The sequence below is a fragment of the Cajanus cajan genome, chromosome 2 (assembly GCF_000230855.2).
Source record: "Cajanus cajan strain Asha chromosome 2, NIPB_CcT2T_4, whole genome shotgun sequence".
In the NCBI taxonomy this organism is placed as follows: domain Eukaryota; kingdom Viridiplantae; phylum Streptophyta; class Magnoliopsida; order Fabales; family Fabaceae; genus Cajanus; species Cajanus cajan.
The window spans coordinates 19,712,745-19,784,354 of NC_138518.1; the positions used below are offsets into that span (position 1 = coordinate 19,712,745).

At 38.7% G+C, this 71,610-nt stretch overlaps 4 protein-coding genes across 9 annotated transcripts; 3 read left to right on the plus strand and 1 right to left on the minus strand.

The window, feature by feature from the left end:
* Positions 1-1,125: 1,125 nt before the first annotated feature.
* On the minus strand, positions 1,126-4,181 carry LOC145955266 (cysteine-rich receptor-like protein kinase 25). The gene is made up of 7 exons (XM_083069954.1): positions 3,227-4,181; positions 2,905-3,039; positions 2,677-2,801; positions 2,371-2,581; positions 1,937-2,174; positions 1,676-1,823; positions 1,126-1,572 (listed from the first exon to the last, which is right to left on the minus strand). Exons 1-7 carry the CDS (start codon positions 4,011-4,013, stop codon positions 1,327-1,329), a joined length of 1,890 nt encoding a protein of 629 aa, XP_082926080.1. The 5' UTR covers positions 4,014-4,181; the 3' UTR covers positions 1,126-1,326.
* A 19,396-nt stretch (positions 4,182-23,577) lies between these two features.
* LOC145954203 (uncharacterized) lies at positions 23,578-27,812 on the plus strand. The gene is made up of 2 exons (XM_083068016.1): positions 23,578-27,555; positions 27,682-27,812. Exon 1 carries the CDS (start codon positions 24,382-24,384, stop codon positions 27,550-27,552), a length of 3,171 nt encoding a protein of 1,056 aa, XP_082924142.1. The 5' UTR covers positions 23,578-24,381; the 3' UTR covers positions 27,553-27,555; positions 27,682-27,812.
* Positions 27,686-29,219, plus strand: LOC145954805 (uncharacterized). Its single transcript, XM_083069493.1, has 5 exons — positions 27,686-27,943; positions 28,017-28,220; positions 28,303-28,539; positions 28,622-29,163; positions 29,201-29,219. Exons 1-5 carry the CDS (start codon positions 27,686-27,688, stop codon positions 29,217-29,219), a joined length of 1,260 nt encoding a protein of 419 aa, XP_082925619.1.
* LOC145954204 (uncharacterized) lies at positions 29,165-32,870 on the plus strand. Of its 6 annotated transcripts, none has more exons than XM_083068018.1 (5): positions 29,165-29,263; positions 29,336-30,011; positions 30,091-30,163; positions 30,244-30,339; positions 30,426-32,870. In XM_083068018.1, exons 2-5 carry the CDS (start codon positions 29,923-29,925, stop codon positions 30,513-30,515), a joined length of 348 nt encoding a protein of 115 aa, XP_082924144.1. In that variant the 5' UTR covers positions 29,165-29,263; positions 29,336-29,922; the 3' UTR covers positions 30,516-32,870. The 6 variants fall into 6 exon arrangements, 2 of the variants coding, with proteins under 2 accessions (XP_082924144.1, XP_082924143.1); XR_014431366.1 differs by having other exon boundaries at positions 29,171-29,263; positions 29,336-29,598; positions 29,672-30,011; positions 30,244-32,870; XR_014431363.1 differs by having other exon boundaries at positions 29,171-29,263; positions 29,336-29,598; positions 29,672-30,339.
* Positions 32,871-71,610: the final 38,740 nt, after the last annotated feature.

The following is a 71,610-nucleotide window of genomic DNA, read 5'->3' on the forward strand; positions in this document are numbered from 1 at the left end:
CTTTCTCCATGGGTTAGGATGAAGAATGATGGCTAGATGTTTCCTCAAGGGTGATGAGAAATAACTTTGGGTGGTCCAAATGCACCCAAAGGATAGGTGGAAGGTATTTTTGGTGCTCTTGGATAGCTCTCTCCACCAAGGGATGGTGGAGGCTACTCAAGGGAACCCAAGCTCACTCTAGGGTAGAGAGGAGAGGATATGATCGTGAGATCCTAGGAGACTAAGGAAGGCTTCTTGAGGCAAAAATGCTCACTCAAAATGCATATATTCCAAAGTGGCTACAAGGTGGATGGCCTAGAATACTTATAGAGAGAGGAGAGCATCTAGGGTTTCTTGGGAGCATTTAGCCAAAATTTTCATGCCCAAATGCACCCTAAATGAGCCCTAGATGCAGCCCAATGAAATGGCTTTCATCTCTCTAAAAGGACTAAAGTGCCCTTAGGCCTAGAAAAGGAAAGAAATGGACTTTGACGTCATAAGTCAAGGTTTAAGTCCCAAAATAAATCCTAAGACTAATTTGCCCCATAATAAAAAGGCTAAATAAAAATACAAAATAAAGTCATAATATTTAATGTACCCCGAAATACAAGGGCAAAATAGAAAAAGCAAGCAACAAACTAAGGAGATGGCTCAAAATCCACACACATGATGATCATGGCTTTTGGTGTGGTGTGTTCTTCATCTTCCTCCACTCTCCTAGTTATGGACCTTGTGATAGGCCCTATATGATGCCTCAAGGATGGCCCTCCATCATTTTCTTTTCAGTAAAGTTTAATTTGAACTTCTTTTTTATTTATTTTATTTGATATGATTTTATTAGCATGTAGGGCAAAGGGTATTACAACTAGTGTTGTTCATGCTCTTAAGTAAATAAGTTTTTTATTAGAAGGAAAAATTACAACAATGTCAATGAGAATGGAATCTAAGTCCTGATGCACCTATCCCACCCACACCAATTAGTATTTAATTAATATTTGTCTCTTTAGTTAGGATTTATTGTTATATTGATTCATATCAATTAATTAATTTCATTTTAAGAGGTTAAATTATTATATTAATCTCTTTAGTTGGTATTTCTTATTATTGATTCATGTCAACCAAGTAATTTCTGTGTAAGAGGTTATATTATTATATATACGATTGACAGTACATTTTAAAGTCAATTAATTTCAAACATTTCTATAAAATAAAATTTTATATAAAATACAATACAAATACAAAGTATATAAATATACAGATACATAGGACAAATAAAATTGATCCTTAGAAACTTTTCATCAACACATAATGCTGCTGAATAAACTTCAACTAGACTCTAATTCTTTGTCATTCATCCTTGATTTCCGTTTTTCCACGCATTAAAAAGGCTGGCTCTTGAGGTAAAGGCAGATCAACTGAATTACAGTTAAAATACAAAGCAATTGTTGCCATGATAGGCCTCTGATCTGGGTGTCCTTGCACACATAGTAGTCCAATCTGTATGCACCTAGTGATTTCTGTTTCAGAAAACGAGTCTTCTAATGTGGGATCCAACAATTCAATGTGTTTACTTTCCTTCCACTTCTTCCAAGCCTGCAATCAAATTGCGAAATAAGATGTTCATTTTTCATTTTTCCTTTATGTGGACATTGTTAATTATTACAAGCACCCAACTTGGATAGTATATGATACTCACATAGCTCAAGAGGTCATCAGAATCTTTCCCAGTACAATCAACATTCCTTTTTCCACTAATGATCTCAAGAATTATGACTCCAAAGCTGAATACATCAGACTTCACAGAAAATTGACCAAGCATTGCATATTCCGGAGACATATAACCACTATAAAACAGTAATAAATGCAAAAGCTCATCATATACTGTATGTGTCATAATTTTCCAAAACCAAAAGTTTCTTTGTATTTGAGAAAGAAGCTCTTAAACATCAAAACTTACTATGTCCCAGAAATTATACTAGTATTCCCCTGCATTTGATCAACGGACATAATCCTTGCCAACCCGAAGTCAGATATCTTTGCATTCATTTTTCTGTCTAATAAAATGTTGTTGGGTTTAAGATCGCAGTGTATAATGTTGAGATGAGAATCCTCGTGGAGATAAAGAATTCCTCGTGCGATTCCTCTTATAATATTGTATCGTTCAGTCCAACTTAATTTTCTCTGACTTTTAGAGCCTGTAATATTTATTTTGTCACAAATTAGTTAAACTGTAAAAAAAATAAAAAATAAAATAAACATAAGAGACAAGAATGCTTTATTTCAATAATTTGCCATATGTTTAAAAAATTACATGGAGAAAACACATTCAAGGTACAAACACATCAAATAGGCAAGTGAATAAAAGATGAGATATGGTCCAAAGTACCATACAGAATAAGTAATAATCTAGGCTCTTGTTGTGCACAAATTCATAAATGAGTATCTTCTCATTCCTTTCAATGCAAAATCCTATTAGTCTCACAAGATTTCTGTGTTGAAGTTTGGAAATCAACAAAACCTCTTTCTTGAATTCTATAGCCCCTTGACTGGAATTTCTTTTGAGCCTCTTTACGGCTATTTCAAGTCCATTACGAAACATACCCTACAATAGAAATGGCATAATTAAGATTACATATTGAACATTTTAACGAAAGTTCTTCTTTACTGTTTAACACTAGACATCATCAATTTGTTAACCTTGTAAACTGCTCCAAAACCACCTTCCCCTATCATGTTATCATCAGAAAACTTGTTTGTTGCTTCTTGAATAGTATTCAAATCAAATTGCAAAGAGTTCATTTCTGTAGTAATCTCTTCCCCACCTAGACCCAAAAGGTTGAAAATTAGTAAATCATTTCGGCAAAGATAAACTTCTAAGCAAGTAAACTTGAAAACAGTCAAATTAAGATCGTAGTTCCACATTACAATTTCCCTTTTGATGCTTGAGATTCTTCCTTGACTCCCTATGTAGCAGATAGCAACCAAAAACTAAAATCACAACTGGAAGAATTCCATGAAAACATATGATTGATGCAAGTGCTCCAGGATTCTTTCTTTTTCCTGTAATAGAGATTAGTATCAATTCAATATTAATTTACCACAAAAAAAAATGCATCTTTTGGAAAATAGTTGCGTTTTTTGTCTTCTTTCAAAATCCCTTTAAAAGAAGGATAAAAGCAAGTAATTATATCTCCAAAAACAAGTCAAACAAAACATATAAACACATAATTTAAAAATATGTTCAAACCTGTAGGAAGAGGAAAAAATAGATTAGGATCATATCTAAGAATACAACTAGGATATAGAACTCTTCCTCCAATCTTGCCTCTAGCACATGTTTGAAGAAAATCCATGGCTTGCCTGAGGCACTTCTTGCAATTGTCCATGGAGAGGTTCGGGATGCACTGAGCAAATCCAAACAGGTGTTTGTCCTCAGATATAGTTACTTTGTTTACAGAAAATTTATTAGAACCATTTGGAGCTTTACTTATTTTAGTTAGAAGATCCTCCGTCAAGGAACTCAGGACCTTGTTGAAACCATCCAATTGGCCTTCATAATCTTCACTTTTCTTCTCACAAAACGATGGCCGTTCCTCCTTAGTGTTGAAGAAAAACCGGTTTGAGTAACGAACCATGCATTCATGAGTCCAAATTACGCCCTTTTTTTCATTTCTGTTGACACACTTTGATTTAAGTGTCTCGATGGATTCCTTCACACATTTCCCACATTTTAATTTCTCTATGTATCCATTGCACATGAAGAGGCCATAGATTATGTCACGTTTGTTTGTTCCACTAACTTTGGCGTGGTAGAAGCTGTGATAGGTGGTGTTGTCACAAGCTTTGGATGCAAGTGTAGACAAGAGTTTCTTTAAGTTGGATTTGTAAGTGCTTTTGAGACCCGAAATAGCCTTGTTTGTGCAGTTGTAATGCTTGAAAATTGAGTCTGTGTCAGTAGGTGAAACGCTAAGGGAGCCAATTACGTTGTAGAACAGAAGAATTGAGAACAATTGCAGACGGATCAAAGAAGCCATGCTAGCATGGGAGATTCTTTGTGCTTAATGTTTTACAATACTCTCGTAAGTATTATCATTATTATGCAACAGTAGGAATGTATCTTGAATTGAAGTAGTTGGATTTATGCTCTTAATTATTTTATTATCAGGAAGCTATATTTAAAGTTAATTATTAAGTAATTGAAAAGTTGAATATTTGGAATCTACTAATCATTGCCTTTATATCCTTTCTAATGTCTTAGTGAACTACTTATATCTTTTTAGTTTTGCGGTTTGATAGGAAATTGTTTTGGGGACTTTTCTAGTTTTTAGTTTTGTCTTGGCCTTTCTTTTTTATTTTAAAAAAAGAATTATAAGTGAGTTGGATCTCGAAGATTTACAAAGATCAAAGTAGACTTTAGACCTTAAAGTTTTATAAGAACTTATAAAAATACTTAAACCGATGAAATAGTTTCTTTGTGAGTCTATGGCCAATCAGAATTATTTTTTTAATTTGTGTCATTTGTCCCACATGGATGTTAATCTTGAAATTTGAGGTTACACTTGTGCCAATGACGTTTGAATCATGTGTTGAGTTATTACGCACGAATTTTCTTCTTTGAGACATTTGAGACGCCGCACTAAACGCAAGTGGGTAATTAATTTAGTCTCAATAAAAATAAGATTAGAATTACTATACATATAATTGTATATAAGGGGAGGGTTCAAACGACACCGATGTAACTTTTATTAAGTGTTATACTGCTCAATAATTTTATATTAAATGTGAATTTTCCAACCGTAAGATTGAAAGTTCATATCTCTTAGATCATATATATCAAATTTTATATTAATCTAAGATGATTTGATACTTCATTCTCATAAAACAAAATTGACGTAATATATATTTCAAAATATACTAAAATATGAACACTTTGATTACCTTCAAGTTGTTGTTCAATTTTAACAAAATTTGATATATATGATCTAAGAGATATGAACTTTCAATCTAACGGTTGGATTTTGAAAATTCACATTTAATATAAAGTTATTGTGCGGTGTAACACTTAGTAAAAGTTACACCGGTATCGTTTGAACCCTCCTCTTATATATAGTTTGAAGTTTCTAGGGTTGTTTTTTTTTTTTCAATCTAGACAAAAGATTCTAAGGATGTTACGAGGATCAAATAACCTAGGTTCTCTCTTGCTTTTATCCAACTTCTACCCTCTAACCACTAAATTAACCCTATCGATCTTTTTGGGTAGGTGTTTATGCATCTAGATAATACAGTGTTAATTAATTTAATGCCTATATGTCACTATCGTCAAAGAAATCACCTTGTAAAACAGTTAAGAAAAATAGTTAAATAAGAAAACTAAGTAGCTCCTCACGGTAACAAAATTACAAAAATTTTGATTAGACCTCAAAGTGAATGACCATCGAAATAAGTATTGGCGGAAAAGGTTTTCGAGAATAAATCAACTAACCATTCATGAGACCAAATGATGGTAGACTTACACTGATGCATATATCTCTTGGCTTCGGGCGTATGCTTAGAAATGAGTAAGTAATGACTAGCTCCCAAAAGAACAAAATTTATTATATTTTGGGTATGTTCATTTATGTTTGGTTAAAATATTTTCTTAATTTTTATAGTTTTATTTATTTTGTCTTTTAAATTCTATTATTTAAAATAGACAATTTTAGTTTTAATATTTATCTTTTTTTAATCATTTTTTTGTTTTTGCAGTTTTAGATAAATATTTTTAATTCATATACTTTCAGCTTTTTAATCTTTTAGTTAATTGTTGATCGAGGCCGCACTGGGTCAAATAAAAACAAGTAAATGTAGTGCTAGGAAGTTTTCCTAGATCGTCTCCCAAGGACCAATCTTTTCTATCAAAGGTTCAAACACAAACACGTAATGGGGGGGGTTTGGTTCAGATTTATCAAACTTCAAAATGCAATAAAACGCAAAGTAGAACAGTAAGAAAAGAAGATTGACTCCTTGTTAAGATTGCAACTCTCTCTTATCCCTAGTTCTCAAAAGAGTTCTCTGTCAACAAGATCCATGTTCCATCCGAGTTAACCAACTAAGCAAAGATTAACTTAAGACTTCCCTACACGAATTAAGCAAACATATACAACATTAAACCTCTCCACGGGATTAAGCAAACTGTGGCATTAAATGTAGCCAACCCAGATTCATTAAGCATAAACGGATGTTGACAACATTAATACAAAAATTTAATGAAGAAGAATCAAGTGGAAGAGAGGTGAAAAATATGAACAAAACCTCAAATAGAGATTGCAATCTACTCAAGGAGCCAACCCCAAGGTTTAGCCTTCCATTAAAACGAAAATGTAGTAGATAAAATGAAGAACAACAGGAACACAGACAGCCAGCGGGAAGAAAAGGAAACTAACAATATGTATTCATTCAAATGTCAAAACGTAATCTCTAGACAAGTAGAGAAGCCAAAAAACGTAAAAGGAAGAAGATCCAGAAAATTAAATGTGGTCACATCAATCTTAATGTTGGTGGCTGCATGGTCAGCCCTAACTTAGGTCCTCAAACGCTAGAAACGTAAATGGACCCCCTTCCCTGTCTGGCCCGAAATTACAAAATGAGGTTGACAAAAATGTAAATATGTTGCTAATGTGGTGATGTGGTGATGTGGTGCTGACGTGGCGCTTTATCTCTTGAAGTCCAAAAATAATATCCAAGCCCAAAAATGCTTCACAATTAACCTGAAAATAATTAATAGACAAAAATTAGACCAAGTAAACTAGAATTAATTAAAATTTGAATTACTGACCCAACAAAGCCCAATCAATAAAACTATGTAATTAATAAGCGATTAAGCCATCAACAATTAAAATAAGTACAAAAATATAAATAAATAAGGGAAAATAATGCCTCATCAATTGCTTATAATGTTGTCTTTTTGATGTTAATATGGTAGAGATATTTAAATTTATGTTTCTAATATCGAATTTATTTTGTAGGAATTACCCTCAATTAGATTCTTTAACATTTCGTGCCTCTTTTTTATCTTCACTTATGACATTTATTGCTGAGACACTTTTTTTACCACCACATAATTGAAGACTTTTACCATATCAACACAAAAGATATGACTTTACAAAAAAAAAAAAAGTTAACAACAAGGATTAAAAAGGTAACTATGGAGACTAAAAATGTATCTTAAACTGTGGGAACTAAAAAAGATTAGTAAAGAAAAATATAAGGAGTAAAAACATCTATTTTAAATTATAAGGCTTAAAAGGTAAAGTAAGTAAAATTATAGGGACTAAAAAGTATTTTAACCTTTATTTTTTATTTGTAAGAAAGTTACAACAAACATGACAATGAAGATCGAATCTTGGTTCTCATGCATCTACCATAATCCCTTTGCCCAAATCATTAGGCTAATCTTAATGGTCTATTGTGGGTATGTTTGAAATAATAGTTTATAAAGTAGTTGGAAAATTTAAAAGCTAGAAGTCTAGAATTCAAACACCAATGCATAAAGAGCTTTTTACAAAGAGATTTTATGTCGAATTTAACCCATCTGACATAGAAAGTGATGCAATGACAAACTCGTAAATATGGTCACACTTCCTATATATATTACGTATTGATTCACTCATCATAGAAAGCTCGTTTATATTGGGTGACACAACACCAGACATTAAATGTGTTGGGAGAGATAACTTTTAAGTTAGCTCCAATCTTTTTATGAAAAATGTAACAACACTCGACAAAGAAGGATTTTTCTATGACAAGTGAAATAACACTTGACGCCAATAGTGTTTGGAAACACCTCCAAGAATCTAACATGGCGAGAGATTGTTAGGCGAAGGCTGCTCAAGCCAGAGGTGCTCCAAGGATAAAGCAACCTACTATTGTAGGTTAGGTGTTTGCTATGATGGGATCTAAGGCTACCACATCTTATTACTTGTTGTTAAGTCAGACGAAAAAATTCCCAACAAGGTTTTGAACATGACAAATATAATACATATTGTTATTTCTAACATGTGTGTTAGTGTTTTAGATAAATATAAGAATAGGACTGAAAAACGAAGTATATGTCATTACATATACTATGGTCAAAACAAACGAAGCCTGGACAAGACAAGGCATACCATCAGTCAAAGTCTTGAGGTGTTAGACAAAAGGTCAAAACAAGCATCAAATAAGGCTAAGTCAAGAACAAGACAAAGCTAGAGCTTAATGGTCAACTAATAGAAGGTCAAAAGTATCAGACGATGGACAATCTAAGACAAAGAAACATCTCAGACAGAATTAAAAGTCTTCCATTTACACAGCTGACCATATGAAAGGAGAAGTCAAGTTAGACGAAAAAAAAGTCAAACTAGATGAAAGGAAAAGTCAAAATCTATCTTTTAGACGGAGACTCAAATTAATTCTAGACGCAGACGAAGAATATTGAAAAGCGTTTGAAGTTACTATTCACAACGAGGAATATCATATATCGTCTACAATCATAAGAAGAGCAAACGAAGTCATAAAAAATGTGAAAAGAAAGAAGAAAAATAGAAGCGCGAATTTACAAGTCAAAGTTGCATGTGTCAGAGCAAGTACACCTACTTTTCAGAAAAAGACAACGCCTCTGCAGCTACAATGACGGAAAGAAAACAAGATATACCTAGGTTATGATTGAAGTCAGACATAAAAGTAAAAAAACTACGCACAAGACTTCACGTAACACAGATTTAGTAAGCAAACATTTAATGCAAGATCATATGCATTAAATGAAAGATCCACATAGCCATGAACGAACTGGTATATGCACCAACGAGAAGCTCCGCTTCAACGGACACATTCAAATTCAAACAAAGGGCCGATTTATCACAAGGCTATAAATATCAAGACCTGAGAAGAAAAGAGGAGAGAAGTGAAGAAACGAGAAAAGAGAACGTTAAAAACAATCTTACATCTCTTCCTGTACAGTCTTGTATATCTGTGTAAAAACTAAGATAGCTTATCTTACGGAGTGTAGAAACCATACCATCCTCTTTGTGAGAGTTATATACTCACACTCTAAACACATATCCTTGAAAAAATAAGGTTGAATACCTTAGCGAGTGTAGAAACCATACTATCCTCTTTGTGAGAGTCGCATACACACTCAAAACATCTATCGTTTGTAAAGTTTGAAGAGGCTAGTGAAAGAATACTCAGAGAACCATAAGTGGTTTAAGAATACTAGCATCGATGAGTGAAGTTAATGAACCAGGAGTGGTTGAGAATACTCGGGGAACCAGAAGTGATTTAAGAATACTAGCATCGATGAGTGAAGTTGACGAACCAAAAGTCGTTGAGAATACTTGTAATCCGTTATGATTAGTGGAACCCTTCAGTTGAAGGAGATTGGACGTAGCTCGGGTTGAGCGACCAGTATAAAACTCTTTGCACTTCTTACCTTTTCTTTAGAAGCAATTTTTGTTTAGCTTATATATCATATTGAAAATTTCATCCACTGTTAAATCCTTTTTACAACAACTATTTTCAGACGAAAAACACACTCGTTCAATTCATTATCTAAAGAAACATTTTCACTCATAAGATGCTCTTTCTTCAAGCAGACGATAAACCCTCAAACGAAAAATCATTTTCTAAGCCAACCTTACACCATTTCTAAGTGTTTAAAATAATATTCTCATTAGACGAAGAAGAGTCTCTTTTTAAAAACAGTTTTAAAATTCCTTCGTTCTCACACACACATTTAACTCCCCTTTTTGTGTGTTTTTCCACTAACTTCACTTGTGAAGGGTAAAGGCAAAGTTGTTGGTAAGGATTTTCAATCTTTTATGACCTAGGTGCTATGCAATCTTTTATGTGTATTGTTTGTATAGAAAGATTAAAGTTTCGTGTCAATCCTTTGAGTGTTGATTTATTAGTGTCTACTACTTTTGCTTTTATGGTGAATTTTGATGTTTGTTTGTGTTGTCCTATTATAGTGTGTGTTTGTGTGTGTTGTTATAAGGTGAACTTGATATGTTTGCCTTCGGTTTAGTTAGTGGTGATCTAAAGGATGGATTGGTTGTCTGTCAATCACATCCTAATAGATTTTGGTAGAAAGGAGTTGATCTTTCTTGAAGTTAAGAATGATGGGTTAGTTTCTGTTAAGTAAATGGATGATCACTTGAAGGAGGGAGCCTAATGATATGTTATTTTATCCTCTTTCAATGTGGAGAATGAATAGCTGGTATAGTTAGTTAAGGTGGTCAAGGGTTTTTTTTATATTTTTTCAGATGATGTCCCAAGGTTATCTCCTAAGAGATAAGTGGAGTTTTGTATTGTAGACATCAAATTTAGTCTGAGCTATCAAAACTAAAAACAAAGGACTGCTTTAACAACATGAGCGGCCCTCAAGGGGCCAATAGTGCACGTAAACTAACCAGCATAGCACTAGAGGGCCCAAAAAACTCAACCCTAATTTCAAGCTCGGAATAGTTGTTCCCAAACCCAAAACGGTCATTCCCAACTAAAAAAATGGCCTATGACCCTAGTTAGGAATAGGTTGATATTCATATTTTAATACATCTTTCTTTATATGTTTTTGCCTTATTTGATTTTTTTAGTGTCATTTATTCATGTATTAGTTTAGATTTGTGTTAGTAAGTCATTTAGTATTTAGTTGTAAATTTTACTAAATTTTCGTAATAATTTTCTCTTTTGACACAGTTTCTTCTGCAAGCCATATCTGGAGCTATACAGCTTGGAATCAGGAAAACTTGGTGTCCCTGGAAATATAAGAAGGAGATCTACAACTTCTATGTTGGGAGAAAAACCCAGTTCGGACGTTTCCAGGCACAGAATCGCGCCTCAAGCTTGCGGCCCTGCACTGAAGTTTTCAGCTTGTCTTGAAACTGTTTAGTTGTAGATGATTAGGCGTTAGGAATGTAATTAGTGAGCTGGACCCTTAATTTAGGTCTATTACTTTTTATTTAAATTCATTTAATGACCCGTGTCAAGAATTTGGTACTCTCATTTTTCATATTTGGGAATTCTTGCTCAAGAAGTTTCTCTCAAATTCTTTCTTCTCTTCTCTCTTTCTCTCACAAAATCTCTCTCTCTCTCTCTCTTTCATGAAATTTCTCTCTTCTCTATTGGAATTGGCTTAAGCAACATGGTTATAAGGTGAGGCTAATCCATCAATCGGTTTAGGGTTTCAAGAACTATGGTAAATTTGAGTTCCTAATTTTTATCGAACGAATTCTCTCTTCCTCTTCTATTTTCTATTTATGATAATTTTGTTTTTCATGATATATTGAATTTTCATTTTGAATCATAGATAGAAATGAGAAGATGCAATTTCAAATTTGAAATAACCTAAATCAACCTAATTCAATTTGATTACCGTTCTTGAATTTTGTTGGAACCTTGAGTTTGCAATTGCAATTCTTGTTTTAATGAAATTCATAATCTAGATTTAGATCTATGTATTGATTAATTTTGAATTGAATTAGGTTGGTTGAGAATTCGTATTTGTTGTGAAAAATGAAAATTATACCGTAGGAATTGAAACCTTGAACCGTTATTTGATAATATTGAAATTATGTGTTGAGATTCTCTCTTCTCTTTTCTATATATATTGTTGTTTACAATCTTTTTGAAATAAAATCCCCCCAAAACCCAACTCAATTGCATGATAAAAAAAATTGAAAATAGGATGAACTTGTGTCCTTGAGAGATGACCTAGGTTAGTTCTCTATATTATAAAATATTTTGAGAAACCTAGTTTTGTTTAACAGTGACTCGGCAATGCTATCATAGGTCATTCCAAAGACCTATTTCATGTGTAAATTCATAGACCAGAATGGCCGTTCCAAGCCTAGGAACGACGGTCCCAAGCCTAGGAATGGTTGTCCCACACCCTCAAGGGCCTATTTAAGTGTTTTCGAGGCAGATGCTTCGACACACACTACTCAGTTGACCTAGTCCAAGCAAAATCTCTCTCTCTTCCCTCTCTGTACTTTCTTGAGTGTTTGTGAGGTTTTTGTAGAACGAAAGGCTATCAAAACGCACCTATGTACCACACTTGGAGGATTGTCCTATAAAAGCTTGTTGCGGAGGTATTTTCATCAATCTCTCTCTCTCTCTCTCTCTCTCTCTCTTTCATTGTTTATTTAATTATTTTATTTGTATTATTTCCATAAAAGTATCATTCACCATGTAGACGTTTGATATATGATTAATTAATAAAAAGGGTAAATTTTTAAATTATTATTTATTAATATGTTAAAATTGTCATACGGTACCGAATTAGGACGTTATAGGATACCTAACACTTTCCTTACACATAACTGACCCCCGAACCCAATTCTGGTTGTCAAGGCCATTATTGATTTTTAAAACCTTTTTCTTTTTCTGACATTTTGAGTAAAATGTCGGTGGCGACTCCTAAGAACCTTTTTCAAAAACCATTGGTGAAGGATTAGTCTAATCTTTAGGCATTCCTAAACATATGAGATTTTCAAATGGAAGTCAAAATCATCTATGGGTGAGATCAAAATTTTTTTAGGTTCTGACAAATGGTGACTCTACTTGGGACGCTTAAAGAGGGTTAGGCCCATTAAATGATGAATTTAGCAAAATAAACATAATAATTCAAATATTTACCCATTTTATCTTGTTTGTAAATATTTATCTGTTTATTTTAGTGTACCTTTAATATATGTTTCTTTTTTAAATTCTGAACTTTGTTTGAATTAAAAATTGCACACAAACCATTGCACACAACAATTCTCCCTACACCCTAGGGCAAGAGTGGATAGCCATAAAGAGTGGTTGATGTATAGTCGACCCAAGTGATGGCCTTGAGCCTGTAGGTCATTGTCGAAAGTCACACTCAAGGTAATAATCAGTTATTCTAGCTTGAAATACTGGGACAGACCCTAGAGTCTATCAGGTGACAATGACAGAGATATTGGGTCCTTATAATGGAGGCACCTTGGGAGCCTTTTAAAGATCGGTGAGAACAATTAGAACCACTCTATACCATGCACCTTTCTTTACAAGGACCTCAACCCATGGATTTGAATATGACTATTTGTGGGTGCACGTTGTTTGAGCATTTGTTTGTTACATTTTGTTTATTTACATTGTTTGTTTTTAATAGGAGTGGATTGAAATTTTAAAACAAGAAAACAGATAATAAAAGATAATAAAATAATAATAAAAAAATAAGTAAAGAAATTAATATCCCTTTATACATTCTAAGGTCATCGTTCTATTAACATCATATAGGTAGTTTTAAAAAAAAAATATATTAATAAAAAAATAAAAAACCCTATCTTTAACATGTATCATCTCTCCTTAGGTAACAAAACCATTATAAAGTATAGGAGAAAAAAAAAGGGTCATACATCTTTAGGATAGCTAATTACTCCATCATGCATTTATTTTCCTTAGGTTACGTAAGATTAGGTAGCAGCATGCATAGACAGTTAAGAAAGGTGAACGTTTTAATATATGACAGTATCTGCGCTCTAAAGAAAGACTCAAATCAATTTTGAAAGATACAATAGTTGGGCCCTCGTTTTGATTATATATATATATATATATATATATATATATATATTTTGAAACAAGCCTTCTTGGAATCTGATAAGCACTGCTTGCAAAAGCCCATTAGGACAAAATTACAACAAAAGAAACAAAAAAAAAAGCATTCTAAGCAAAAGTAGGGGTTACCAAGACAAAAAAATCTTAAACGAAAAAAAAAATAGTGTAGACTTAGGCATTAATAAGGCATGTTTCGCACAGACATCGATCATCCTAAGGTTTCTTTAGATTCTCTTTCGATATTGTCAAAAACATTAAACATTCACCTATAAACAAATCAATGAGTCTAATATTTATAAATTCTTAATTGTCCGTGCATTTTGTCTCACATTTATTAAGAACATATCCTTCCTTGTAAATGAATAAACAAGATAAAAAGAGAAATTAACCTATGTGTGTTACTCGAAAATAATGGAGAGTAAGTTGTTGGTAATCAAGCTTGCACTTTCGAGTTGGACATGCTTAAAAGATTAAACTAACTATAATCCAAATGGGTAAAATTCAAGGAATGCCAAAATAGTTAACTATCAGGACGCTAAGTCTTTCTCCATATGGTAAGGATAGATGATGGAAAACTTGTTGAGAAACCGGATTGATGTTGATTCCTCTTCAAGCTCCTCCTAGATCTTTTGCTCCTTGATTCTTCTTAAGCTTTGCTAAGGTCTCTAATGGAGGTAGAGACCTTAGAACCACCACGGTTTGGTGGAGAACTCTCCCAAGAGATGCCACTCCTTGATGAAGAGATAAGTCTCTTCAATTCTCACCACACTCTTCTAGGGAAGGGATAAGAGAATTGGATGAATATCAAAGAGGTTTAGGGACTTTTAGAAGAGAGAAATCTGAACAATCTCTGAATTATCTCTCAAATATATGCCAAAAGTGTTTTACAAAGAAGGAAAAACAAATATATAGGAGTAGGAAGCTTGGAGAGAAAGCTAGCCTTAACCATGGTTCACTAGGAACCATGGTAAGGACTAGCTAACCGTCCATGGTCTAGAGGCTTAGAGAGCAAGCTACTCACTTAGCTTGCTTGGTAAGCAAGCCAAGGAAAAGCTTGTGCTTCAAGCTTCTAATCTTGAGAGGAGACAAGAAATTCGGCCAATGTGAACACAAGCCAAGGTGGCCGGCTCTTTGGACTTTATTTTACTCCAACCGGTTTTGAAAATGTTGATTTGGTTTAGTTAGGTTCATCCAATGTGAATGGAACCTAGCTAAATCAAATCTATGAAAAATTAGGAGTAAAATGCGTCCAATATGTAAAATTTTGCCTAGGCCCACCTCTAGGCCCAATTGCTAGTAACACTCTCTAGCTTGCTAGTGACACTCTCTAGCTTGCTAATGCCACTCCCAATCCTACTACTAGAAAACTAAGAAAAGAGTGTATTTCTAGGTTAGGTTAAATGGAGTCAAAGTGTCCAAGTAACCTACCCTAAAAATAATATACAATAGCTATTAAAGGAAATAAAGTGCCTCTCAAATACAAAGGCAAAAATATACCTATACAAGTATCTACTATATACAAAGTACAAGAAATCAACTATAAAAATATGTACAATGGAAACTCAAGAGACTAATAAGAGGAATCATAATCAATGCTCATGAAGAGCAAAGGTCTAAGAATCACCTCCTCTATAGAAGCCTCCTCTAGCATCCTAACCATGGACCTAGTCAAAGGTCCAATGGCCTTCATGAATACGTCCTCCTTGGATGGTCCTCCATCAATAGAGTCGTGTCATGGATCTGCGAAATCCAAGCATCAAAGGACCGATCCAAAATCACTAGGATAGGAAGAATGACTAGGAATGGATGGATCCACACTCCTAATGAGTTGTAAGATAAAATCTCCAAAAACAAGGAAAATTTCAAAGAAGGAAAGAAAGGAACCCGAGGAGAAGGACAAATTTCTCGAACACGTAAGGCAGAGTGAATAAAGTTTTCTTACCAAGAAAATTCCAAAATGGAGAAGAAACATTATGCTTGAATACATTGCTTGTTAAGACTCCGCTAGGACGAAAACCTGCAAAAGGCGTTTTAGAAAAAAATTATGGTAAGGAAAAAAGGCTCACAAAGACAAAGGTCTTAGGTAAAAAATAAAAAATAAAAAAAGGCTAAAGATCCCAATAGGATATGTCTTATGCAAAGGCTAGGGATAAAAGAAAAAAAAAGTCAATGTCTTCTTAAGTAGAAAATTAAAAGGCAACTCGAGTATTCTCTCTAAGAAGCAAGACTCCATGAAATTTCTATTCCAAAGCTCTACTATCGCTCCCACCTACAGTCGCCTCTTAGGAAAGGCCATGGGTGCATCAAGAACAAGTTATACCCTTCTCGTTCTACCAAAAGTTAAGTTCGTGGTGGATGACAAGCCGGTAATGGTTCAAGCTAAGGAAGAAATACTTATCAACAAGCCACTCATCATCTCTTACGTGGATACAATAAAGGAAACCCTAGGGATCGCTTACATGGACACGGTCTTGAGCAATGGAAGCTTAGTATCATAGATGCCATTTAAAAAGGGGTACCAGCCAAGACAAGGGCGTGGTAGAAATCTTTAAAGAATGACTAAAGCCACCAGACTTCTAAGACAACCCAAGGTGACAAGGATTAGGATATGAGCCAGCTGCATCTTTAAGGGAGGAGAAGATGAGATGACTTCCTTTGCATTAGACTTTCCAAAGCACTGGCATGAAACCATTAAAAAAAGGCTCAAACATATCTAAGGGCACTCTCCCTCTTCTTCTCTATGTACAAATCACGAACTCGAGGCATGTCCGAACCCTCAAGCTACACTAAATGAGCACATGTAAATCAAAAATATTATTTTAATGTCATACATCTTTCAACTTCATTTCTTTTCTTCCTCTAATCTACTCTAAGCCTTGTTAACAAACCTTAAATGAATAAGTACGTTTGAAATAGAGACGTCATTGGAAATAATGGCTTAATACGCAATAAGGACTGATAACACATAAAGATCAATTAGAAAAACTCAACATGACTTGCGGATAAAAGTCCAAGCGAAATAAGTACAAGGGGCATCCCCCTTTTTAATGAAGGAATAAAAGGTGATCACAAATGTTGCAAAAAATAAAAAACAAAAGCCTGGCAGGAAATCCATTAAGGGGGCTGCGCAAAAATTAGGGCAAAACTCGCTAGGTAACAAAGAGGGAAACCTAGCCAAAAGTTAGGGTTCAAAAATAAAAGTCCTCTAAGAATGCCACAAAGACAGCAATCTAAGAGCAACATCCTGAGCTGAAAAATGAAAGGCATTTCTAAAAGATCATTTAATCAAAACACAATCCCAAGTCATCACTTAACTTTCAAGAAAATAATAAGCTAACGCGGAAAATGGTTTCCCCATTTTGAATGTGTTTGTTCATCATCCTAAACACCAACCTACCTTGGCCAACCCTTCTTCTAAAACCATTTTTGAAAAACTTTTCTAAACAAACCCTTTGCAAAAAATATACCTCCCTTTCTTTCTCTTCTCTTGACCTACATGACATTAAGATAGTATTTAAAGATGCACAAAGTATGCATAGTGAAAAATCACAGAGAAATGTTAGAGTTGTCCTAGAATACAGTCTAGGAACACTTAATCTAATAAGCTAACAAATCATATCCCGCACAGGCTAAGGATGGCCTAATGTACAAACCTCAAGTTCAAACAAGAATAATCGACAAAGATGGATTCGACATGGTTGAAGGATAATGATCCACACCAATGATTAATGTGCATATATTAATTTCTTGAAAGTAAAACTAATTTGTATTTTTAAGCATTAGCGTAGAAACATCATTACATAGCATGCATATGACACAAGTATGCATAGAAGGGTAATAATTTTGAAAAAAATAAAAATAAAAAATCAATTCATTCCTGCTTTGCATCCCTATATTCTTTGTTTGTGTCTACTTGTTATGGGAATCATCAGGCTGAAGCACCCATAAACAGCAGGAAGCTCAATACTCGAACAAGGCCTTAATAGTTGAAACCATATCAAAAAGAAGGCATCAAAAGCCTAGCCCATCAGGGGCACTCCTTACAAGTGGTTCCGTGTAGCCACCAAACAAAGAAATACACGTTAACAATAAGACAGAGCAGAACCTACCAAGGAGGAATAAGCGAGCCTACAAGTATGAAAAGGCCACCAAGCTTCATTTTGCCTTCAACTGAGCTTCATGTTGTCTTTGGCTAAATCAAGAATGATTCAAGAGAATGCTAAAACCAGGAACGCATTATAGAATACCAAAGCTAGGAGTGGTTTCAAAATAATACTCATCAAGTAAACACTCCATCAAGCACCGTCATCAGGGAGAATGTATCTTTTTGCCATTAGCGATTAAATAGAAAAGGCAAACGATTTAGAAAAATGGCAAGCTTCATACATGTTGAAAAGGACGAAGCATTCAAAAAAGCAAAAAATAGCAAGAAAAAGGCAAGCTTCAGACATGTTGAAAAGCCGAAGCTAAGGAAATAAAAATTCAGAAATGCACCAACCAAAAAACCCCAACCAAACCATCTAAGACTAACAGTCGTTTAGGCTACAAGATATCAAAGATCCAAATAAGGGGCTGTAGACACCCAATTTCATCCGGGGGCATACAAACAAGGAAATGGACCTCTGTTATGAAGGGAAAGAGCTCCCAAAGCATGCAAACAACAGGACAGGACATCAGAAGGCCTAAAGCCCAAATAAATTGGTTTTAGTGGCCTGAAACGGGCTGTTCCAAAATCAGAACGAGCCGTTCCAAGCCACAATAAAGGCCTAAAAATCTAGTCTGGAACGGGCCGTTCCAAACCAGGTAAAAGGCCTAAAAATCTTAGGCTGGAACGGGCTCCTAAACCAGAACGGGCCGTTCCAAACTGCTAAATAGCCTAAAAAACCTAGTTTGGAACGGTCCATTCTAGCAATGCATTTTTGTGTTAATCTCAACCCCAGAATGGGCCGTTCTGGTTTCAGAACAGGTCGTTCCAGGGCAAGAATTTAACATATAACGTTCAGATCCTGAATGGGTCGTTCAGAATTTGGAACGGGCCGTTCTAGCACCCTTCTGATGCCTATAAATAGACAGCTTGGGCACAGTTCTCAAGGCCTCAAAAATTTCGTCCAAGACTCCTTAGAGCTTGAAATTTCTCTTTCTCTCTCCTATTGTATTTCTTGAGTTTTGTGAGACATATTGTAGTGTGAAAGGTTGTCGCAAAGCACCTAAAATCTCCATAGTTGAAGATCTAATAAAGCTTGTTACAAGGTATTACTCATCAATCTCTTGTTCTATCTTTCTCTTCTTTTATTTCATATATTATAATAAACGCAATCATGTAGATATCTTAGGGTTCATCGTGTAATTTAATTTTCATGTAAATAATCATTAATAAAGGGGATTAAATATTTAAACTATTAATTCTTATTACATTATCTTCATCATAGGATACCGATTTAGGGCATTGTAGGGGTGCTTAATACCTTCCCTACATGTAACCGACCCCCGAACCCAATTCTGATTATCAAGGTCATTATTGGACTTCTAAAAACCTTTTCTTTTTCCAATGTTTTGAGTAAAACATTGGTGGCGACTCCATGAACCTATTTTCAAAACCATTAATTAAGGATTAGTCTGATGTCCGGGCATTCCTTAATTGATGAGATTTTTAAAAGGATGTCTAAACCATAGGTCACAAGATCGGAAATTTTTGGGTTGCGACAGATGGCGACTCCACTGGGAACGTTTAATGAGGGTCAGACCCATTTAATTGATGAAGTTAATAATATAAAAATAATAATTTAAATATTGTCCCCTTTACTTTGTTTGGTTTTATTATCTGTTTGTCTGTTTAAATTCTACATCTGTTTGAATAAAAAATTATACACAAACCTTTGCACACAACAGTTCCCCCTACACCCGGGGGCATGAGGGAATTAAACATAGGGAGTGGTTGACTTACGACCGGCCCAAGTTTGGCCTTGAAGCTTGCGAGCCTTGTCAGAAATCACACTCAAGGTGATAACCGGTTACTCTAGCCTGGAATACTATGACAGACCTTAGAGTTTGCCAGGTGACAGCGACAGAGATATTGGGTCCCTATAATGGGGGCACCTTGGGGGCCTTAAGACCAGTGAGATTAGAACTATCCTATACAACGCACTTTTCTTAACAGGGATCACAAACCAAGGATTTGAACGTGACTATTCGTGGGTTACTTTGTATGAGCATATGTTTGTTGCATTTTGTTTATTCAAACCATTCATTTATTTTTTATAATTCCCCCAAGGTAAAGAAAAACATAAAATTAAAATACATTATCATGAAGGAAAACCTAGTGTGAAAATAAGATCTGTGAGAAGCATACACCCCTTCTTTAAAAAAGGGGACATCATGCATTTTCCAAAAAAATAACAAAAAAAATCAAAAAATAAAATAAAAAGAGATATTCAAAAGGAGGGACATGCATACCATATACATTCCTAGGATTACTAGGAGATTTCCCACAAAGACTAATGAACTCCAATTAGTGTGACCTTTGTCACATCGTAAAAATTTACGAAAAGGGACATTATGATTTCATGTTCAAAGGAGTGGTTTCAAAGTCTTTGTTGAGAGACCTCCTTCATGCATCATCATTTAAATAAGCTTAATAGGAAATTATTTTATCCCTCAAAGGTGGCTTTTCAACACTCCATACTCATGAACGCTTAGGGTGGAAGAGTCATGGAAGATTTACAAGAAGGAATTCGTGTACTTTTTAAGGAGTTCATACAGCTCAAACAACAAATGGCTAAGATGTTTGAGACCGTGACTAGAATGCAACACGACATCGACCATATTAGAGGTTATCTAGGTGCCCTAGAGGAGAGATTGAGAACCATTGAGGACCACAAATTTGGCGATAAAAATGCGATCGGGACCCACCTAATACAAGACATCCCATTCGGATATGAAACCATAGAGCCCCCACCGTTGGACAATGGTCTGTCAAAAGGGCTTTATGAAAAGAAGAGGGAAGAAGGGGTCCACGCTGTCATCTTTGCTCCAAAGAGTCGAGTTGCATCACAGGAAAAGCCTAGAGATGACAAGGTAGTAGACAAAATTCCCATCACATATGCAGAGCTACTACCCCAACTCTTGGAGGCCTCGATGTTAGTACGACTTCCTCCAACAAAGAAGATGGACCCTCCTTACCCATCGTGGTACAAGCCTGAGGAAAGGTGCAACTATCATTCTGACTCTCCAGGGCACTCCGTGGAGCGATGCAAGGCCCTACGATTTCGTGTGCAAGGACTTAGAGAGGCCGGTTGGTCAAAATTTGACACCAACACACCCAACATCAACAAATACCCATTGCACAAGCACGATAAGAAGTGACCTTGGAATGCAATGTTGAAAGGCCATTGGGGTGTAGACCCCTAAAATTGTCCGGGTCAGAAATAAAGCTCAAAGACTCTCAAAGACCGAAGGAAAGTCAGCCGGAAGGACTCCTGGAAGACCCTAGGATGATTCTTTGTAGGTCTAGAAGTCTTAGAGTAGCTTAGAATAAGGGTGTGCGAGGATTGGAGCTCAATACACCCTCCCAGAGGTTCAGTACGACCGTACTGAGCCATTTGAACTGCAATACGGCCGTAGTGAACTCAATACGGCCGTACTGAAGTTTTTGAACTTCAGTACGACCGTACCAAATTCAATATGGCCGTACTGTAGTTCAAAATGGCTCAGTACGGGCCGTATCAAATTTAATACGGCCGTACTGTAGTTCAAAAACCCAGTACGGGCCGTATTGACCTCCCAGGCCGTATTGCGCCTCAATCCTATAAATAGGACGTCATTTGCACATCCTCCCACACTTTTGACACACGTTTGGACCCTCTTGCTGAGGATTCTTGGGTTTTTGAGCTATTCTCTGCCCTAGGAACCTCTCTGAGAGCCAACCCGACTAAGTTCTTGAGTCATGAGCCTTGAAGCTTGAGACTCGAACAAGTCGAAGGGAAATCTCTTTGATTTCCACAGTTAATATTTGTTCCAGGGAAAGGAGCGAGCGAGCGTGTAGTGGGAAGGAGCGCCAAAAAGCCTCCTAACTCTTTTTGAATATATAAAAGCACGCTTCAAAGGTTTCTTTCCAAGTCCTTTCTTTTACCGCTTTCATTTATCGCTTTTTGATTGTTGCATTGCACGCTTTCAACATGTAAATAGTTTACTTATAATCGTTTCTAATAAATAGGGGTAATTTAGTAACTTTACACTATTATTTATGAAATAATCCGTCATAGGGAACCCGAAAGGGGCGTTGTGGGGTGCTAACACCTTCCCCGCACGTAATCGACTCCCTTACCCAACTCTGGTTGTAATGGCCAAGTTGATTTGTGAAAATCAATTGCCTTATATCTTTTTCCAATGTTTTGAGTAAAACATTGGTGGCGACTCCAAGAACCCCTTTTTGCGAAAACCACTAATCCATGGAGGGTCCCGCTTGGGATTAACATGGATTGGTGAGAATCATTTAACAAAATTGTTAGCTCGATGAGGTCTCAGTTTGAGAATAAGTCGTTCTAACAATCCATCATTTTTCAAAACTTAAAAAGAGTCTGACCATCGTCGCGAATGCCAAGGTCCGTTTCGGCGGGTGGCGACATGGGGCAGGGTCTCCATTAAGTTTTGTTTTCTTTTTGCCCACAACTTTCGCCCAGGGTTGTGGGATCTCAAAATAAAGGCTTGTTTTTTTACATTCATCAATAATATACGTCATTTCCATAAATATCTTGTGTTTATTCTTTTCCCCCTCTTCCCACTTATTAAATTCTAAAATCAATCACAATAAAAAACAAACATGACCGAAGATAATAAAATTAATCAAAGCTTCGAACATCTACAACGCATTATCTGAGTCTAAGGTAGATAAGAAGATCACCTCCTCGAAACACACAAAAATAAGAAAGTGATCAGAAGAGTCTTACACAAGATTCTCATTGCATAAGAAGAGTCTTGCAAAAAAACAAATTTCGCTCAATTTGGCCAACAAAGGAAGCACAAATCTCGGCCCATGAAAGAACTCTCTCTCAACACTCGTAGGCTGGGCCAGCATCTTTCTCATTGGTGTACGGGATGGGGGGCAGTGTTAATCATCAAAGACGCTGGTCCTCCCAAACGTGGATGGCAGGAAATTTTTTCAAAGCAAAGAAGTGTTATGCCAAAAAAAATAATATGACTTTCAAAATACTGCTAGGATGAAAACCTACAAAGGGCATCATAGGCAAAAAATAAAAAAATAAAAGAAAAAAAATTGAAAGTTCCCGCTAGGACACGTCCTAGGAAAAAATTAGGGATCTAAAATGGATAAAAATAGCAAGTGATGATTCTCATAGTTGAAAGCTAAAAGGCGACTTGAACACTTCTACAAGGGGCCAAATTTTGTGAAGACTCTGCCTGAGACTCAGATATGTAGTTCAAGATAATTAGGAGAATGATTATAATAATTATCCAAGGAAATGTTTGTTTAAAAAAACTTAAACACTCACCTACCTCAACTACCCATTCATTCTAAATCATCTTTTTCTTTCCTTTCTATCTTGTCCAATCTTAATGATGTATATTGTTTATGGTTGTCAAAATTTAAACAAGTACAAAAAAAATAGAAACAAAAAAATGAAAATGACCCGCTGGGATGAAAACCCATAAAGGGCGTCCTAGGCAAAAATTAGGGCAAATGAAAAAAGCAAAAAAAATACCTGCTAGGATATACCCTAGGCAAAAATTAGGGTTTTTAAATAAAAAGAAAAAAAAGAGCCCCAAGATGACTCAATACACCAAACGGCCAATATGACTAATGTTGCACATCAATCAAAGCAATCCATTCGTGGGAAAGAGAAAAGAAAAGCCACCATCTAAAAAAGGGGGAAACAAAAATATGCATCGCATTCATCTAAAATAAAAAGCCACTAGTGCAAAAAAGGGTATTTACGTCACCCAATTTACGTCGCAAACCACAAACACCGACGTTGTAAAAATGCGGGTGGCAGTTTCGTAAATAAGTGGAGACTAATTTACGTCGGACCTCTCTTAGACCGACGTAAATTAGGTAATTTACGTCGGGTACCTCCAATCCGACGTTAATTTACGTCGGGTACCACTATTCCGACGTAAATTTACGTCGGTTCCCTGTAGTCCGACGTAAATTTACGTCGGTCCCACCCAAATCCGACGTAAATTTACGTCGGAGTTCAACAAGGGCGACGTAAATTTACGTCGGCGACGCCTTATCCGACGTAATAGTTCTCCTATATTGCCCCCAAGGTCCCATTTTCATTCCCGCGCTCACAGTTTATACGAAATCCTCTGAATTACTTGAGTCTCCCTCTGCGTTTACGGCTACATTCAACGTATCCAAGTTTGTAAGTGTCAGCACGTTGGTCGTTTGAGGTTAGTTTGTTGTCCCCGTAATTTATTTGTTTTTTTTTTGCTATTTGTTCCTCTGGAACGGGCCGTTCTGCAAGGAGAACGGGCCGTTCTCCTTGCAGAACGGGCCGTTCTCCTTGCAGAACGGGCCGTTCTCCTTGCAGAACGGGCCGTTCTCCTTGCAGAACGGGCCGTTCTCCTTGCAGAACGGGTCGTTCTGCAAGCAGTACGGGTCGTACCGCATGGAGAACGGCCCGTTCTGCTGGAATTTTTTTAGTTGTAATTTGTTGATCTGGAACGTCCCGTTCTAGTTTCAGTACGGCCGTTCCAGATGCATTAAAGAAGAGACTTTTTTAGGGTTGTAGTTTAGGTTAAAAAAATTATGAATAACTGAGTCAATAGTTAATTTGTGTTAATATATAGATAATGAATCGAAGTTGGATGAATGCAAGTCGCATTAGTCAAGAGTACAGAAATGGAGTTGAAGAGTTCTTACAATTTGCAAGAGAAAATGGGAAACCCATCAAAGGGGCATATTATTGTCCATGTGTTCGATGTTTGAATCAGATACGTCAAGAAGTTGGAGAAATACGTGATCACCTGTTTATATATGGTATTGTGAAGAGTTATACAGTATGGACATGGCACGGAGAAATATTAGACATTCCAACAATGTCAACAACTGAAAATTTTGAAGGGATGAACGATAACTTAGAAGAGATGATACGTGATGTTGGTGAAGAAAATTTTGAAAAAGCACATGTGTATGATACCTTAAAGTCTGATTTTGAGCAACCATTATACCCAGGATGCAGTATGTTTACAAGATTATCAGCAACTTTAAAATTGTTTAGTTTAAAAGCAAGAAATGGTTGGACTGATAAAAGTTTCACAGAATTGTTGGAGTTATTGAAGGAGATGCTTCCAGAAGATAACACGTTACCTAATCGCAACTATGAGGCAAAAAAGATACTATGTCCAATGGGTTTGGAGTATAAGAAGATACACGCGTGCCCTAATGATTGCATATTATATACAAATGATTTTGCTACACTGAAAGTGTGTCCCACATGTGGATTGTCGCGGTTCAAAAAGAAAACTGATGGAAGTAATGGTGAGGAAGAAATAGAGGGTCCCCCTGCTAAGGTCTTATGGTATTTGCCAATAATACCTAGGTTTAAAAGATTGTTTGCCATTAAAGAAGATGCAAAAAACCTCACATGGCATGAAAATGGTAGAAAATGTGACAACTTTCTTCGACATCCAGCTGATTCTCCGCAATGGAAGAGGATTGATGAAACATTTCCAGAATTTGGTGCAGAGTCAAGAAACTTGAGAATTGGTTTAGCTACAGATGGCATGAATCCTTATGGGAACTTAAGTAGTAAACACAGTTCATGGCCAGTTTTGTTGGTCATTTATAATTTGCCTCCTTGGCTATGCATGAAGAGAAAATATATTATGTTGTCTATGATGATATCAGGTCCCCGACAACCAGGAAATGACATAGATGTGTATCTTAGTCCATTGATTGATGACTTGAAAATGTTATGGGACACAGGAGTGGAGGTGTTTGATGCATATCGTGAAGAAAAATTTACCATGCGTGCAATGTTATTTTGCACAATAAATGATTTTCCAGCATATGGTAACCTGAGTGGGTATAGTGTGAAGGGTCATTATGCATGTCCTATATGTGAAGAAAACACAAGTTATACCCAATTGAAACATGGGCAAAAGACTGCGTACACTAGGCATCGTAAGTTTCTTGTTCGTAGTCATCCATACCGTAGATTGAAGAAAGCATTCAATGGAAGTCAAGAGGATGAAATTGCCTCGACACCGCGCAATGGTGAAGAAGTATATCAACGGGTGAAGAACATTAACATTGTGTTCGGAAAGACGCAAAAGAAGTCAACTGAGAGAAATATCTGGAAGAAACGATCAATATTCTTTAATCTTCCTTACTGGTGCAAGTTAGATGTTAGACACTGCATAGATGTGATGCATGTGGAGAAAAATGTTTGTGATAGTGTAATTGGGACATTGCTAAACATCAAAGGAAAGACTAAAGATGGAGTGAAAGCACGACAAGATTTGGTGGACATGGGTATACGTTATGAGTTGCATCCTCAGTCTATTGGAAGACGCACTTACTTGCCTCCAGCTTGTCATACTCTATCAAAGAAAGAAAAAAAAAGCTTTTGTGAGTGCTTAAGCAGTGTGAAAGTTCCACAAGGGTACTCCTCAAATGTTAAGAGTCTGGTGTCTATGCAAGATTTGAAGTTAATTGGTTTAAAGTCTCACGATTGTCATGTGTTAATGCAACAACTTTTGCCTGTGGCTATTCGTAACATTTTACCATCTTCTGTTAGAGTTGCTATTACTCGATTGTGTTTATTCTTCAATGCCATTTGCAACAAAGTAATTGACCCTATAAAGTTAGATGAGTTAGAAAATGAAGCAATCACAATCTTGTGTCAATTGGAAATGTATTTTCCACCTTCATTTTTTGATATCATGGTGCATTTGATAGTTCATTTGGTTAGGGAGATTCGATTGTGTGGCCCAGTTTATCTTAGATGGATGTACCCTGTTGAGAGATATATGAAGATCTTAAAAGGATATGTCAAGAATCAATACCGCCCAGAAGCCTCTATTGTGGAGAGGTACATTGCAGAAGAAGCCATTGAGTTTTGTTCTGGGTACATGTCGAAATCAGAACCAATAGGAATTCCCAAGACTCGACATGATGGGAAACAATTTGGTAAGGGTAGTCGAAGTTTAAAGATTAGAACTGTGAGTCGAACAGAAGTTGACCAAGCACATTTGTACATATTGAACAACACTGATGAAGTAATTCCTTACATATCAGAACACATAGATGAAATCAAGATAGCACACCCTCGGATGACTGAGAAATGGGTATTGAATGAACATAACAAGAGTTTTTTAGCTTGGTTTAAGAAAAAGGTTTATGGTGAGGTTAATGCTTCTGATACACTTTTGAGACTCGCGCGTGGGCCTAACAATGATGTCATTACATTTGGTGGGTATGACATTAACAAATATTGTTTCTATACAAAAACAGAAGATGACAAAAGTAGAGTACAAAATAGTGGGGTTACAATTCAGGCTGAGGCTGTGCACTTTGCTAGTTCAAAAGATAAAAATCCCATTACAGCATCCATGAGTTATTTCGGAGTCATAGAAGACATATGGGAAATTGATTATGTTACGTTTAGAGTGCCTGTGTTCAAGTGTAAATGGGTTGATGGCAATACAGGTGTGCGGACAGATGATTTAGGGTTTACTTTGGTTGATTTGAATAAGGTCGGCTATAAGGATGAACCTTTTATTATGGCATATCAAGCAAGACAAATTTTTTATGTAAATGATCCATGTAATGAGAAATGGTCAGTGGTCCTCGAAGGAAGAACCATGCATGGAACTCACGAAGATGAGTCTCTAGATATGCATGAGACACCGTCTTTTTCAAGCAGATCATTTGGTCCTATTGCGGACAATGAAATGGACGAAATACATGCTATTCGAAGTGATCATGCTGAAGGAATATGGGAAAACATTCCAACCTAATAGGTTTCTGTTTATGTATTATTTGTTTTTTTATTAGTTATTTTGTTGCTATATTGTTATTATCTTTTTTACTTTATTTGTCTATTCAATTAATTCATTGTTTTAATAATGACAGTTTAATTTTTTCAGGATTATGGAGGATTCTGGGTCTGGCAGTGGAAGGAGGGAAGGTAGATCTGTCACTCGATTGTCTGGGTTGACAGCTGGGCGCATTGCCAAGGAGAGGACATCGGTTGAGGTGGATCCTCGTTCTGGCAAGGCATCAGGCCCAAATGCTGCCAAGTTTAAGAGCTATTTGGGAGTCCTAGCTCGACGACATGTTTCTATTATCATTCCATCATGGGATGACGTTCAGGAGGTTGACAAGAACCTCATGTGGCAGGATATTCAGGTATATACTTTCACATCCTTTCAATATTATATAACTTAAATACATTATTTATTATTTGTTGTTATTTTCATAGCAAAATTTTGACATTCCCAACACTGAGGGCATGAGGAGGAAGATGTTATCTGCCCTTGCCAGCAGGTGGAGAGACTTCAAGACTTTCTTGACACGGGAGTATGTATTTGGAGAGCGCCAAAATGAGACTCCCTGTCTAAAGTACCAGATCACTGATGAGGAGTGGATGCAATTTTGTGCCACTCGATTGGACCCTTCGTGGCAGGTTAGTTATCGATAACTTTTACATTGACACAAATACTTAAGGTATATTTTAATTTATCTCATTTTTTTTTGTATTATTGCAGGCTAAAAGAATAGTTGCCCAAGAACGACAAGCCAAGAATGATGCACCCCATCTATTGTCAAGAGGGGGATATGAAAGAAAAAAAAAGCAAATGAAGAAGGCTAGGGCACAGGCAGCAGGGGTTGAGGATGCTGACCGTGTGGAGTCACCTCCCCGCCATGAGATGTGGATAGCAGCCCGGACAAAACCAGATGGGCAAATGACTTCTGAGTCTGCAAGGGTCATTGCTAATAAAATAGTAAGTAAAAATATACAAATTAAGACTCTTCATTTCAACTCATTTAATTCATAAGATTTTTTAATCTTCCTTATTGTTGCAGGAGGATTTAGTTGAGCAGAGCACCCAAGGCTCATTTGTTTCCGATGGTCGGAATGATATCCTCACAACGGCCATAGGAAAGCCAGAGCACGGAGGTCGTGTGCGTGGTGTTGGTGGTTCTTGGAGCCACCGAGATTTCTTTGGTGGCCGATCATCGAGGCGCACTGTCGACTCTTGCAGTCAAGAGGTTATACAGAAATTGGAGCAGAGATTGGAGATGCAGTTTGAAGAGAAACTAAAGAATATTGAAAAACAGTTTGAAGAGAAGTTTGAACTTTTGGCTCGTTCTCAGCAACAAACTGCAGTTGCTCATGATGGTGTTCGAGTCAGCACTAAAGGGAGTTGTGCTGCTCCAAATTTCTCAGGGGAACATGCTCACACTGATGTACCAAACCAGTGCGAGTTATATGTTGAGGATGACCCCCCACGGTTAGTGGCTATTGGCCGAGTATTTGAGGGTGGCTCAACCATCCATGGTGTCCCTCTACAGCCAGACTGGACACGGGTTGTGGTTGACCAAGTTCAAGATGCTGCTGCTCCAATGCCTTTGCCCAATACAGAGGTTCAACTAGTGGGGCAGGCAACCGGCACATTCTTAGCTTGGCCAAAATGTTTGGTCATGCCGCTTTCAGCACGGGCAAAGGTAATTATATTATTGCTCTTTTAGATTCTTATAATTCTATTATTGTTTAACTAATTTTCATTATTTCTTTAGGATTTTATCGATCGTGGTAAGGAGGTCATGAGAGAACCTCATGTTCATGATGCTAATATCGCAGAAGCTGAGGATGATCCCATATCTAAGCTTCTAATCAAATTACCACGATTAAAGAAGCAACCAATTCAATTGCAGTGGGACATTAGAGTTTTTGGAGTTGATAGCTCTGATGTTCCACTATACATATCTCTGCCTGATGCATTAGAGATTGTTGGGGGAACCTCCATGTTAAATATATCTATCATACAGTTGTGGGCCATGTAAGTCATATTTTCTTTTATGAGTCTAAATTTACAATAATTACATTTAACTTATAATAATTATTTGTGTTAGGTACATGGACAAATTGAGTGTGGAGCAAGCACAAGCAGAAGTATATGGATTTATTGAGCCTCAATCCATCCAAAAATCAGGAAACACTCAGGTCCAGATCCAACAATATATGCAAACATGGATGAGTGACTCAAGAAGACATATATACATGGCTCCATACATTGACGGGTTAGTTTTTTAATTGATTTTTTAATCATGGTAATTTTTTAACTGATTTGTTTGTCATACAATGTAGGTCTCATTGGCAGTTAATGGTAATCATTCCTAAGGAATATACCGTGGTGTGGTTTTGTTCACTTCATCGAAAACCAAGCCAGGAAATTAAAAGCCAATTACATGGGTAACTAAATTTTTTCATTATGTTTTAACACTGTAATTATATATATTGGCTAACATTTATTTTTATTTCAATTAATTAGAATCGTGTCTGGAGCTAATATATTAAGTGGAAGAGCCAGATCATCAAAGTCATTGCATTTCATATACCCTAAGGTTAGCAAATTAATTCATACAGTCAATAATATTTAAATTTATTGACTTTGGAATTAATAGTTATTTGTTTCTCATTTTAGTGTAATAAGCAACAAGACTCGTTTGAATGTGGCTATTACATCATGTATTGGATGAAAGCCATAGTTTCTGCGGGTATTATTGATTCTTGGGCGCAGGTAATTCATATCAAAATTTATTTAACTATATTTACCTTTAGAATAATTAACATTGCATATTAATGACACTTAAATTACCCTTTCAGGTCTTTCAAGATCCATCTCCATTGCCCGAAGATGAGATGCTCAAGATAAGAGAACAATGGGCAACTTTTTTTCTAAGTTTAGTTAGTTAGATATTATGTTTATAGTTTGATAGTTAGTTATTTAGATAGCATTGACAAACATGTTTTATAGCTTTTTTAGGATAATAGGATTTACATTGTCATAATTTATGTTTTTTAAGATTTATATATTATTTTCTTTTTGTCATTCAATTTTGAAATACAATTTGAATTTCTATTCTGGACTGCCTGGTTTAGATTTGGTATTCTGGATTATATTTATATGCAGGTGTTGGGTATATCAATTTACAAACGTTTTTAAAAAAAAAACTGCCACAATTTACGTCGGACATGGCGTTGTCCGACGTAAATTTACGTCGGGCCTTGCAATGACCGACGTAAATTTACGTCGGACAAGGCCACGTCCGACGTAAATTTGTGGCACGATTTTGACCCTTTTTACGTCGGTCTGCAAAAATTTCCCGACGTAAATTTACGTCGTCTTCCAGTGGCGACGTAAATTTACGACTCCCGTATTAACGTCGGACCCTTTTCCGACGTAAAAGGGTCAAAATACACGACGTAAAACACCCTTTGTGTACTAGTGAGCATCTCACACACTTAGAAAATTTTCTTTATCAAAGGGGAATTATTCAAAATATGCAATAACTACCATCATGAATAAATAAGCATTCAACATCTTTTTGCATCTCAACAAGAAAATCCAAAAAGGGAAACATAAGTTCCGATTGATATCATCTCAACAAGAGGCAAAAGCAGCCCAAACTAGCGGCATCAACAATCATCAATCAGGAAAGCATAAACAATCAGTCATCAACAAATCGAAGGGACTCCACAACAGATGCCTAGAGAGGCATCACAATACTCACATGGCAAGGGCAGCACCAGAATCTCTGTCACCCATCTACTCCTTTGCCCATTAGCACAAGGGCACCACCTACCAGTAATCCTCGCCTTCATCAGACGTCCTCCCCAAAGAAAAGGGGCAATCACATCATCATCACCAGTAGGTAGCCTAGAGAGGTGATGGAGGACCATCCTTGGTACTTCATGTGAGACCCATCACATGGTTCATGGCTAGGAGAATGGGGAGATACCATGTATGGATCCATCTCCTAGGCCCAATTTGAGTAGTATAGAATTTTATTGTTTTATTCCAATTTTACCCTTGTACTTTCGGGTATTTTAGTCATAGAATTTATTTTACTTGTATTTCCAATTTTACCCTTGTATTTTGGGGTATCTTAGTCATAGGATTTATTTTCTTTTGTATTTCCCGTTTTACCCTTGTATTATGGGGTGCTCTAGATGATTAGGGTTTTAATTTTGGGCTAGGGTTTTAAATTAGGAGGTGACACATTTTTTGGTGTTCTGGACCTATTTATGGTGTTAGAAAGGCTTAGGCCCAAGTGGAGGGCAAAGGTTGCATGGTCTTATCATGCACCTAGATATAGTCAATCTAAACCCAAAGATTTCATCCTTGGGAACCAAGTTGTATCTAGGGTTAATTTGCATTTCATTTGGAATGCATTTGCCTTGTGAATTTCGGCCATGCATTCTCCAAATGCAACCCTAGATGCCTCTCACTCCTATAAATATCCAATGCACCACACCTTGTAAATACTTTGGATTATATGATATTAAGTGAGCATTATTTGCCTCAACATCTCTTCCTTAGTCTCTAGGTTAACTTCAGCTAACCCCCTTCATTCTCCATCCTTGGAGAGTGAAACCCTAGAGTGGCCTCCACCATCACTTGGAGTGAGCCAACCTTTTGAGCATCCATACACCTCACCTTCACCCCTCATCACCTTACGTCCAAAACCATCTTTCACCCTCACATCCACATATCATTTTCCCTTTGGTGAACCTAGATCATGGGCAAGGTGACTCTATTCATTACATCACTATCAACCATGGAAGGGAGGTCTCCATCAAGTGGTATCTAGAGCCAAGGTTCATCAAGGGTAACCTCTAGCTTTGTGTCTTCCATTCGGTCTTTGTCTTTCTTTGTGTGTGGTCGAATGCTTTGTGGTTCATATTTTGTATCTTGTGAACCTTCCTTGAACATCTTTAGGTTTCCTTGATTAGGTGATATCCATGTATTCCATTTTTAGGTTGAATCTCATATTAACATGATAAACATGCTTTTTGATTTTTGAATCTTTTAAGTTTTGTCAAGTCTTGTTTCCTATATTTTGTCAAAAAAAAAAAACTCCATGTATGTATGCCAAACACTTTGCATGAATGCATAAATAAAAAAAATACCATGATTCATAACATAAGTGGGCATGACATATAGAAGCTTTCTAGGAGTCATTCATGCATGCTATTTAGTCCTAGCATGTTCCTTGTATTTTCTTTTGAGTTTCCATGTGTAAAATGCTTCCTTGCACATGCATTTAAATTGATGCCCACTTTTTCCTTGCATTTCCACTTGTTATGGTCTATATTTGATGATTGATAATCCTAAAAGAATCTAAGAGGTGTGCTGGAAATTTAGTACAAAACATGTCCTAAATAGTACAAAACCAATTCCACTAAAAAGATTCCCTAAAACCCTCTAAGAACACGCCACTTGTCTCCTTTCTCTTTCTCCTAAATTTGACCTAATTTTCCCATCCACAAGTGCAAAACCTAAGCAACAAATGGGATGAACATTAAAGAAAATAAATTGGACCCAAGGAATATAAAAAAATTGACGTGAAAAGAAAAGGAAGAAAAGAAAGAACAAAAACAAATTGACCAAAAAGGACTTGTTGCTAGACTTGTGGACTTGGACCTCTACCTATGCATTTGGGAGTTTGACTTAAGACCTTTTTGAACCTATTTTGAGACCTTAAGAGTGGATGGACCGAATCATATAAAAGACTTAACCAAGTGGACTAAACACTAATCCATTCTAGTGTCATTCTAGGATTACTCTTTTGTGTGCTTCCTTTTTAATTGTGTCTTAATTTTAGTTTGTCTTTTCTTTGGCCTCTTTTGTTTTGTCTCAATAAATTCTCTCTAAGTTTAACCTTTCCTAATTGTGCTTTTTCAGTTTTTATTTCTTGGACTCTTGCTCTTTGGGTTGGTTTCATTTTGAATGTAGGTGAAGAACCTATCTAGCAAACTAGCAAACCTTTGGTGGATTTGAGTGGAGGAGTGAACCGAATCCAAACCTAGTCTTTGGAGGGCTTTCCACTACACAAAAGGAGTGTTTAAACACTTGGAGAGGACTAACAAAGTTTTCTCATTGTGAAGGAACCCAATTGGAGGAGTTGAAGACCTAAATTTTTGTCTTTACATTTTTTTTACTTGATTTCTTTTGGGCCACTTGTATTTGGGCCTTATTCCTTTATCTTGGTTTGTAATTGGCCATTTCTAAACCTCTTCACTTTGGTTTTAGTTCGTGTAGTTTAAGGTGATTTGAAAACCTTCACCTAGAACTTCGACTAGTATATGCTTTAAGTGCTTTCTTTTTGCATGTTTTAAAGCTTTTGGTAGTATAGATGCTTAGGATTTTATCTTTGTTTTGCCTCAATTCCGTTTAGAAGGCTTGTTTTTTCCTACTAGGGGGAACGTGCACACACACACTTTATTGTTGTGCCAAATTGTTTTGTGAGAAAAGTGGAGAAGACTTAGTGATTTTTACTTGATAAGGCTTGGTTTTTAAGTGATTCCTTGTAGTCCACCTCCCTTTGATCATTCACTTTGTACACTTAGGCCTTTTCCTACCTATCTTGCGCCTTGAAAAAACATTTGTGAAAACCTTTTTTTTTATCACTCACTCTTTGAGAAAATCTTTTCAAACCTTTTTGAAAAAAATAACTTTGTGAAAACCTTTTTGGATCAAAGATCAGTGATCATTCTAGTGTACATGGTCATAACTCATGTAGTTCTAGGTCTAGTGTTAGGGATGAACTTAGGCAACTAAAAGAGTACCTAAGAAAAAAAGAAAAGGAAAACATAAAAAGAGAGGAAGAGTTAAGAAGAAGAGAAAGAGAAAATGAAAAAAATAATGAAGAGATAAAAAGGTTGCTTGCTAGGCTAGTTGTGGGGGGGGGGAGGCTAGTGGTTCAAGACCAAAAGTCACTTCCCCTAAATCCTCAAAAGGCAAGGGGCATATGGTACCCTCAATTATTCATGAGGAGGAGGGGCATCATACCCCACCTCCAAGTGATATCCTCTATAGTAGTCATCACAATCATGATTACTATCAAAGATCCCCAAGGCAACGTAGACATAGGGAGTCTTCCAATAGGGAATCCAACATCACTCTTCCCGTATTGCATGGCAAAGAAAATGTTGAAACTTATTTGGATTGCGAAATGAAAGTAGAACAATTATTTTCTTGCCATGGAGTGAGTGAAGAGAGAAAGGTTTCTTTGACAACCCTTAGCTTCCAAGGGCATGCCATGTATTGGTGGACCTCCTTAGAAAAAGAAAGGAGAATAAATCATGAGCCCCCAATCCAATATTGGAATGAGCTCTGTAGTGCCTTAAGAAGAAGGCATATTCCTCCATACTATGACCGAGAGCTTATGGATAAGCTTCAAAGATTAAAACAAGGGTCCTCTAGTGTGGAAGAATATAGGCAATCTATGGAGTTGCTAATGATAAGTGCTGGGATTAGGGAGGAAGAGAGGACCACAATCTCTTGATTTCAAAGTGGTCTAAACCTTGAGATAAGAGACAAAGTTGAACTTTTTCCTTATAGAGATTTGAATGAACTTGTTCAACTTTTCTCAAGAGTGGAGCATCAACTTAAAAGAAAATCTTTTCAAAAAGACTTCACTCCCTCTTATTCCAAGAACTTTAAGAAGGAGGGCCACTTTTCCCTACCTTATCCCAAAGATGAAAAAGAAAAAGAAAAAAAAAGGAGAAAAAGAAAAATTGTCTTTTAAAGCACCTTCCAAAGAGTTTAAGTCAAGTGAAATCAAGTGCTTTAAGTGTCTTGGAAGAGGATGTAATATTCATTTTTTTTAAAAGGGGTATTTTTGTAATTTTCATTAATGGCATTTTCGCAATTTTATTAAAGTTAGAGGGGTAAATGGGTAACTTGGAACGGGCTGTTCCAAAATTGGAACGGGTCATTCCAAGCAATAAAAAGACTTTAAATTTTAAGTTGGGAACGAGTCCAGAACGGGTCGTTCCAACAAGTAGAACGGGCCGTTCTGATTTTGGAACGGGCCGTTCTGGAAGGAGCACGGGCCGTTCCGGAAGGAGAACGGGCCGTTCTGGATGAGTCTCGGAATGGGCCGTTCTGGTTTCGGAACGGGTCGTTCCAGTTCAAAATTTTATGTGGATTTTTCAGGCCCAGAACGGGCGCTCCGCTTTTGGAACGGGCCATTCCAGGTTAGGCAAGCAGAACTCTATAAATAGGGGGTTGGGGTGTTGGAAAAGCAGGATTGAGAGAGAGGGTCCTAGAGAGAGAAAGAGGAGAGAGAGAGAGAAAAAGGGAGAGGAGGGGAAAGAAAGGAAGAGGAATCTAGTAGAGGAGGTTCTGCCAGGGGAGAGAAAAGAGGAGGCAGAGGAGGAGATTCTGCCCGAGTTTCGGTTCTTGTTTAAGGAAGAGAAGGAGATTCTTCCCGAGTTTTGGTTCAGGTTTATCCAAGTAAGGGTAGTACTTATAAGACTTAATCTAGTATGTATGAGCATGATAAGGGTAGTATAACTTTTAATATGTTATGTTGTTTATATGAAGATTATCATTTGTTTAAGTTGATGGTTGTTTTAAGTGTTTAGTTATTTATGTTATTATATTGAATATTTTGGCTTGGTTATGGAAATTTTTGGTATGTAATTATGGAATATGCTATGTGTATGTGGTTTGGAAAAGTAAATAGGACTTAGAGGAGTAAGGTTATGGTATGGATTAGATCTCTTGGTGAGATCAGGATATAATCTTTGGAAAAATATGGAATTTGGGAATCCCACGGTGAGGATTCCAATATGGAACTTTTCCAAAGATTATATAATAAACCACTTCAGATGTTAGGTGGATTCTGAAGTACTCCTCTAAGTATTCTATTTGCTACCGGTATGGGTCTAGGCCGAGTCATACCGATGGATGAGGTGGTCCCACCAGGGTTACGTGACGACGTAATCCAACTGTATATTTTCCATGAGAGGTTAGGCGTGGGACATGGGTTGCTGACATGTTTCACCATATCAACACTTGGTTTGGATGGTGTTGAGGCGAACATTTGGTTTGGATGTGTTGGTTACATCATGGATTATACAGTGGTGTGACTTTGTTTTGGAGGTGGAATATGTATACATAAGGTGATGGAGTAGTTCCTTCCATGGATGATGATAGTGGTTGAAAGGAGACTCCTTGCCCTTGATCTAGGTTCACCAAGGGGTAGACAAAGGAAGGTTTTTGTGGGACAAAAGGGAGATTGATGGAATAACACTAAGGCCAAGAAGTCCAAGAGGTGATGTATTGAAGGAAGCAAAAGGAATGGGTTAGTGTTGAAAAAAAACCATAGGAGGAGTGAGGCCACTTTTGGACCATAGCTCCTAAGTTCTTATTAGCATAGCATTTATTTTTATTCCTATTTTTTCCCTTATCTTTGATTCCAAAATTACCCTTGTACTTTGGGGTATTTTAGTCATAGAATTTATTTTACTTGTATTTCCAATTTTACCCTTGTATTTTGGGGTGTTTAGGACTTAGAATTTATTTTCCCTTGTATTTCCCATTTTACCCTTGTATTATGGGGTGCTCTAGATGATTAGGGTTTTTAATTTTGGGCTAGGGTGTTAATTAGAGGGTGACACATTTTTGGTGCCTATTGGGTCTATTTTTGGTGTTAGAAAGGCTTAGGCCCAAGTGGAGGGCAAAGGTTGCATGGTCTTATCATGCACCTAGATATAGCCAATCTAAACCCAAAGATTCCATCCTTGGCTACCAAGTTGCATCTAGGGTTCATTTGCATTTCATTTGGAATGCATTTTCCTACTCCAAATGCAACCCTAGATGCCTCCCCTCCTATAAATACCCAATGCACCACACCTTGTAAATACTTTGGATATTGAATATAAAGAGAGCCTTTAGTGCCTTTATATCTTTCCTTAGTCACCCTTGGCTATTTTCGGCCAAACCCTACCATCTCCACCTTGAGAGAAACAACCCTAGAAGTGGCCTTCATCATCATGAAGTGAGCCAACCCTAGAGTACCATTCTCAAGCATTTCCTCAAACACCTTCTACCCAACCTTCATTTTCGTCCATTCCATCATCATCCACCCTAAAACCTTGGTCCACCTTTGAAGAACTTGATCCTTGGAGAAGGCGTCCTCCTCCTTGCTCATCATCTCATGTTCATGCAAGTAAGGATGCCATCAAGTGGTATCTAGAGCCTTGGTTCTTCAAGGGTAACTTTTCCATCTTTGGTATTTTCGGTCATGTCATTTGTGTCTCCTTGAATGTCTAAATTGTTGTGCATGATTGAGTCATCATCTTGTCATATGTCATGATTCTTATTCCTCCTTTTCATGTATTGATTCATGCCTCATCATTCTTTTGAATCATCTTGGTGCTTTAGGCTTCCTTGTTAGGGTTCCTACCATTTTTTCTTTAAAATTGAGTTGCTGGAAATTTTTGGGCCGCATGATATAATGATGTTTTTCATTTTATAATCCATATGGTTTTGTCATAAGCTTGTTTCCTTTGAACTACCTTGAAAGAAATTCCAAGTTTATATGTTTAGCCTTTGAAATGAACAAAAAATGACATGCATGCCACTTGTTTGATAAAATGGCCGTGAGTCCTTGATGTGCTTTAGAGAGTCAATCATGCATGCTAATTAGTTCTAGCATGTTCTACATTCCTAAAATATCATGTGTGATTAATTTCTTTGCACATACTTGCTTTAAAATTTTCGGCCACTTTGTGTATTCCTTGGTGCACTTAACATGCCTATGTATTGTTTGATGTTTTGAGTATGAAAATTCCTTTTATGTGCAAGTTCTTGTTGCTGGACATTGCACATTAAAAACCTTAAGAAGACACTCAAAACTTGTCTCTTTAAGCCATTGTAAGTTGCTAAAAGGATACTCCAAGGACTTACTCATCAAACTAACAAACACAAGTGTAAAACCCAAGCAAAGGAGAACTATAAAATTCAAAAAAAAAAAGAGAGTATTGGCTGGACTTTTGGACCTCAAAACCGTGACCTAGTCAAGTGTCAAAAGAAACAAAAGAAAAAAAATCAAAAGAATCAAAGACAAAAGAAAAAGGGAACCTTTGCTAGACTTGTGGAGTTTTGGACCAAATTTTCATACCTTGGCACTTGGAGTTATTCTTGGAATTTTGGACAATGCTTATTGACTTTATGAGACATTTAATCAAACACATTAAGTGCATTACTTTCTTTTAAGCCTATTTGATAAATTCTATTCTAGTGCCATTCTAGGACTTACTCTTTTGTGTGCTTGCCTTTTGTTAATGTGCCTTAATTTTAGTTTTTGAGTCTTTCTTTCTACTCTTAAGTTTGTCTCAACAAATCCACTTGAGTTTAGCATTTTTAATTGTGCCTTTTTAGTTTTCTTCCTTGGCCTCTTGTACTCTTGGGTTGTGTTTTCTTCTTGACCTAGGTGAGGAAAGCTTTTAAACACCACACACTTTCTTGGTGGATTGAGTGGAGGGGCTGTCCGATTTAAGTTCAAGGAACTTTGGAGGATCACACCAAATCAAAGAGTGCAAACACCATTGAAAGGCTAACCTTGGGTGTTCATTGTGAAGGGGTGGAGATTTGAAGACTTGGAGATTCAACAATTTCTTTTTCTTACTTGTTTCGTTCTTGTTTTATTTTTGGCCTTCTTGTATTTGGCCTTTGCTTTCTTCCATTTTGGGTTGTAATTGGCCATTTTAAACCTCTTCATTTTTTTTGGTAGTAATTTCATGTAGTTTGAAGGTGATTTGAAAACCTTCACCTAGGAAACCGACTAGCATATGCTTTAAGTCTTTCCTTTGCATGCTTTAAAGCTTTGGTAGTATATTTGCCTAGGACTTTACTTTGTTTATTTGTTTCGTTTAGAAGGCTTCATTTGCCTACTAGGGGGGCGTGCACAACACACACACTTAACTTTTGTGCAAAAAAAAAATTGTTTTGTTAGAAAAGTGTGAAAAGGCTTAGTAATTTTTACTTGAAAAGGCTTGGTTTTTAAGTGATTCTTAGTAGTCCACCTCCCTTGATAGTTCAATTTGTATACTTAGGCCTTTTCATACCAATCTTGCATCTTGAAAACCTTTTGTGAAAACCCTTTTATCACTCATTCTTTGTGAAAACCTTTTTCAAACCTTTTCGAAAACAACTTTGTGAAAACCTTTTTGATCAAAGATGAGTGATCATTCTAGTGTGCATGGTCATAACTCTTGTAGTACTAGGTCTAGTGTTAGGGATGAGCTTAGGCAACTCAAAGAGTACCTAAGAAAAAAAGAAGAGGAAAATATAAAAAGAGAGGAAGAATTGAGAAGAAAAGAAAAAGAGTTTGAAAGAAATAATGAGGAAATAAAACAACTACTTGCAAAATTAGTTGAGAGGAGAGAAACTAGTGGATCCCAACCTAGGATTGTTCCAACTAGATCTCAAAAAGGCAAAGAAGTTAGAGTTCCTAGGAGTATGCATGAGCAAGAAAATACAACAAGAGAGGAGGAACTTAGAAGGAAAGAAAAAGAAAAGAACATAGAAAAGAAAGAAAAAATTAAGAAAAGTATAGAGAAGGTTAAAGAGTGGTTAGAAAAAGAAAAACAACCAACACTCTTAGAGAAGAGTAAGGAGGATAATATTTCTTCCAAAGGGATTATGCTTAAAGAAAGTCATTTTACTATTGAAAATGATTTAAAAAAGACTTTCTTTATTCATCAAGACCTTAACTCTTTCTCTCACGTTGCCACTAGTCATGAAGTGGAGATTCAAAAACAAGTCCTTTTTAAAGAAAAAGAATCTCAACTTCAAGATTTAGTGAAGAAGAAGTGGACTTCACTTAGTACCACCTCTTGTGCTACTTCCTTGGTGGTGCCCAAGGTAGATGAGCCTTCTTTCTTTAAGACTCTTTCTACTTTAGTTTTCTTCATAAAGCACCCAACTTTTGGCTTGTATGGTTTGTTGGATACATCTCATGGTGTGGTATCTTCTATTTTTGATCTTGAAGGAAGTTCAAACTTATTTGAACTTAACTTGGATACTTCCTTACAAGACAAACTTAGATTATATGAGTTTCCTAGACTCCTCTTAACACATTTTTCTCATATGTATCTAACAAATAATGCAATACAAAGTTGTTTAGGTAATTTTTTAGTTAAGTTTTCTTTATTTTCTAATACATACCTAGGTCACTACATTGGGTACTTTCAACAAGATATTTTAGTTCTTAGGACTAGTGCTTTAATGTGCTATAGTTTTAGTCTTTTTAAATTTTTAGGTTTTAGTTATACACCTAGACTTCACCATGGGGAGGATCCTATCCTTAACATTAGAGAGTCTAGTCCTTTTAATTTAGACAATCTTTTTAGCATTTTTAGTAGAACTCCTCTTAGGATACACTTTCCATTTCTATCATATACTATTACCTCTAATGCTTATTTTTATGTTTTTGTTGGTCATGATGCCCACCATGAGGAACCTCTTGATTTGAGGTCAAATCCTTTTCAAGAGGGAGGGAATGATGGAATAACACTAAGGCCAAGAAGTCCAAGAGGTGATGTATTGAAGGAAGCAAAAGGAATGGGTTAGTGTTGAAAAAAAACCATAGGAGGAGTGAGGCCACTTTTGGACCTTAGCTCCTAAGTTCTTATTAGCATAGCATTTATTTTTATTCCTATTTTTTCCCTTATCTTTGATTCCAAAATTACCCTTGTACTTTGGGGTATTTTAGTCATAGAATTTATTTTACTTGTATTTCCAATTTTACCCTTGTATTTTGGGGTGTTTAGGACTTAGAATTTATTTTCCCTTGTATTTCCCATTTTACCCTTGTATTATGGGGTGCTCTAGATGATTAGGGTTTTTAATTTTGGGCTAGGGTGTTAATTAGAGGGTGACACATTTTTGGTGCCTATTGGGTCTATTTTTGGTGTTAGAAAGGCTTAGGCCCAAGTGGAGGGCAAAGGTTGCATGGTCTTATCATGCACCTAGATATAGCCAATCTAAACCCAAAGATTCCATCCTTGGCTACCAAGTTGCATCTAGGGTTCATTTGCATTTCATTTGGAATGCATTTGCCTACTCCAAATGCAACCCTAGATGCCTCCCCTCCTATAAATATCCAATGCACCACACCTTGTAAATACTTTGGATATTGAATATAAAGAGAGCCTTTAGTGCCTTTATATCTTTCCTTAGTCACCCTTGGCTATTTTCGGCCAAACCCTACCATCTCCACCTTGAGAGAAACAACCCTAGAAGTGGCCTTCATCATCATGAAGTGAGCCAACCCTAGAGTACCATTCTCAAGCATTTCCTCAAACACCTTCTACCCAACCTTCATTTTCGTCCATTCCATCATCATCCACCCTAAAACCTTGGTCCACCTTTGAAGAACTTGATCCTTGGAGAAGGCATCCTCCTCCTTGCTCATCATCTCAAGTTCATGCAAGTAAGGATGCCATCAAGTGGTATCTAGAGCCTTGGCTCTTCAAGGGTAACTTTTCCATCTTTGGTATTTTCGGTCATGTCATTTGTGTCTCCTTGAATGTCTAAATTGTTGTGCATGATTGAGTCATCATCTTGTCATATGTCATGATTCTTATTCCTCCTTTTCATGTATTGATTCATGCCTCATCATTCTTTTGAATCATCTTGGTGCTTTAGGCTTCCTTGTTAGGGTTCCTACCATTTTTTCTTTAAAATTGAGTTGCTGGAAATTTTTGGGCTAAAATACCCCAAAATACAAGGGTAAAATAGAAAATAAAATAAATGCTAAAAAAAAAACTTAGGAGCTAAGGTCCAAAAATGGCCTCACTATCCCATTCCTCTTGCCTCCTTTAGTATATCACCTCTTGGTCTTCTCGGCCTTAGTGTTATTCCATCATTCCCTCCCTCTTGAAAAGGATTTGACCTCAAATCAAGAGGTTCTTCATGGTAGACGTCACGACCAACAAAAACATAAAAGTAAGCATGAGAGGTAATAGTATATGATATAGATGGAAAGTGCATCCTAAGAGGAGTGCCACTAAAAATGCTAAAAATATTTTCTAAACTAAAAAGACTAGACTCCCTAATGCTAAGGATAGGATCCTCCCCATGATGAAGTCTAGGTGTATAACCAAAACCTAAAAAGGTAAAAAGACTAAAACTATAGCACACTAATGTATTAGTCCTAAAAACTAAAATATCTTGTTGGAAGTGCCCAATGTAATGTCCTAGGTATGTATTGGAAAATAAAGAAAACTTAACTAAAAAACTACCTAAACAACTTAGTATTGCATAATTTGTTAGATACATAGGAAAAAAAGGTGTTAAGAGGAGTTTAGAAAACTCATATAATCTAAGTTTGTCTTGTAGAGAAGTATCCAAGTTAAGTTCAAATAAATTTGAACTTCCCTCAAGAGCAAAAATAGAAAATAGGACACCATGAGATGTATCCAACAAATCATACAAATCTAAAGTTGGGTGCTTTATGAGGACAACTAAAGTAGAAAGAGTCTTAAAGAAAGAAGGCTTATCTTCCTTGGGCACCACCAAGGAAGTAGCACAAGAAGTGGGACTAAGTGAAGTCCACTTCTTCTTCACTAAATCTTGAAGTTGAGATTCTTTTTCTTTAAAAAGGATTTGTTTTTGAATCTCCACTTCATGACTAGTGGCAACGTGAGAGAAAGAGTTAAGGTCTTGATGAATAAAGAGAGTTTCTTTTAAATCATTTTCAATGGGCAAGTGACTCTCTTCAAGCATAAGCCCTTTGGAGGAAACATTATCCTCCTTACTCTTCTCTAAGAGTGTTGGTTGTGTTTCATTTTCTAACCACTCTTGAACTTTCTTTATACTTTTATTTATTTTTTCTTTCTTTTCTCTTTTCTTTTCTTTTTCTTTTCTTTCAAGTTCTTCCTCTCTTTTTGTATTTTCTTCCTCATGCATACTCCTAGGAACGCTAACTTCTTTGTCCTTTTGAGATCTAGATGGAACAATCCTTGGGTGGGATCCACGAGTTTCTACCAACTTTGTAAGTAAATTTCTTATTTCCTTATTATTCTTTTCAAACTCTTTTTCTTTTCTTCTCAACTCTTCCTCTCTTTTTATATTTTCCTCTTCTTTTTTCCTTAGGTACTCTTTTAGTTGCCTAAGTTCATCCCTAACACTAGACCTAGTCCTACAAGAGTTATGACCATGGACACTAGAATGATCACTCATCTTTGATCCAAAAAGGTTTTCACAAAAGTTGTTTTCAAAAAGGTTTGAAAAGGTTTTCACAAAGAGTGAGTGATAAAAGAGTTTTCACAAAAAGGTTTTCAAGGTGCAAGATAGGTAGGAAAAGGCCTAAGTGTACAAAGTGAACTTTCAAGGGGAGGTGGACTACAAAGAATCACTTAATAACCAAGCCCTATCAAGTAAAAATCACTAAGCCTTTTCTACTTTTCTTACAAAACAATTTGGCACAACAATAAAGTGTGTGTGTGCACGTTACCCCTAGTAGGCAAATAGCAAGCCTTCTAAACGGATTTGAAGACAAAGATAAAAGCCTAAACAATTATACTACCAAAAGCTATAAAGCATGCAAAAGAAAAGCTTAAAACATAGTCTAGTCGAGGTCCTAGGTGAAGGTTTTCAAATCACCTTCAAACTACACGAAGCTAAACCAAAATGAAGAGGTTTAAGAATGGCCAATTACAAACCAAAAGAATGAAAACAAGGCCAAAGAACACAAAAGGCCGAAAAGAACAATTCAAGCAAAAATTATGAAAAACAAAAGTCTTGGTCTTCAAACTCCTTCACTTGGGGTTCCTTCACAAAGAACAAACTTGTTAGTCCTCTCCAAGTGTTTAAACACTCCTTTTGTTTGGTGAAAATCCCTCCAAAGGCTAGGTTTGGATTCGGTTCACTCCTCCACTCAAATCCACCAAAGGTGTGCTAGTTTGCTAGGAGAAGTCCTTCACCTACAAGTAAAATGAAACCAACCCAAGAGCAAGAGTCCAAAAAGATAAAATTGAAAAGGCACAATTAGGAAGGCTAAACTCAAAGAGAATTGATGGAGACAAAACAAAAGAGGCCAAAGAAAGACAAACTAAAAATAAGACTCAATCAAAAGAAGGAAGCATACAAAAGATTAAACCTAGAAAGACACTAGAATAGATTAGTGTTTAGTCCACTTGCTTAAGTCTTTTAACTGATTCGGTCCAGCCACTCTTAAGGTCTCAAAATAGGTTCAATAAGGTCAATAAGGTCTTAAGTCCAACTCCCAAATGCATAGGTAAAAGTCCAAGTCCACAAGTCTAGCAACAAGTCCTTTTTTGGTCAAATTTTTTTTTTTGTTGTTCTTTCTTTTCTTCCTTTTCTTTCACGTCTTTTTTTTTTAATATTCCTTGGGTCCAATTTTTTTTAAATGTTCAGCCCATTTGTTGCTTAGGTTTTGCACTTGTGGGTGGAAAAATTAGGTCAAATTTAGGAGAAAGAGAAAGAAGACAAGTGGCGGTTTCTTAGAGGTGTTTAGGGTATCTTTTGAGTGGAATTAGATTTGTACTATCTAGTACAAGTTGTTTTGCACAAATTTTCCAGCACACCTCTTAGATTCTTTTAGGGTTATTAAGCATCAAATAAAGACCATAACAAGTGGAATGCAAGGGAAAAGTGGGCAACAATTTTTATGCATGTGCAAGGAAGCATTTCACACATGGAATCTCAAAAATACAAGGAACATGCTAGGACTAAGTAGCATGCATGAATGACCCCTAAAAAGCTTCTATATGTCACGCCCACTATCATATATTTTTGATTCATGCATTCATGCAAAGTGTTTGGCATACATACATGGAATTTTTTTTGACAAAATATAGGAAACAAAACTTTGACAAAACTTAAAAGATTCAAAAATCAAAAAGCATATTCATATGAGACTCAAACCTAAAAATGAAAAAGCATGGCAACACCTAATAATGGAAACCTATAATATTCAAGGAAGGCTCACAAGGAACAAAGAATGAGCCCTAAACTATTCGGCCACACAAGAAATGAGAAGGAGTAGAGAAAAGATCGAATAGGAAAAACAAGCAAGAAGACAAGGAAGACAAAGTTTTACCCTTGATGAACCTTGGCTCTAGATACCACTTGATGGAGTAGTTCCTTCCATGGATGATGATAGTGGTTGAAAGGAGACTCCTTGCCCTTGATCTAGGTTCACCAAGGGGTAGACAAAGGAAGGTTTTTGTGGGACAAAAGGGAGATGGGCGTGAAAGGAGGTGTTGGGCGGAAGTGTTTGGTGAAACGGTGTTTGGTGCTCACAAGGTTGGCTCACTCCAAATGTAGGTGGAGGCCACTCTAGGGTTTCACTCTCCAAGGGTGGAGAATGAAGGGGGCTAGCCGAAACTAACCTAGGGACTAAGGATAGATTTTGAGGCACAAAAGGCTCACTCAATATCATATAATCCAAAGTATTTACTGTAGACCCCTAAAATTGTCCGGGTCGGAAATAAAGCTTGAAGACTCTCGAAGACTGAAGGAAGATCAGCCAGAAGGACTCCTGGAAGGCCCTAGGAGGGTTCTCTGTAGGTCTAGAGGTCTTAGAATAGCTTAAAATAAGGAAGTGGAGGGAATGAAGCCCAATACGGCCGTACTAAACTTAATACGGCCGTATTGAAGCTTCAATATGGCCGCAGTGAACTCAATACGGCGTATTGAAGTTTCTGAAACTTCAATACGGCCGTACTGAAATCAATACGGCCGTATTGAAGCTTCAATACAGCCGCAGTGAACTCAATACGGCCATATTGAAATTTCTGAGCTTCAATACGGCCGTATTGAACTCAATACGGCCGTATTGAAGTTCAAAAATTTCAATACGGCCGTATTGATTCTGTAGCCCGTATTGGGCCTGTTCCCTATAAATATGACGTCAATTGGACGTCATTTCACACTTTTTCACACAGTTTTGACTCCCTCCTTGAGTATTCTGGGGTTTTTGAGCAGTGTTCTGCCCTAGAAATCTCTCTGGGAGTCGATCCGACAAAGTTCTGGAATTCTGAGCATTTAGCTTGGAGATTCGAACTTAGTCGAAGGGAAATCCTCCGGATTTCCAAGTCAAAAATTATTTTTAGGAAGGAGTGAGCGGGCTTGTAGAGCGAGGGAACGCCAAAAAGCTTCCCAGTTTTACTTGATATATAAAAAGCACGCTTCAAGAGGTTTCTTTTCTAAAAATCCTTTCTTTTACTGCTTTCTGTGTGCATATTTAATTGTCATCATGTAGATAGTTAATTTATAATTGCTTATAATAAATAGGGGTAATTTAGTAATTTTTGCGCTATTATTTTAGAAATAATCTGTCATAGGGAACCCGAAAGGGGCGCTGTGGGGTGCTAACACCTTCCCCACGCGTAACCGACTCCCTTACCCAACTCTGGTTGTAATGGCCAAAGTTGATTTATAAAATCAATTGCCTTATCCCTTTTTCCAATGTTTTGAGTAAAACATTGGTGGCGACTCCATGAACCCCTCCTTTTGCGAAAACCACTAATCCATGGAGGGTCCCGCTTGGGATTAATATGGATTGGTGAATCATTTTAATAAAATTGCTCGTTTGACGAGGTCTCAGTTTGAGAATAAGTCATTCTAGCAAACCATATTTTTTAAACAAATAAAAGAGTCCAACCATCCTTCGCGAATGCCGAAAGCCCGTTTCGGGCCGGTGGCGACAGATGGCGACTTCACTGGGGAAGCCTCGAGAGTCAGTCCCATTTAGTGACAGATTATTTTTAACAAATAATAGTTAAAAATTACTTTATTACCCCTCACTTGTATGATAACATGTTTATCTATTTGGCTTTAATAACTGTTGTATTTTTAAATTTACGCAATTGTTTGAAATAAAAACTGCACACAAACCTTTGCACACAACAGTTCCCTCTATACCTGGGGGCATGAGTGATTAACCATAGGGAGTGGATGTTAGTACGGCCGGTTGTCGAATGGGTCTATAGGTGCCCGTAGACCGTTGTCGGAAAACATCACTCAAGGTGATAACCATGAACTTGAGTCCGACGGTGCGTTGGAGCTTTCCATCGACCTACGACGAGAGGAATTGGGTCCCTATAATGGGGGCACCTTGGGGGCCTTTGACCAAGTGAGAACAGTTAGATCCTCCTTGAATATGCACTTTTCTGCAGGAGACCCCTACCTCGTGATTCGCTCGTGACTGTTCGTGGATGAGTGAATTGTTTGTGTAAATGCTTATGTGCAATTGTTTGTGCATTAATAAATAACCTCGTGATAAGGTCTAAGAATAATCCCCATGCATGAAAATGTCATGACATGAGAGGAAAAACCAATGTGTGGAAATATAATAAACGTGAGGAGCATGTACATCATTACCAATAAGACATCATGCATCCTCATAGACCATGCATTTTAGGTTCACCAATACCTCTTGACATGAGTAAAAGTGACCCATAATTATCGAGATTCTCCGTTGAGGAGAGATCATAAGTCAAGGAGGGTGGTAAGACTCTGTTTTAAAAAGGCAGCGCCTTAAAAATGGAGGGTTATCAAGCTCATGTCAAGAGCGTATTCATTCCATAAATTAATTAGATTAAATATTCATTTTTAGAAAGTGGCTGGTCATCTCTCTGTCCACACACGCGCAAATCAAGAAAATGGAAGCGCTGGGGGAGCAAAATAAGAAGCTCACAACCGAGCTCTCTCAGCTCAACAAGAAAATGGACGCGTTGGAGGAACGAAATAAGGAGCTTACAGCCGAGCTCTCACAGCTCAAAGAGCAAATGGCGCAAATGATGGAACTCATGCGTCACCACAATATACAAGGGGCTGAGCACAGTGACCATGAGTCCCATCATGTTGGAGGAAGAGTGGAACAAGAGCTGAAAAGCGGGAAGCTAGCTAAACCTTCCCAATCATTTAAAGCTAAGAAGACCTTTGGGAAGAAGAAGGAGAGAGAAGTCAGTGCCATAACCATCTCTTCGTCTTCTTCCACTTCGAAGTCAGGAAGATCGCAATTCAAACCTGTGAAGAAGTTTGATAAACTTCCGACCACATATAGCGACATCCTGCCGAAGCTAGTGGAAGCACGTCTTCTAGCTTACGTTCCACTAAAGAAGATTGATCCACCTCATCCCAGTTGGTACAAACCACAAGACAAATGTTTATACCATTCGGGGGCATCGGGGCATTCAACGGAGAACTGCAGAGCTCTCAAATATAAGGTCCAAGACCTTATTGATGCCGGGTGGATCACTTTTGATTCGATAGCGCCCGACGTGAGCAAAAATCCTCGGCCAAAGCAGGAGTAGAGAATGGCAAGCCACGATAGGGCCCCTTCATATTTTTCTTTTCTTTTAGGGACTCATGATCAGTACCCGAGATCATGAGAACCTTTTCATGTAAATAAGGGTTTTACAGTTTTTTAAAATATCAATAAAGAGGCATTTTTTCACATTACTCTCTTTTTTGTTCTTTTCTCTCTTTCCCCATTAACATTAATAAATTCTAAACCTAAACAGAACCAATAAAATAATTATGTCTGTAATTGTTCGCTCTGACCGGGATCCGAAAGTTGAGGATAAACGGGTTGAGTTGGACAGTGATGAGGAGACCATCTCTCCGGATCTGCAAAGATTGCTAGATCAAGAAACTCATCTACTCCAACCATGTCAAGAGGAATTGGAGACCGTGAATTTGGGGCAGGGCCGAAAGATAAAAAAGGTCAATATTGGGACCCATATCGGTGATGAAATAAGGACACATGTTTCCACTATGATTATAATAAAATCATTCTTCATTGCTTCTTTTCTCGCTTATAATAAAATTCTAAACCGCATCATTTTTAACCCTGTTTGAATAAACATGAATAAGGTTAAAATCATCTTAATAATAATAAACCCACATCATTTTGTGTGGAAGTGTGCACGACAACTTGGAGCACCTTTCCTTGGCCTCAATAAGTGCCGTCATGGATAAAAAGAAATCCATTCAGGATAAAAATCCTTTAAAAAACAAAAAGCTCGGCAGGAAACCCAAAAAGGGGGCTGCACAAAAATAAGAGCAAAAGACCCGCTAGGAATCCCACGAAAGGGTGACCTAGGCAAAAGTTAGGGTTACAAAAATAAACAAAAACAAAGGTCCGCTAAAATGCCACAAAAGGGTGTTTTAGGCAAAAATAAGGACAATCAAAAAACAAAATAAATTCATGATGGTACCATCAATTGAATTCAACAAGGGGCTCAAGAAAAGCTATCCAAGTTGTCAAAGCACAATCATTAATAACAAAGATGTGCTTAACCTCATAAGTGTTTAATCGAACAAGCCTAAACACATAAGCCTACCTTGACCATCCATTCTTACAAAAACCATTTTTGAAAAATAATCCCCTCTAAAACACAAACTTTTGAAAAATATACCCTTTCCTTCTTTTCTCTCTTGTCCCAACGATTTTAGAATAATCTAGTGGAAGCATGGAGAAATAAATCATCACTGATAATGGATCTAATCTGAACAACCAAATGGTGGAAGAACTGTGCCAAGAATTCAAAGATCCAACACAACTCTTCCCCATATCGGCCAAAGATGAACGGGGCAGTCGAGGCAACCAATAAGAGCATCAAGAAAATAGTGCAAAAGATGGTTGTCTCATTTAAAGACTGGCATGAGATGTTACCCTTCGCTCTTCATGGCTATAGGACTTCAGTACGCACGTCTGCAGGAGCTACTCCATTCTCCCTCATCTATGAGATGGAGGCAGTTTTACTCGTCGAAGTCGAGATACCTTCTCTAAGGGTAATCGTGAAAACAAAACTTTCCAAGGCAGAATGGGTTCAAAGCCGATACGACCAGTTGAACCTTATCAAAGAGAAACGGCTGAACGCCATATGCCATGGTCAAGCCTATCAGAGGAAGATCAAAAAGGCTTTTGACAAAAAAGTCCACCCTCAAGTCTACCATGAGGGAGAGTTGGTAATAAAGAAATTGCCATCAGCTCAAAAGGACAAAATTGGAAAGTGGGCCCCAAATCACGAAGGACCGTACGTGGTAAAGCGAGCTTTCTCAGGAGGAGCATTGATCCTCACAAACATGGATGGAGAAGAACTTCGATACCTAGTCAACACTGACGTGGTAAAGAAGTACTATGCTTGAAGACGTTGCTTGCATAGGCCCGCTAGGACGAAAACCCAAAAAGGGCGTCCTAGGCAAAGGTTAGGGCAAAATAAAAAGCCCGCCAGTACAAGGGTACTAGGCAAAACAAAGGCAAAAATTATCCCCGCTAGGATACGTCCTAGGCAAAAGTTAGGGGCAAAAAAATAAGATGTAAAAACAAAGCAAGCAACGATCGCTTGAATCGAAAACCGAAAGGCGGTTCAAGTGATTATCTTCTAGAAGCAAGCGTCTTGCAGCATCTACATTCCTGGCTCAGGCCGAAGCAATTAGGGGAACGTAAAGAGCAACGATTACAGATATAATTGTTAAGCCCAATGTACATAGCCTACCCTGGCCAGCCATTCTTCAGAAATTTCCTTCTGTATATCTTTCTGTAAAAAAAAAAAAAAAAAAACACTTGTGAATATCAAATAAAATATCCATTTGTTTCTTTTCTCTCTTGACCATGTGATTATGCCTCTAAATTGATGTTTCAAAAATTGTACGAAACTCTTTTAATAATCGGTCAAATAAAGAAAATTGGAGGGGTTCCTATAAAATCCATAAATCTCCTGCATAAAGGCTCATAAAAATACTCCCTCGCGTCAATGACAGAAAGTCCTCCAAGAAGAAGAGGATAGGGAGAGCCACTCACTTTTCTAAATAAATGAACAAAAATAAAAAAAGATTGTATTGCATTTGTGCATCACACACACATTAGTTGCACATTCAAAGACCTTATCATGAGGCAACCGCATAAAATAGAAAAATAGAAAATTGCTTGTGTATGACAGCAGCAAACAAAATGCAAAGATTCAGAAAATCGACAGCGTCATACAGAATAACTGAGCCTGGAGAGGCTTGCCGAAAGAATACTCTCAGAATAACTGAGCCTGGAGAGGCTCGCCGAAATAATACTCTCTCAAAATAACTGAGCCTGGAGAGGCTCGCCGAAATAATACTCTCTCAGAATAACTGAGACATTTCTATACAGAAAAAGCCAAAACCAACAAAAAAGGCAAAAATACAGAAATCAACAAAAATACAGAAAAAGCCGAACTCAACAAAAAAGGCAAAAACACAGAAAAAGCCAAAATCAACAAAAAAGGCAAAAACACAGAAAAAGCCAAAATCGAAAAAAGGGCAAAATACAGAAAATCCAACAAATCATACAGAATAACTGAGCCTGGAGAGGCTTGCCGAAAAAAATACTCGTACAGAATAATTGAGCCTGGAGAGGCTCGCCGAAATAATACTCCCGCAAAATAATTGAGCCTGGAGAGGCTTGCCTAAATAATACTCCCGCAGAATAATTGAGCCTGGAGAGGCTTGCCGAAATAATACTCCTTCAGAATAATTGAGCCTGGAGAGGCTCGCAGAAATAATACTCCTGCAAAATAATTGAGCCTGGAGAGGCTTGCCTAAATAATACTCCCGCAGAATAATTGAGCCTGGAGAGGCTTGCCGAAATAATACTCCTTCAGAATAATTGAGCCTGGAGAGGCTCGCCGAAATAATACTCTTTCATCATAACTAAAGCCTGGAGAGGCTTGCAGAAATAATACTCTCTCAGAATAAATGAGCCTGGAGAGGCTCGCAGAAATAATACTCCCCAGAGAAACTTCAACTCAAGCTCACGGGCCAAATTTCCCAGCGAGAGCTATCAAAGCAAGATCGTCAAAATCCCCAATGGAAGTACGATCTCCCAAGCAGAATATCCAAGTCAAAGGACTTAAACTTCCTCAGTGAAGATAGCTCTCCAGCTCAAGCGTTGAGTGAGGCTAAGCCTGCAGAGGCTTCCTAAATAATACTCTGGGATACATAAGATCCCTAAATCCCCAGTCGCCTACTCAGAGGCACCCCTTCAAGAAAAATCACAAAAAGATCAATAACCATTCCCCAAGAGGAATCCGGCACTCAGCCGAACACTGAACATCAAGATAATTCGCCTACTCAGAGGCACTCTTTCAAAAAAGGAAAAAAATCAAAAATATCAATAAATATTCCCCAAGCGGAATCCGGCTTTTAGCCAAACATCAAGCGTCAAGATGATCTGCCTAACAGAAGAGGCTAATCACAATCAATGACAAAATCCCCCAGCGGATAACAGCCTACACAGAGGCGACAAAACCAGAAGAACAAAAAGAGTCACCCGCATAAGGATAACCGGGATACTCCACCTACGTCAAAGGACGTCAGCCAAACATAAGGCATCGCTCAATTCAAGAAGAGCATCTGTGTCTACACCCCAAGGAAACAGAAATTCCCCATGGGTACCAACAATGCAATGCAAGTTGGGACACAGGAACCTATGAATGACTGCACATCCCCTAGACGGATCCCTGCGTTATCCAGCCCTCAGTGGCACAAAATCAGAAAAACCGTCGAAGCAGCATCGTGGACTGTGGAGACAAAATCATCTCAAAGCCTAAAAGGCAATACTCAGCTACCCAGTTGTCGAGAGCACCGAGGTATGCACCAGCCTGGAGAGGCAATACTCAGCTGCCCAGTTGTCGAGAGCACCGAGGTATGCACCAGCCTGGAGAGGCAATACTCAGCTGCCCAGTTGTCGAGAGCACCGAGGTATGCACCAGCCTGGAGAGGCAATACTCAGCTGCCCAGTTGTCGAGAGCACCGAGGTATGCACAAGCCTGGAGAGGCAATACTCAGCTACCCAGTTGTCGAGAGCACCGAGGTATGCACAAGCCTGAGAGGCAATACCCAGCTACCCAGTTGTCGAGAGCACCGAGGTATGCACAAGCCTGAGAGGCAATACTCAGATACCCAGTTGTCGAGAGCACCGAGGTATACACAAGCCTGAGAGGCAATACTCTGCTACCCAGTTGTCGAGAGCACCGAGGTATGCACCAGCCTGGAGAGGCAATACTCAGCTGCCCAGTTGTCGAGAGCACCGAGGTATGCACAAGCCTGGAGAGGCAATACTCAGCTACCCAGTTGTCGAGAGCACCGAGGTATGCACAAGCCTGAGAGGCAATACTCTGCTACCCAGTTGTCGAGAGCACCGAGGTATGCACAAGCCTGAGAGGCAATACTCTGCTACCCAGTTGTCGAGAGCACCGAGGTATGCACAAGCCTGAGAGGCAATACTCAGCTACCCAGTTGTCGAGAGCACCGAGGTATGCACAAGCCTGGAGAGGCAATACTCAGCTGCCCAGTTGTCGAGAGCACCGAGGTATGCACAGGCCTGGAGAGGCAGTACTCAGCTACCCAGTTGTCGAGAGCACCGAGGTATGCATGAGCCTGGAGAGGCGACGACTAATACTCAACCTGGAGAGGCTACTCAACAATTTTCCCACCTGAAGACACTACAAGTCGGAAGGATGGCTTATTCCCCGGACAATTGGGTCAACTCCTTTACTTGTCAGCTGGTACACCAAAAGACCGTTTGACTAAGTAAAGGGGGGGCAGCTGTAGACCCCTAAAATTGTCCGGGTCGGAAATAAAGCTTGAAGACTCTCGAAGACTGAAGGAAGATCAGCCAGAAGGACTCATGGAAGGCCCTAGGAGGGTTCTCTGTAGGTCTAGAGGTCTTAGAATAGCTTAAAATAAGGAAGTGGAGGGAATGAAGCCCAATACGGCCGTACTAAACTTAATACGGCCGTATTGAAGCTTCAATATGGCCGCAGTGAACTCAATACGGCGTATTGAAGTTTCTGAAACTTCAATACGGCCGTACTGAAATCAATACGGCCGTATTGAAGCTTCAATACAGCCGCAGTGAACTCAATACGGCCATATTGAAATTTCTGAGCTTCAATACGGCCGTATTGAACTCAATACGGCCGTATTGAAGTTCAAAAATTTCAATACGGCCGTATTGATTCTGTAGCCCGTATTGGGCCTGTTCCCTATAAATATGACGTCAATTGGATGTCATTTCACACTTTTTCACACAGTTTTGACTCCCTCCTTGAGTATTCTGGGGTTTTTGAGCAGTGTTCTGCCCTAGAAATCTCTCTGGGAGTCGATCCGACAAAGTTCTGGAATTCTGAGCATTTAGCTTGGAGATTCGAACTTAGTCGAAGGGAAATCCTCCGGATTTCCAAGTCAAAAATTATTTTTAGGAAGGAGTGAGCGGGCTTGTAGAGCGAGGGAACGCCAAAAAGCTTCCCAGTTTTACTTGATATATAAAAAGCACGCTTCAAGAGGTTTCTTTTCTAAAAATCCTTTCTTTTACTGCTTTCTGTGTGCATATTTAATTGTCATCATGTAGATAGTTAATTTATAATTGCTTATAATAAATAGGGGTAATTTAGTAATTTTTGCGCTATTATTTTAGAAATAATCTGTCATAGGGAACCCGAAAGGGGCGCTGTGGGGTGCTAACACCTTCCCCACGCGTAACCGACTCCCTTACCCAACTCTGGTTGTAATGGCCAAAGTTGATTTATAAAATCAATTGCCTTATCCCTTTTTCCAATGTTTTGAGTAAAACATTGGTGGCGACTCCATGAACCCCTCCTTTTGCGAAAACCACTAATCCATGGAGGGTCCCGCTTGGGATTAATATGGATTGGTGAATCATTTTAATAAAATTGCTCGTTTGACGAGGTCTCAGTTTGAGAATAAGTCATTCTAGCAAACCATATTTTTTAAACAAATAAAAGAGTCCAACCATCCTTCGCGAATGCCGAAAGCCCGTTTCGGGCCGGTGGCGACATTTACAAGTGGTGGGGTGTTGGGTATTTATAGGAGGGGAGGCATCTAGGGTTGCATTTGGAGTAGGCAAATGCATTCCAAATGAAATGCAAATGAACCCTAGATGCAACTTGGTGGCCAAGGATGGAATCTATGGGTTTAGATTGGCTATATCTAGGTGCATGATAAGACCATGCAACCTTTGCCCTCCACTTGGGCCTAAGCCTTTCTAACACCAAAAATAGGTCCAAGGTCACTAAAAAATGCGTCACCTCCTAATGTTAAACCGTAGCCCAAAATTAAAACTCTAATCATCTAGAACACCCCATAATACAAGGGTAAAATGGGAAATACAAAAGAAAATAAATTCTAAGTCCTAAACACCCCAAAATACAAGGGTAAAATTAGAAATACAAGAAAATAAATTCTATGACTAAAATACCCCAAAATACAAGGGTAAAATAGAAAATAAAATAAATGCTAAAAAAAAAACTTAGGAGCTAAGGTCCAAAAATGGCCTCACTATCCCATTCTTCTTGCCTCCTTTAGTATATCACCTCTTGGTCTTCTCGGCCTTAGTGTTATTCCATCATAAGGTATGAATTGTATACATTGGTTATGGATTTTCTTATTATCATAAAATACGTATACATTGGCATGGATGTGTATACATTATATTTTGGATTGGTCTATATTTAGCTTGGAAATGACTTGTTGGTCTGGATAAATACTGGGATAAATATCTGTTTAATGATATTTTATTATGATGTACTATGATTGGTTTTATATGTGCTAACCCTTATATTTCCATGATGGACTGTGATGATCTCACTATGTGGGGGAGCAGATCAGGTATGAGGCTTTGGGATAACAAGGAGTCTTTTGGATAGCTTCTTTGAGAAGTGGCTAGGTTTAGAGCTTGACCAGCACCTAGGGTGTCTTGTTTTGATGTCTTCATGACGTTGTAATTATATTACCTTTTTGGATTACTGTATAACCTTACTGAGGATGACTCTACTATAAAATTATGTTATATATTTTAGAAACAATTTTATATTTATTTTATATTTACACTCTAGCGTAGCTGGCTCTTATTCTATTTTCTTTTATATATATTATTTATCTTTGGTTGGTTCTAGATGTGACGGCCTAGGGTGGGTCGTTACAATTTTGGTATAAAAGCTGGTCGAGTCTCTTTAGGGTTTGTGGGAAATGGTCTTGTTATGTTTCTGTTGTGTGAAAATGGATTTTTGGAAAGGAATTTCTTATGTGTTTTAGTGTAAACTCATGGGTTCCTTGATCTTTTGTCTTTATTAGGATGGTTGGTAGGGGAAACCATTCTAATCCTTCTTCAGGTGTAGATGAGCGGCAGATTGCTCAGGCTATGGAGCTAATTGCTGCTGCTATTGGACAACAAAATACTTTGTTGGCTCAGATGGAGACCAACCGAGCTGCAGCTGAAGCAGCTAGAGGTGAGGTACCTGATGAGTATAGGGGCTTGTCAGAGTTCAGAAAAGGGAATCCTCCTCAATTTACAGGTGTTGATGGACCTGAAATTGCTGATCAATGGATTGAAGAGATGGAGAAAATCTTCATGGTAATGCAATGCCCCGAGGAGAGGAAGCTAGTTTATGCTATTTATATGTTGGTGGGTGTCGCCACCCGCCGAAACGGACCTTGGCATTCGCGACGATGGTTGGACTCTTTTTAAGTTTTGAAAAATGATGGATTGTTAGAACGACTTATTCTCAAACTGAGACCTCATCGAACTAACAATTTTATTAAATGATTCACCAATCCATGTTAATCCCAAGCGGGACCCTCCATGGATTAGTGGTTTTCGCAAAAAGAAGGGTTCTTGGAGTCGCCACCAATGTTTTACTCAAAACATTGGAAAAAGGGATAAGGCAATTGATTTTCGCAAATCAACCTTGGCCATTACAACCAGAGTTGGGTAAGGGAGTCGGTTACGTGCGGGGAAGGTGTTAGCACCCCACAACGCCCCTTTCGGGTTCCCTATGACGGATTATTTCATAAATAACAGTGTAAAATTACTAAATTACCCCTATTTATTAGAAACGATTATAAGCGGAATATTTACATGATGAAAATTCTAAATATGCAATGCAACAATCAGAAAGCGGTAAAAGAAGGGATTTGGAAAAGAAACCTTTGAAGCGTGCTTTTATATATTTAAACAGACGTTAGGAGGCTTTTTGGCGCTCCTTCCCACTATACGCTCGCTCGTTCCTTCCCTAAAAATAATTTTTACTCCGGAAATCAAAGAGATTTCCCTTCGACTAGTTCGAATCCTCAAGCTAAATGCTCAGAACTCAAGAACTTCGTCGGATCGGCTCTCGGAGAGATTTCTAGGGCAGAACACTGCTCAAAAACCCCAGAATACTCAGCCAGAGGGTCCAGAAGTCTGGAAAAAGTGTCCAAATGTGTGTAATGACGTCCAAATGACGTCCTATATATAGGAGTGAGGCGCAGTACGGCCTCTGACATCAATACGGCCCGTACTGAAGTTTTGAACTACAGTACGGCCGTATTGAATTCAGTACGGCCGTACTGAAGTTCAAAAACTTCAGTACGGCCGTACTGAACTTCTAGGAGGCCGTATTGAGCTCCAATCCTCCCACATCCTTATTTTAAGCTACTCTAAGACTTCTAAACCTAGGAAGAATCATCCTAGGGTCTTCCAGGGTCTTCCAGGAGTCCTTTCGGCTGACTTTCCTTCGGTCTTCGAGAGTCTTCGAGTCTTATTTCCGACCCGGAAAATTTTAGGAGTCTACAGCTGCCCCCCCCCTTTACTTAGTCAAACGGCTTTTTGGTGTACCGGTTGAGTCTTCGAGAGTCTTCTAAACCTATGAAGAATCATCCTAGGGTCTTCCAGGATCTTATATCGAACTGACGACGTTAGCAGTTGCACACCTCCGTGTTTCTGACGACGTTGGTGGCTGAGTACCGCCTCTCCAGGCTCTGCCTCTGTGTTTCTGACGACATTGGCAGTTGCATACCTCCGTTGTTTCTGACGACGGGGTAGCTGAGTACCGCCTCTCCAGGCTCTGTCTCGGTGTTTCTGACAACCTTGACAGTTGCATACCTCCGTTGTTTCTGACGATGGGGTAGCTGAGTATTAGTCGTCGCCTCTCCAGGCTCGTGCATACCTCGGTGTTTCTGACAACCTCGGCAGCGTGAGTTTGCCCTCTCCAGGGTCTGCGGTTTGCCCTCCCCAGGGTTGCATACCTCCGTGTTTCTGACGACGGGGTAGCTGAGTACCGCCTCTCCAGGCTCTGTCTCGGTGTTTCTAACAACCTTGACAGCTGAGTTTGCCCTCTCCAGGGTCTGCGGTTTGCCCTCCCCAGGGTCTGCCTCCGTGTTTCTGACGACGTTGGCAGTGTGAGTTTGCCCTCTCCAGGGATTTGTGATGATTTTGTCTCCACAGTCCACGATGCTGCTTCGACGATTGTTTTTGATTTTTGTGCCACTGAGGGCTGGATAACGCAGGGATCCGTCTAGGGGATGTGCAGTTACTCATAGGTTCTTGTGTCCCAACTTTCCATTGCGTAGTTGGTGCCCACTGGGGAATTTCTGATTCCTTGGGGGTGCAGACACAAAAATGCTCCTTTTGAGGTGAGCGATGCCTTATGATTGGCTGACGTCCTTTCGACGTTGGTGGAGTATCCCGGTTATCCTTATTCGGGTGACTCTTTTTGATTTTCTTGGTTTTGTTGCCTCTGCGTAGGCTGTCATCCGCTGTGGAATTTTGTCGTTAATTTTGATTAGCCTCTTCTGTTAGGCGGATCATCTTGACGTTCAATGATTGGCTGAATGCCGAATTCCGCTTGGGGAATGATTATTGATCTTTTTTGGATTTTCTCTTTTTGAAGGAGTGCCTCTGAGTAGGCGAATTATCTTGATGTTTGGTGTTCGGCTGAGTGCCGGATTCCGCTTGGGGAATGGTTATTGATCTTTTTGATTTTTCTCTTTTTGAAGGGGTGCCTCTGAGTAGGCGAATGGGGATTGAGGATCTTATGTATCCCAGAGTATTATTTAGAAAGCCTCTTCAGGCTTAGCTTCACTCGTCGCTTGAGTTGGAAAGCTATCTTCTACTGAGGAAGTCTAAGTCCTTTGACTTGGATATTTTGTTTGGACGATCATGCTTCCGTTGGGGGATCTTGCTGATCTTGCTCTGATAGCTTTCACTGGGAATTCGGCCCAAGAGTGCAAGCTGAGATGTCTCTGGGGAGTATTATTTCGGCAAGCCTCTCCAGGCTCAGTTATTCTGTATGATTGTTGGATTTTTTGAATTTTGCCTTTTTTCGTTGATTTCGGCTTTTTCTGTTGGCTGCTGTCATACACAACAAATTTTTCCTTTTTTTTCTATTTTTATGCGACTGCCTCATGATAAGGTCTTTGAATGTGCAACTAATGTGTGTGTGATGCACAAATGCAAGTTTAATCATTTTTTTAATGTTTTTAGAAAAATGAATGGCTCTCCCTATCCTCCTCTTCTTGGAGGAATTTTTGTTGTCGACGCGAGGGAATATTTTTGTGAGCCTTTTACGCAGGAGATTACGGATTTTATAGGAACCCCTCCAACTTTCTTTATTGACCGATTATTAAAGGAATTTCGTACAATTTTTTAGAAACACCAATTTAGAGGCATAATCACATGGTCAAGAGAGAAGAGAAATGAATAGATATTTTATTGATATTCACAAATGGTTTTACAGAAAGATATACAAAAGGAATTTCTGAAGAATGGCTGGCCAGGGTAGGCTATATACATCAGGCTTAACAATTATATCTGTAATTGTTGCTCTTACGTTCCCCTAATTGCTTCGGGTGAGATGCCTGAGCCAGGAGTGTAGATACTGCAAGACGCTTGCTTCTAGAAGATAATCACTTGAACCGCCTTTCGGTTTTCGATTCAAGTGATCGTTGCTTGCTTTGTTTTTGTGTCTTATTCTTTTGCCCCTAATTTTTGCCTAGGACGTATCCTAGCGGGGATAAATTCGCCTTTATTTTGCCTAGTACCCTTGTACTGGCGGGCTTTTATTTTGCCCTAACTTTTGCCTAGGATGCCCTTTTCAAGTTTTCATCCTAGCGGGCCTATGCAAGCAACGTCTTCAAGCATAGTACTTCTTTACCACGTCAGCGTTGACTGGGTATCGAAGTTCTTCTCCATCCATGTCCGTGAGGATCAATGCTCCTCCTGAGAAGGCTCGCTTTACCACGTATGGTCTTTCGTAATTCGGGGCCCACTTTCCGATTTTGTCCTTTTGAGCTGGTAGCAATTTCTTCATTACCAGCTCTCCCTCATGGTAGACTCGAGGGTGGACTTTCTTGTCAAAAGCCTTTTTGATCTTCCTCTGATAGGCTTGACCATGGCATATTGCGTTCAGCCGTTTCTCTTCGATAAGATTCAATTGGTCGTATCGGCTTTGAACCCATTCTGCCTCGGAAAGTTTTGCTTCCATGATTACCCTTAGCGAAGGTATCTCGACTTCGACAGGTAGAACTTCCTCCATCCCATAGTCGAGGGGGAATGGAGTAGCTCCTGTAGATGTGCGTACTGAAGTCCTATAACCATGAAGAGCAAAGGGTAACATCTCATGCCAGTCTTTAAATGAGACAACCATCTTTTGCACTATTTTCTTAATGTTTTTATTGGCTGCCTCGACTGCCCCATTCATCTTTGGCCGATATAGGGAAGAGTTGTGGTGTTGGATCTTGAATTCCTGGCACAGTTCTTCCACCATTTTGTTATTCAAATTAGATCCATTATCAGTGATGATTTTATCGGGAATACCGTATCTGCATATAATGTTCTTCCTGATGAAGGATGTTACCACCTTTCGGGTCACATGAGCATACGATGCCGCTTCTACCCATTTGGTGAAGTAGTCAATGGCCACAAGGATGAACCTATGTCCATTGGATGCTTTCGGCTCGATGGGTCCAATAACATCCATGCCCCACATAGAGAATGGCCAAGGTGAAGCCAATACGTTGAGTGGGGTCGGAGGAACATGAATGTTGTCGGCGTTTGCTTGACACTTATGGCATTTTCGCACGTACTGGTAACAATCCTTTTCCATGGTCGACCAATAGTACCCCGCCCTGAGGATCTTTTTAGCCATTGCAGGCCCGGGGATATGGGTACCGAAAACCCCCTCATGTACTTCTTTGATCATATTTTGAGCTTCGACTTGGTCTATACATATCAACAAGACCGAGTCATAATTTTTCTTGTAGAGGGTTTCACCGACTAGCAGAAATCCCATGGACTCATCAAGCACTGTTAAATAGAGTATTAACGGTCTTCCCTCGACAGGTGGCACCAATACTGGTGGATTGGCCAAGCACTGTTTGATCTTATCAAAAACTCGTTGACAATCCTCACCCCAAGATTCGGAATGATTCTTGCGCAACAGCCTGAATATTGGTTTACACGTGTCAGTCAACTGTGCGATGAACCTTGCGACATAGTTCACCCTGCCGAGGAATCCTCTTATCTCTTTCTCGGTCTTAGGATGAGGCATTTCCATTATTGCCTTCACTTTATCGGGGTCCACCTCTATGCCTTTCTTGCTGACGATGAACCCGAGAAGCTTACCCGACCGAACTCCGAAAGTACACTTAGCCGGATTTAGCTTAAGCTGATACTTACGAAGCTGGCTGAATAATTTTCTCAAATATTGGATATGGTCCATTTCGTCCTTCGACTTTGCGATCATGTCGTCCACGTATACTTCGATTTCTTTGTGGATCATGTCGTGGAATAACATCACTATCGCTCGTTGGTAGGTGGCACCCGCATTTTTGAGTCCAAAAGGCATCACCCTGTAGCAGAAAGTGCCCCAGGGTGTAATGAAGGAAGTTTTCTCGCGGTCTTCCTCATTCATCTTGATTTGGTTGTACCCAGAGTACCCATCCATAAAGGAATAGAGTGTGTTCGTGGCTGTATGATCCATTAGTGTATCGATGTGCGGTAAGGGAAAATCGTCCTTTGGACTGGCACGATTCAGATCCCTGTAGTCAACACAAACTCTAACCTTTCCATTCTTTTTAATGACTGGCACGATGTTAGCCAGCCATTCGGGATACTGGGATACAACCAAGAATCCCGCGTCTAATTGCTTTTCGACCTCCTCCTTGATCTTTAAAGATCACTCGGGCTTGATTCGTCGGAGCTTTTGTTTGACGGGTCGAAACCCTTCTTTCAATGGTAACTTGTGCTTGACGATGTTAGAGTCCAAACCGGGCATATCACGGTACGACCATGCAAATACGTCCTTATATTCCCTTAACAATTGGATCAATTGCGCCCTTATTTCATCACTGATATGGGTCCCAATGTTGACCTCTTTTATCTCTTGGCCCTGCCCCAAATTCACGGTCTCCAATTTCTCTTGATACGGTTGGAGTAGACGAGCTTCTTGATTTAGCAGTCTTTGCAGATCCGGAGAGATGGTCTCCTCATCACTGTCCAACTCAACCCATTCACCCTCAACTTTCGGATCCCGGTCGGAGCGAACAATCACAGACATAATTGTTTTATTGGTTCTGTTTTTGGTTTAGAATTATTAATGTTAATGAGAGAAAGGGAGAAAAGAACAAATGAGAGAATGATGTGTGAAAAATGCCTCTTTATTGATATGTATAAAAACTGTACAAAAACCTTTATTTACATGAAAAGGGTCTCATGATCTCGGGTACTGATCATGAGTCCCAAAAAGAAAAATGTGGAGGGGCCCTATCGTGGCTTGCTCTTCTCTCTACTCCTGCTTCGGCAGAGGGTTCTTGCTCACGTCGGGCGCTGTCGAATCAAAAGTGACCCACCCAGCATCGATAAGGTCTTGGACCTTATATTTGAGAGTTCTACAGTTCTCCGTTGAATGCCCCGGTGCCCCCGAATGGTATAGACATTTGTCTTGCGGATTGTACCAATCGGGGTAAGGTGGGTCAATTTTCCTCGGTGGAATGTAAGCCAGAAGATGAGCTTGTATTAGCTTCGGCAGGAGGTCGCTATATGTGGTCGGAAGTTTATCAAACTTCTTCACAGGGTTGTACTGCGACTTTCCTGACTTCAAAGCGGAGGAAGATGAAGAGATAGTTACGGCGTTGACTCCTCCTTCTTTCTTCTTCCCAAAGGTCTTCTTGGCTTCAAATGATTGGGAAGGCCCAGCTAGCTTCCCACTTTTCAGTCCTTGTTCCACTCTTTCTCCAATGGTGATGATGTCCGAGAAGAGCGTTGTCGTGTTCCCTATCATTTTGTCATAATAGGGACCGGTCAACGAATTTATGAACAGGGACACCGTCTCCTTATCCGACAGCGGGGGCTCTATTTGTGCCGCCAACTCCCTCCATCGTTGGGCGTACGCTTTAAAGGATTCATCATTTTTCTTACTCAAGGCTTGAAGATCGGACCTATCGGGTGTTAGGTCGATGTTATACTTGTAGCGCTTGAGGAATGCGTCAGCCAACTGTTTCCACGTATACACTTGATTCCCATCCAGCTGCATATACCAGTTGAGTGCGGTGTCAGCCAAGCTCTCTTGGAAGCAATGGATTAAGAGCTTTTCATTAGTGGCATATGCAGCCATCTTTCGGCAATACATGGTGAGATGACTTTTGGGGCAAGTCGATCCCACATACTTTGGGAGATCGGGTAGTTTAAATTTGGGAGGGAATTGGATGTCCCTCACTAAGCACATGTCGACGGCATCTTTGATATCAAAATCATGCCCCTCCAGAGCCCTCAACCGGTCCTCGAGAGCGTGGAATTGTTCCTTTGAAATCTCGGGCTCTCTAATTGTAATCCCCGCCCCAAGGGGTACAGCTTGCGGAGGCTCTTGCTCTTGCTCCTCCTCATGATGGGACTCATGGTCACTGTGTTGAGCCCCGTGTATGTTTTGGTGACGCATGAGTTCCATCATTTGCGCCATTTGCTCCTTGAGCTGTGAGAGCTCGGCTGTAAGCTTCTTATTTTGTTCCTCCAACGCGTCCATTTTCTTGAGTTTCTGCGCGCACGTGAGGACAGAGAGATGACCAGCCACTTTCTGAAAAGAATGCTTAATCTAATTAGTTTATTTATGGAATGAATACACTCTTGACATGAGCTTGGTAACCTTCCATCTTTAAGGCGCTGCCTTTTTAAGACGGAGGTTTACCACCCTCCTTGACTTATGATCTCTCCCCAACGGAGAATCTCAATAGTCATGGGTCTCTTTCACTCATGTCAAGGGGTATTGGTGAGCCTAAAATGAATGGTTATGAGGATCCATGATATCTTATTGGTAATGATGCACATGCTCCTCACTTTTACTATATTTTCACACATGGTCTTTCCTCTCATGTCATGACATTTTTCATGCATGGGGGTTATTCTTAGACCTTATCACGAGGTTTATTATTAATGCACAAACAATGTCACATAGACCTATACACAAACAATTCACTCATCCATGAACAGTCACGAGCGAATCACGAGGTAGGGGTATCCTGCAGAAAAGTGCATATTCAAGGAGGTTCTAACTATTCTCACTGGTCTGAGGCCCCCAAGGTGCCCCCATTATAGGGACCCAATTCCTCTCGTCGTAAGTCGATGAAAAGTTCCAACGCACTGTCGGACTTGAGTTCATGGTTTTCACCTTGAGTGATGCTTTCCGACAACGGTCTACGGGCACCTATAGACCCATTCGACAACCGGCCGTACTAACATCCACTCCCTATGGCTTTCCACTCATGCCCCCCGGGTATAGAGGGAACTGTTGTGTGCAAAGGTTTGTGTGCAGTTTATATTTCAAACAATTGCGAAAATTTTAAACATCCAACAGTTTATTAAAGCCAATTAGGTAAAACATGTTATCATACAAGTGAGGGGTAATGAAGTAATTTTAAATTATCATTTTAGAAATAATCCATCACTAAATGGGACTGACTCTCGAGGCTTCCCTAGTGGAGTCGCCATTTGTCGCCACCCGCCGAAACGGACCTTGGCATTCGCGACGATGGTTGGACTCTTTTTAAGTTTTGAAAAATGATGGATTGTTAGAACGACTTATTCTCAAACTGAGACCTCATCGAACTAACAATTTTATTAAATGATTCACCAATCCATCTTAATCCCAAGCGGGACCCTCCATGGATTAGTGGTTTTCGCAAAAAGAAGGGTTCTTGGAGTCGCCACCAATGTTTTACTCAAAACATTGGAAAAAGGGATAAGGCAATTGATTTTCGCAAATCAACCTTGGCCATTACAACCAGAGTTGGGTAAGGGAGACGGTTACGTGCGGGGAAGGTGTTAGCACCCCACAACGCCCCTTTCGGGTTCCCTATGACGGATTATTTCATAAATAACAGTGTAAAATTACTAAATTAGCCCTATTTATTAGAAACGATTATAAGCGGAATATTTACATGATGAAAATTCTAAATATGCAATGCAACAATCAGAAAGCGGTAAAAGAAGGGATTTGGAAAAGAAACCTTTGAAGCGTGCTTTTATATATTTAAACAGACGTTAGGAGGCTTTTTGGCGCTCCTTCCCACTACACGCTCGCTCGTTCCTTCCCTAAAAATAATTTTTACTCCGGAAATCAAAGAGATTTCCCTTCGACTAGTTCGAATCCTCAAGCTAAATGCTCAGAACTCAAGAACTTCGTCGGATCGGCTCTCGGAGAGATTTCTAGGGCAGAACACTGCTCAAAAACCCCAGAATACTCAGCCAGAGGGTCCAGAAGTCTGGAAAAAGTGTCCAAATATGTGTAATGACGTCCAAATGACGTCCTATATATAGGAGTGAGGCGCAGTACGGCCTCTGACATCAATACGGCCCGTACTGAAGTTTTGAACTACAGTACGACCGTATTGAATTCAGTACGGCCGTACTGAAGTTCAAAAACTTCAGTACGGCCGTATTGGTTTCAGTACGGCCGTATTGTAGTTCAAATTGTTCAGTACGGCCGTACTGAACTTCTAGGAGGCCGTATTGAGCTCCAATCCTCCCACATCCTTATTTTAAGCTACTCTAAGACTTCTAAACCTATGAAGAATCATCCTAGGGTCTTCCAGGAGTCCTTTCGGCTGACTTTCCTTCGGTCTTCGAGAGTCTTCGAGTCTTATTTTCGACCCGGACAATTTTAGGGGTCTACAGTGGGTGAGGCTAGTTTCTGGTGGAAAGGTGCTCAAGCTATGATGGAAGCTAGAGGGGAGGCGATAAATTGGGAAAATTTCAAAAAGGTATTTCTAGAGAAATATTTTCCAGATAGTGCCAGATATGCTAAGGAAGCTAAATTTTTGAGACTGCAGCAAGGAAATATGTCAGTACAAGAGTATGTGGTTAAGTTTGAACACTTGGCTAGGTACTATTCTCAAGCTATCACTGAAGCCTGGAGATGCAAGAAGTTCAGTGAATGTTTAAGGTATGAGCTGAAAAAGACTATTGTTCCTATGGGGATTATGGAGTTTCCAGTTCTAGTTGAAAAGGCAAAAACAGTTGAGAGATTTGAAGGAGGAAATAAAATGGCAAAAGGTACTGAGGGATCATCTGAATTTGGGAGGGGGAAACATCCTCAAAAGAGACCATCTCAGTTTCAAAAGGGGAACGCTAATAAAAAACTAATGGGGACTACTACTACAGGAGTTGTTCAGAGTATTAAATGTTACACATGTGGAGGCCCACATATGATGAGGGACTTTCCTACAAAGAACTATATGTGTTTTAAATGTGGTAAGGTGGGTCACATGGCTAAAGATTGCAATGTCAGAAATATTCCAGCTAGAGAGAACCAGAAAGTGGATCGGCCTACTGTAGCAGGTCGTGTTTTTGCGTTAACAGGTGCTGAAGCTGAAACGTCATCTGAGTTGGTAAAGAGAAAAGGCAAAGCTGATGGTAATGATATTTCTATTCTATTTGATTCTGGTGCTTCACATTCTTTTATTTCTTATGAGTGCGTGGCAAGGTTAAATTTGGTTGTGAATTCTTTGTGTGTGGATCTAGTTGTTTCTACCCCAGCTTCAGGGTCTGTTTTGACTTCTGAGGTTTGTTTGAGATGTCCAGTGGAGGTGGAAGGGCGTTGTTATAAAGTAAATTTTTTTTGTTTACCTCTATCTGAGTGGATGTGATTTTAGGGATGGATTGGCTTTTTTCCAATAGGATTTTGATAGATTGTTCAGAAAAGAGATTAATCTTTCTTACTGTTGAACAGGAGAAATTTATTTCTAGTGGAAAGGTGGATGGGTTGTTGAAGGGTGGAGCTCTTGGGTTTATGATCCTATCTTTTATTAGTGTAGAGAACGAAAAGTTGTTGAATAGTATTGATGTTGTTAGAGAATTCCCAGAGGTTTTTCCGGATGATGTTCCGGGGTTACCACCAAAACGAGAGTTAGAGTTTAGTATTGATCTTATACCAGGGGCGGGACCAGTATCTATTTCTCCTTATAGAATGGCACCAGTAGAGTTGTCTGAATTGAAGAAGCAGGTTGAAGAGCTTTTAGAGAAGCAAATGATCAGACCTAGTGTATCTCCGTGGGGAGCACCAGTGTTGTTGGTAAAGAAGAAGGATGGTGGTGTGAGGTTATGTGTGGATTACAGGCAGTTAAATAAATTGACAATTAAGAATAAGTATCCATTGCCTAGGATAGATGATTTGATGTATCAGTTGAGAAGAGCTTCTGTTTTCTCCAAGATTGTTTTGAGGTCTGGGTATCACCAGATTCGGGTAAAGGAGGAGGACATACCAAAGACTGCTTTCAGGACTTGGTATGGCCATTATGAGTATGTTGTCATGCCTTTTGGAGTGACGAATGCTCCAGCTATTTTCATGGATTATATGAACAGGATTTTCAGACCCTTTCTGGATAAGTTTGTGGTGGTGTTTATTGATGATATTCTGGTTTATTCTAGATCTATGGAGGAACATAGAGAACATATGAGGATAGTTTTGCAAGTATTGAAGGAGAAACAATTATTTGCAAAGTTGTCAAAATGTGAGTTTTGGCTATCTGAAGTTAAGTTCTTGGGTCATGTGATTTCTGCACAAGGAATTGCAGTTGATCCTACTAAGGTGGAAACGATTTTGAGGTGGGAGCGTCCAAAATCAGTTACTGAAGTTAGAGGTTTTGTGGGATTGGCTGGCTATTATAGAAGATTCATAGAAGGATTTTCTAAAATAGTTATGCCTTTAACACAACTGACCAAGAAGGATCATCCTTTTATATGGACGGAGGAGTGTGAGAGGAGTTTTCAAAAATTAAAAGAAAAGTTGACGTCGTCTCCAGTGTTGATTCTGCCAAATCCTAATAAATCTTTTGAGGTTTATTGTGATGCATCTCATCAAGGTTTAGGATGTGTTCTTATGCAAGATAGACAGGTTGTGGCCTATGCATCTAGGCAGTTAAAGACTCATGAACGAAATTATCCTACGCATGATCTAGAGTTGGCTGCAGTGGTTTTTGCTTTGAAGATTTGGAGACATTATCTCTATGGAGCAAAGTTTGATGTGTTCAGTGATCATAAGAGTCTAAAATATTTGTTTGATCAGAAAGAGTTAAATATGAGGCAAAGGAGGTGGATTGAGTTTTTGAAAGATTATGACTTTCAGTTAATGTACCATCCAGGTAAAGCGAATGTGGTGGCAGATGCTTTGAGTAGAAAATCTCTTCATATGTCTTACATGATGGTTAGAGAAATGGAGTTGGTAGAGAAATTCAGGGATATGAATCTTAATGTTGTGATTGCCCCAGATTTTATTAGTTGTGGTATGACTACCATTACTAGTGATTTCTTGGAGATGGTGAAACAAAAACAAGTTCAGGATACGAGATTGAATAAGGTTAGAGAGTTGTTGGGTTCTGAGAAAGCTGAAGGATTTGAACAAGATATGGATGGAGTTTTGAGGTACAAGGGTAGAGTTTGTATTCCACAAGATAAAGAGTTGAAGAAGTTGATACTTGAGGAAGGTCATAAGAGCAAGCTGAGTGTACATCCGGGTATGACAAAAATGTATCAAGATTTGAAAAAAATGTTTTGGTAGAATGGTATGAAGAGGGAGATAGTCGAGTATGTTGCATCTTGCATTGTGTGTCAGAAAGCTAAAGTAGAACATCAAAAACTAGGAGGTTTGTTACTGTTGAGCTTGGGAGAGCTTAAAAGAGTTTTGATGATCACAACATGAGAACAACAACTTGGAGCACAAAAACAAAGTCAAAGAAGAGTCAAGAAAATGCTATGAGTTGGAGCTATGTAATAGAACTTAGGATATAAATTGTTGTGAATATGTTTCTATAGTTTTGTGTGCTTAGTATGCTTTGTGCATAAGAAAATCTATATCTAAAACAAGTAGAGAGTATATGATGATGAGTTAAAAATATTGAAAAGTTATTTTGAGTCTTAAAATGAAGTTTTAAGAACTGGCTCATGTCGCCACCCGGCTCGAAACGGGCTTTCGGCATTCGCGAAGGATGGTTGGACTCTTTTATTTGTTTAAAAATATGGATTGCTAGAATGACTTATTCTCAAACTGAGACCTTGTCAAACGAGCAATTTTATTAAAAGGCTCACCAATCCATGTTAATCCCAAGCGGGACCCTCCATGGATTAGCGGTTTTCATAAAAAGGAAGGGTTCATGGAGTCGCCACCAATGTTTTACTCAAAACATTGGAAAAAGAAGTTTAAGGCAATCGATTCAAAAATCGACTTCGGCCATTACAACCAGAGTCGGGTAAGGGAGTCGGTTACGCGTGGGGAAGGTGTTAGCACCCCACAGCGCCCCTTTCGGGTTCCCTATGACAGATTATTTAAAAATAATAGTGCGAAATTACTAAATTACCCCTATTTATTCTAAGTAATTATAAATTAACTATCTACATGATGACAGTTTAAATATGCACACAGAAAGCAGTAAAAGGAAGGTCTTAAGAAGAAACCTTTGAAGCGTGCTTTTATATTCAAGTAAAACTGGGAAGCTTTTTGGCGTTCCCTCGCTCTACAAGCCCGCTCACTCCTTCCTAAAAATAATTTTTGATTATGGAAATCCGGAGGATTTCCCTTCGACTAAGTTCGAATCTCCAAGCTAAATGCTCGAAATTCCAGAACTTCGTCGGATCGACTCCCAGAGAGATTTCTAGGGCAGAACACTGCTCAAAAACCCCAGAATACTCAAGGAGGGAGTCAAAACTGTGTGGAAAAGTGTCAAATGACATCCCATTGACGTCATATTTATAGGGAAGAGGCTCAATACGGTTTATGAGGGTCAATACGGTCAACATTGAAATTTTGAACTAATACGGCCGTATTGAATTCAATACGGCCGTATTGAAGTTCAAAAAACCTCAATACGGCCGTATTGAAGTTCAGTGCGGCCGTATTGAAGTTCAGTGCAGCCGTATTGAATTCAATGCAGCCGTATTGAAGTCCAGAAACTTCAATACGGCCGTATTGAGTTCAGTGCGGCCGTATTGAAGTTCAAAATGTTCAATACGGCCGTACTGAACCTCTGGGAGGCCGTATTGGGCTTCATTCCTCCCACTTTTCTTATTTTAGCTATCCTAAGACCTCTAGACCTATAGAGAACCCTCATTGGGCCTTCTGGAAGTCCTTCTGGCTGATCTTCCTTCAGTCTTCGAGAGTCTTCAAGCTTTATTTCCGACCCGGACAATTTTAGGGGTCTACAGCTGCCCCCCCTTTACTTAGTCGGACGGCCTTTTGGTGTACCGGCTGACAAGTAAAGGAGTTGACCCAATTGTCCGGGTGATGTGCCAACCTTCTGACTTGTAGCGTCTTCCGGTGGAAAATTGTTGAGTAGCCTCTCCAGGTTGTTGCATACCTCGGCGCTTCTGACAACCTCGGTAGCTAAGTTTACCCTCTACAGGGTCAACTTCACTCGACGCCCGAGCCGGAAGTTGAACACCAACGTGCCTCTGACGACGCTGATGGTTGAGTACTGTCTCTCCAGACCTTGAGTACCGTCTCTCCAGACTTTGAGTACTGTCTCTCCAGACCTTGAGTACCGTCTCTCCAGACTTTGTTTGAGTACCGTCTCTCCAGACTTTGTTTGAGTACCGTCTCTCCAGACCTTGTTTGAGTACCGTCTCTCCAGACTTTGTTTGAGTACCGTCTCTCCAGACTTTGTTTGAGTACCGTCTCTCCAGACTTTGTTTGAGTACCGTCTCTCCAGACTTTGTTTGAGTAC

Excerpts from the sequence above, each read along its gene's own strand:
- LOC145955266 (XM_083069954.1), bottom strand. The coding sequence starts at position 4,013 with ATGGCTTCTTTGATCCGTCTGCAATTGTTCTCAATTCTTCTGTTCTAC. Across the intron at positions 2,802-2,904 it reads CAAGCATCAAAAGGGAAATT|GTGGGGAAGAGATTACTACA; the intron begins GTAATGTGGAAC and ends TTTTGGGTCTAG. Across the intron at positions 2,175-2,370 it reads CCTAGATTATTACTTATTCT|GCTCTAAAAGTCAGAGAAAA; the intron begins GTATGGTACTTT and ends TAAATATTACAG.
- LOC145954203 (XM_083068016.1), top strand. The coding sequence starts at position 24,382 with ATGAATCGAAGTTGGATGAATGCAAGTCGCATTAGTCAAGAGTACAGA.
- LOC145954805 (XM_083069493.1), top strand. The coding sequence starts at position 27,686 with ATGGAGGATTCTGGGTCTGGCAGTGGAAGGAGGGAAGGTAGATCTGTC. Across the intron at positions 27,944-28,016 it reads TCATGTGGCAGGATATTCAG|CAAAATTTTGACATTCCCAA; the intron begins GTATATACTTTC and ends TTATTTTCATAG. Across the intron at positions 28,540-28,621 it reads GGGTCATTGCTAATAAAATA|GAGGATTTAGTTGAGCAGAG; the intron begins GTAAGTAAAAAT and ends TTATTGTTGCAG.
- LOC145954204 (XM_083068017.1), top strand. The coding sequence starts at position 29,240 with ATGCCGCTTTCAGCACGGGCAAAG. Across the intron at positions 29,264-29,335 it reads CGCTTTCAGCACGGGCAAAG|GATTTTATCGATCGTGGTAA; the intron begins GTAATTATATTA and ends TTATTTCTTTAG. Across the intron at positions 29,599-29,671 it reads ATCATACAGTTGTGGGCCAT|GTACATGGACAAATTGAGTG; the intron begins GTAAGTCATATT and ends TATTTGTGTTAG.